Below are 62154 nucleotides of genomic sequence, written 5' to 3'. Positions count from 1 at the left end.
TAAATAAACAAATCTGGAACATGATTAAAGGGATAAAAAAGTAAGTTCACAAGGAAGAAGAAACTAGAAGACATTTGGGCCGTGGTGATGCACGTCTTTAATCCCATACTTGGAGACATCTGGGCCGTGGTGATGCGTGTCTTTAATCCCACACTTGGAGACAAGTGTTCGTGAGTTCAAGGCCACCTCTGGGCTACACAGCTGGTTCCTGGACAGCCAGGGCTACAAAAAGAAACCCTGACTCAAAAAAACAAAAACAAGAAAGAAAAAGAAGGCAGGAAGGGAGGGAGGGAGGAAGGAAGAGAGAAAGGGAGGAAGGAAGAGAGAAAGGGAGGAAGGAAGGGAGGGAGGAAGGGAGGAAACTAGGAGACAACAGGGAACAGCAGACAAGATAAATCAATGTAGTTTGAGCAAATGAAAATCTGATGAAGGACTTAGAACTACAAAAATTGAATACTAAGCAACCTGAGAAAATTCCAACAAGAAAAAAGCCAACTCATGCAACAAAAATCAGAATGAATCAGGGATCTGAAACACGAGATACCACACAGGCACAATGAGGTATGAAGCTAAAAACATAGAACTGATGGAATTTCTGTACAGAAATATTCTCAGGTCCCTCCCCTGCTCTCTGGCCAGGTGATTAGCCCTGCCCACCCCAGAAGGACAGTGGAGTGCCGGATGGAGAGTACAAGGTCTAAGAGCTCAGCTTTTTTCTAAAGGGGAGTCAAAAATTCTGAATTCTTTATAAAAACTGAACTGTGCCCAAAAGTCCCATGAAGAAAATGGCAAGCCCCCACCCAACACATAAACAAGTTCAAAACATAAACAGAGTAAACTTTTTCTACACAGTTTCTTTCCGTTAACGTTTCAGTGAATATACAAGAGAGAGACAAATAGGAGGAAGCCTGTGTGACAAGAGGCAACTGAGATGTAGCTCAGGGCTGCAGCACACTGCTGGGGTCTGTGAGGCCCTGGATGTGGACCCAGCAACAACAGGAAAAGTAAATAACAAGCAGAAGGTAGAAAGCAAAAACAAACCAGTTCACAGTAAAGTGGAAGCATACAGGAAAAAACAACAACAGAAGCTTCAAGAAAAAAACCTGATTAATATCTTCAGGTGGGTAATGAAACGATGCCTCAGCAAGCAATGGGGAAATGCTCCAAGGACAGGAGAGAACTTTGTTTAAATAAATGACAGACAACATGGTTTTGGAAAAGGTCAAACACTCACAGAAGGTGAAAAGAAAATGAGACAAACATGAAAAATTGAAAACCTTAAAATAAAAGTAAAGAGACCAATCCAAGAAATCTAATATCCAACTGATAAAAATGACATTACAAAAGGATGAAAAAAGAAACGAGGGAAAAATGTATCAAAGAATTTCTTAAGAAAAAAAATTTAATATGCATTTTCTCCAAGTACCTGGAATAGTTAAAATTTTAAAAATAAATACATACTAGGAAAAGCTTAGGAAAAACTCAAGACACTGAAGATATTGCCTAGTATATAAAAGGCCCTTTTGAACCCAAACAAGGAAGAAGTAGTAGTAGCAGCAGCAGCAGCAGCAGCAGCAGCAGGCACCAAGAATAAAGAGAAGATCCCAGACAATTCCAAAGAGTCAAAAAATAAAATAGAAGAAAAGCAAAATAAAAAGCAGACTTTTCAAATAGCAACACAAGAAATAAAAGAAATTCACCCTCAAATTTCTGAAAAACTAATTCCAATTTCAAATCAGTGGCCAGGTGTGTAATTACCAGAAAAAAAAAAAATCTTAGAAATGCAAGTTCTCAAAACTGCATCTCATGTTCACCCTTCTTTGAAAGTTTCCAGTGTACTTCAGAAGAAAAGCAAGACACAGCAAAGACAGCACAGACTCAAGGTGTGAGTGGTCCCACACTGCAGATGGGTAAACAGCTCAGGATGAGAGTGCTCAGATACATCAGTGAGCATGATACAGAAAGCCCTTGCCTTCCAAGGTATTAAATTTAGTGTATCAACAGCTCCCAAAAGAGATCCCAAGGATCCTTTAGGCCAGGAAATCCAAGAGGTAAAATGACTTTCATTATAGTAGACAAGCATTTTCTTTTTTGATATTCTGAATTTTGGCAAGAATCGAAGCAGAAGCAAACTATACTGCTACAGTCATTGCATCCTCCCTGGTTTCTGCCCATTCTTCATCCCACTGGAGTCTCAGTCAATAACATTCTTCACCAGGCCAAGAATCTTGCTCAGTGGTAGAGAACCTGAGTAGCTTATGTAAAGCCCAAGGTTCAGTGCCCAGTGCAGCAACAGCAGGGGCACACACATACACACGCCCCAAAACAATGTTTGGCAAAGGAATAAAAATCATTAAATGTATTAAATGTCAATACACACAATTTCTATCATAAAATAAAGAATGCCGGTTATCCTAAAAATACTGTGCAACTGAATTGCAAGCTGAACTAGCTGCTTTTATTATAAAACATGATTTTTGTTGTAAGACTGCCAATAGATGATCATATGGGCTTGGCTATTTGGCAGCCTTTTTCTCAGACTGAATGAAGATATAGCCTTTTACCTCAAGGAAAATTAACAATACTTGTCACCAATCATAAAATGCAGCTCTTAAGGAAAAGAGTTGAATTTTAGATAACGTGCAGTTGACTAGTACTCAAGCCTCTTCTTCTCTAGGGTCAATGGCGATATTAATAAGAGTTAATACTTGATATACAATAAAAAAATGCCAACATTTGAAAGACATATCTAACTCAGTGAACCCGTATTTTCCAATTGCCAAGGCACAGCCTTACTAAAGATAAAAACAAGCAATTATTATGTTTCAGAAAATGGGCAATTAATTTAAGAAAACAAAGGTTCACAAAGGACATGACATTTTTAAGTACTTCACCACAAAATTTTATTAATATGGTGGCACATGCTTGCAATCTTTCACTTGGGCAGTAGAGACAGGAAGATAGATTCCAGGCTACACAGCAAGTTCAAAAGGCCAACCTGGGCTTGAATACTAGAGAAAAACAACACAGAAACAAAAAGTAAAAATGGGGTAAACATTATTAAATGTACTATGTAATTCACAAACAAGTAGAGAACCACCCAGAGGAATTAAAAGAATAGAGGTAAAATTCAGGTACAACAAGGCAAAATTCAAAAGAAAAAGAATCCTGTCAAAACACTACTGTTAAGACTGACACTCATGAACTCACAGAGTTCATCATGCATGGCAACATGCACAGGGCTCTATGGAGCCAAACCAGACAGGGTACCAGCACTGAGATGGAGAAGTAAATAGGGGCTATCTCCAATTAACAACTGCAAAGGAAAAATTAGCTTCTCCAAGGGTGTACAAACCATACTTAAGGGCAGGCTCCACATCCAGCAGTAGATGGCCAAGACAAAACAAACACAAAGGTTCTTTTGGTTTTATATTTTTGTTTTGTTTGTTTGGTTTGAGTTTCTTTCTTTCTTTCTTTTGTTTTGTTTTGTTTTGGGGGGGTTGTTTTGGGTTTCTGTTTGTTTGTCTTTTTTGTCTCATCTTGCCTTTGTTTGGGAACTTTTTTTTTTTTTTTTTTTTTTTTTTTACCATACTGGTCTTTTGCTTGTACAGTATGATTTCCAATTTTGACTTTTTGTGAATATTGTGTTTGTGTGTGTGGGTGTGTTGTATGTACATTTCTCATGCTCTTTCTTAGATTCCTTTTTCATTTTGTTGTTGTTACTTTGTTCATTGTGTTTATTGTCTTTTTATTGGCCTCTTTTCCTAAGAAAGACAACAAGAAGGCATGGAGTTAGAAGGGTAGGGCAGTGGGAAGGATCTGGGAGATAAGGGGAAACCATGATCAGAACATATTGTATGAAAAAAAACTTTATTTTCAATTTAAAAATATGAACACTTCTGCTACAAAAAAAAATAAATAAATAAATCTGCAGATCAGTGTTTCTTTTTAAACTGAAGAAAACTACAGGATTTCTGTCCTGTGGTCTGAGAGAGAAACCAGAAAGAGGTATCTATAAATGTACTACACCAGCCCTATGACGAGTAATTTGTACCACAGCTCTACATGCTGAATATGGAGAGACTGGGTCAGCAAGACCAATTAACAGACAAGTGCCAGCTGCCTTTGTCTTTTTCAGCTTCAGACATTCTTAGCACTCTGATTGAACATACAGTCATAAAGTGCTACCACTTAGCAGGAAATCTCCTTTGTCTGCAAAGAAAGTGAATATTCATAAACTCTAAGACTAGAGAGGCTCTCAGAGGATAGCTAGTTTCCCCACAAGGTTGTACCTGTCACATCCGCTCCACTCCTTAAAACCTGAAAACTCCAGGTAGCTCCTTCACTGGGAGCTTTCACATCTAAGTTCAAAGATGACAACTTGAATACCTTCATATGTCAACACGTGACATGTGAATTTATTTAATAACCTACTACTTGGTTAGTGGGGACGAAACTGGGTCACTGGAGAGTCTAGATTATTTTTTTTCCCCCAATAAGCATTTAAAAATACAGCTCATAAATAACATTAGTGATAACCGAAAACCGAAGGCAGGCACCAGGCCTTTGTAACTTCTCAAAGAAGAATCCAAGAGTAGCCATGGGCTCACATGACCGAAAGTCGTGAAGCCAAAGGAAATTCACGGGGTGTGTAAAGTCAGGACGGTCTCTGGGACCTTCTACCATCTCTCCCGTCCACAAGCAGCAATACAGAAGAGCTGGGTTGGGGGTGGGAGAGTGGGGGGGGGGGGGCGACTCACTCTAGACGCCACTCCCCCCCCCCCTCCGACTACCTGGAGGAGGTGAAAATGAGCCTTGCTATTAAGGTAGGACAATTGGGAAAGCCAAGAACGGCGATGGCTGACCCGGGACTGGCAGCTAACTCTCCCACACCAATCCAGACTGCAGGCCAAGCCTGAGGCCTGCGCCGCTCACCACCCACGACTGCCCAGTCCCGCGGGTCCCCCTCGCCCGGAGCCAGCTAGCTGGGACCCTCCCCGGTGCGGGGGCGCATGCGCAAAGGCTCCACTACGCTCGCCGCGGGCCACGGCCCAACCCTCCGCCACCTCCTCGCCACCGGGAGCGCCAGGCCCCACGCCGCCTCACGGGGAGCAGGGCCTCCGAACGCCTCCTTCGCGAGCGCCGCCCCCACACTCTGGAAACGGGCATCACCTGGGTCGACCTTCGGGCTCGCACCTCCGGACGTGGGGGCCTGGAACACCCTCTTCAAACCAGAGCGCTAACAGCGTCTTCAGAACTTGCTTCGGTTTAAGCTCAGCGCCTTCCTGGTTCCAGCGCCAGGCAGCGTCAGCCGAGCTATCGAGTGCGTCGATGCAGGCTGCTGGGGCTTTGGGAATGCCGAGCAAGTGGATTGTCGTGCCGCCAATTTTTTGTTTGTTTGTTTAATGTTTGTTTTTGCGTGTTTGCATAATTGGATTTTCTTGTTCCCAAAAAGCAATAAAGGTGGTACTATGGGATGTTACTGCCTTAGTAATCGCCGTTATCGTCACAGATAATCAGTAAACATCTACATTCTGAGAAGTTATGTTTAAGACATCCACGGGGAGCAAAATTGGTTAGTTCCTGTTCAGCGAGGTGGAAATTCGCCCAACAATAATAAATCATGGGAGTGTGTCTGCATAGAGTCGTGTGTGATTAAGTTGTAATGATTTATTTCCAAAAATACATTTAAAATAGGTGGGGTTTTTTCCCCTGCCAATAAAGTGAAGGCAGTCACGGATTGGACGCAAATTAGTTTCTCATATTAAAGTAACTTGGATAGAGGGAAGAAATCTCCCCAATGCGAGAAGTTTCTTCTAGAAAAGAAACCAAATGTGTAGGTTTATCAAAAGACTTCAACAGCCGAAATTAAAGAAACGTGGCATTTTCTGTAACTTATACTTTTTTGGGGGGGGGGTATGGATTTTTTTTCGTCATTTAGAATAAGGAAGCAAAACTAAGGCGATAAAGAAGATATTAACCTGGGTTCGGCAGACAGTTAGCTAGATACCAAGATACAGATTCCACAGATATTTGAGATGCAAATCATCACCACTATAGATCTATTCCTGGGAAATAGCTGGACCTTAAGTCGCCAGTTTTGAGGGTCCATTTTAAAACATAACTACAACACTACGTGTTTGTTTTAAATAATTCAAAAGCTGGGGAACTCTTGGGATATATATGTAGACTGTCAGCTAAGCTTTACCCTCAATGATTTTTCTTTTCAAAACTGCTTTTTGAAATGTCTCAGCTCAGGAAAATATTTGCTGTTTAGTGAAACAACATCGTACTTCATAGCATTTATTAATATGATTTCAAGACTTTGGACTTTTTAAAACATAAACTTCATAAGAAAGGAACTATTAGGGATGGGAAAAGGGATGAGGATAGGGGGACGTAAGAGGCTAATAGAAGACGTATAATTTTTCTTATGTGGAAAACTCATAATGGAAATCTCCCTATACAATTATACACCAATAAAAATTGCAAATTAAACTTCCTTTACATAAGTAGTACTCTATAGCCAGACACTGGAGATTTATCATTGTTTCATCTACCATCCCTATAGTTAAAATGAGTCAAGAAGATGAAATAATGGGGAAATCGGTTGGTTCAAATTACACAATAGTCATGCCTGACCCTTCTCTGATTACCTTTAAAGTGGTCATCTTTTCCTCTAGCTCAGAAGATGGCATATGAGTTTGGATTTAAGTCATGTGCTTAAAAGGATAAAGAAGTATCTGGAGGGTCTCCTGTCCCCTTATCAGGCTTTTAGCAGCACTCATTGGGGAGGTGTTTGTGAATATCTATTTCATGATTCAGTTTGAGAGCTACTGGAACACCACACCAACTTAGCAGATCCCGTTACTGATCATCCTGCTAAATAATCTTTTTAAACAGTTTCACAAAAAAGTAAAAATTTTGTGACTGTACTCTCTTAGAATTTCCGTGTTACAGATAGCAGACCAATGCTTAATGTGACATTGTTTCTAAATTCACATACAGCTTAGGACGCGTTGTTTTTCACTCAAAGTCTTGTGATATAATAAAAGCAAGAGTTCATGTGCTTCATTAACACCTAATGCTATTGCTGTTACCAGAGTAAACTTAAGCTTTTGTCCTAAGGGGGGGGGGGGTAGTTTTCAGAAGGAAAGATAACGTCAGAGAAAAAGTAAAGTGACATTTCTAATAAGCTTTATTTTCTTCTTCTTTAAGTGTGCAATGTAGTCTGAGTATTTAGTGCTATGTGAAGTTATGTGAAGTTTTAAATTACACTTACTCGAGAAACTGTTATACAGCATATTAACATAGAGCTCTCTTTAGAAATGTTTCAGATTGTTTTTATGGAACTTTTGAAATTATTTGCTAAGTGTGTTTTGTTGTTCTAACCAATAAGTTGAAGATATACATACTGATAGCGCATAATTGCTTTCATTTTTACTGAGTACTGGATCCAAGAAAACGAAAACATTATCTTTTAACATCAGACAAAACTCATTAATATTCAGTATACTAAAAATGCCCCCAATCCCTCACTTAGAGGTAATTTGTTTACTTATTCAAGTAAACGTAACTTTCCTTTTGTAAATATCCTTTTGTGTGCATAAACAAATATTTGCATAGCTACAAATCTCACAGCAAGCCCTGGCTTACAGGACACAGACGTGTTCCCCCCATATAACAAACAGTTTTGATAAAATGAGTCAAAAACACAATTTTAAGTTACAAATTAGAAAGAAAGACAGTTGGCTTTCTTTTCCCTCGGAAGAGCGAAGAGCGAGTCTTGTTTTCACAGTTCACGGTAACCAAAAATAAGAGGAGCGACAACGTCGGTAATTTTTTCCGCAGAATTCAAAAAGTGGTAATCTTTTGTTTTTCAAAATTAGGAAAGCGAAACAGAATGCTTGCCAGGATACTAAATAATTGAGGACAAGGTGCAGGAAGTTGTTAAGAAAAAGAGGTAAGAATCCTGAGACCTCAGAAAGGAAACGAAATGGAGCTGCGCCTAACCGGGATCTAAGAAAACACCTTAAAACGGAATCTGGCAGGGAACGGCTGCTCTCAGGAAACAAGTTAAATCGACCAACCCGGTCTAGCGGGATTGGGAGTCAGTTTTGACTCCAAGAAGTGAGCAGTAGGGCGAATTACAGGGACCCGAATTTAGCGAGGCTGGCTGTGAGTCGGAAAGATCCTAAAAGGAGACGAAGGAGTCCAAGGAACCGCAAAGAAGCCCCAATCGCAGCAGGCACGTGAAGCCAAGATGCAGGGCTGTGCAGCTGCAGCGGCCTCAAACGGAGCAGGAAGGGGTGCAGGACCTGAATGCTCCAGTGGTTGCTGGGCCTATTAACTGTAGAGAGTCCGTTGCCTGGCCAGGGACCAGGGGTCATCAGTGTAGGGTCGAGCAGTTGGGGTGCCCACCCAGAGCGAGGCTGTAGGGTCCGGTACTCTCTGAGGATACCAACAGACTCTGGTTGCAGTGCACTTGTCAGTTTCCTCTTGGCCCCGCCTCCGAGAAGTCTATCCAGCTCCCCAGTGTTTTACTAAGTCGTGACACCAACGCAAAATCCACGCTTAATTAAATTAATTAGGGATTCTTGTCAATCCTGGATTAATGGCCAAGAGCACCGGCGGTCGAGACTATAAAAAAAAAAAAAAAAAAAAAAAAAAACCCGACCGCCTAGGACCTGCCTCCTCTCCCCGCCCCCTCTGGTCCCCTGCTTGCCCTCCCTCTCCAGCCGGGTAGACTCCAGCCTGGATCCTCCATCCTCAATATTCACATTCATATTCATATATTCTCTCTCTCTCTCTCTCTCTCTCTCTCTCTCTCTCTCTCTCTCTCTCTCTCTCTCTCTCTCTCTCTCTCCCCTCTCTCTTCCTTTCCTTCCTCTCTCTCTCTTCCCTACTCCCTCTCCACCCCACCCCAGGTAGTGGCGCTCCTGCTGCCCGCGAAGGGGTTCACTCGGAGTTGCGAGGGGAGGTAATTTACTCAGAACAAGGGGCCCGCCTTTAGGAAGTATAAATAGTGAGACTTCAAGAGCTGCGTCGCTATCAGATCTGAACTCTCCGCAGGAAGAATTGTCAAAGATCTTAACATTGAACACGCGCGCTCCGGCAGGGAAGCATCAGTTCCCATTTCCCTCTGGCGGCCCCCGCCCCTTCCCTCCTCCTCCCTCTCCCCCCTCTCCCCCCTTTCTCCTCCTCCTCCTCCTCTTCTTACTTCTTTTTCTCCTTCTACTTCTCCTCTTCTTTCTTCTCTTTTTCTTCTTCTTCTTCCTCCTCCCTCTCCTCCCCCACCCCCTGCCCCATTGATGTGTTATTATTGGGGGGGCTGGAGCAGTAAAAAAAGAAGGAGGAAAAAAAGAGCGGGGCTCGGCAGGGTGAGCTTGAGCGCGAGGCTGACCAACAGCGGCCGCGATGGAAGAACTTACGGCGTTCGTCTCCAAGTCTTTTGACCAGAAAGTGAAGGAGAAGAAGGAGGCCATCACGTACCGGGAGGTGCTGGAGAGCGGGCCGCTGCGAGGGGCCAAGGACCCGGGCTGCGTCGAGCCGGGCCGCGACGACCGCAGCAGCCCGGCAGTCCGGGCGGCCGGCGGAGGCGGCGGCGCGGGAGGAGGCGGAGGCGGAGGCGGAGGAGGCGGAGGAGGTGCTGGAGGAGGAGGAGCAGGCGTAGGAGCTGGAGGAGGGCGCTCTCCCGTCCGGGAGCTGGACATGGGCGCCGTGGAGCGGAGCAGGGAGCCCGGCAGCCCGCGGCTGACGGAGGGTAACGGCCTGCGCCCCCGGCCGCGGTTCCCCTTCCCGCCTTCCCTTGTCCTCCGGGCGGGAGAGTACCCGGGGCCCAACCGGGAGGAGGGCGGCAGCGCAGAGGGCCCTGGACCCCAGTTTTGGAAGCTACAGGGAAAGTGGAGGGGTGGGAGGCCAGACTGCTTATTCGTGGGTGGGGTCCTCGCATGGGGAAAGGCGTGGGGTTGCGCGCACCCTTCTTAGTTGCTCCGGTTGCACCGAAATGCGTTTTTCCGGAGCGGGGAGGATGGGGCTGCGCTGCGGGACGAGGAAGTTTGTGTGGCCCGCTGAGAGAGGGGTTGTGGCAGGGGCTCACCAGGAGGCCAGTTGTGACTAGCACGTAGTCCCGAGTTTGCCTGAACCCCTTACTAGGCCTAAAGGAAAGAAGGAGGAAGAAGACAGAAAGGGAAGAGCCACGTAAGGTTCCCCCTTCTTTACAGCTGCACCAAAGCCATCATAACTCGGCAAAACCTCTAAATCTCCGGATCTTAAGATCCAAACTTCACATTCTCCTTGAACTGTTAAGGTAGAAGCCAAGCCAAAGGTCCAGCCAGGTCAAGTTGATTTTCTCTCGGTGGAGGCATTGAGGAGTCTATGGTGTGTGTGTGTGTGTGTGTGTGTGTGTGTGTGTGTGTGTGTGTGTGTGTGTGTGTAAGGGAGTGCTCTCTATACTCTATACACAATTTTACTGCCTAGAATCATGCAGTACTGTGGGAGAGAGAGAGAGAGAGAGAGAGAGAGAGAGAGAGAGAGTGTGTGTGTGTGTGTGTGTGTGTGTGTGTGTGTGTGTGGGTGAGGGTGTCTTTTGGAGACAGCAATGTTAGAAAATGGCTTTATCTAATCGGTGAACCGTCTATCAATTCAAAGTTAAAAATTAATTTGGCACGCGGTACTGCAGTAACTGGTCTGCTGCCATATTTTTCCAATTAAGAAAATATGTGGCATGCGTAGAATCACAAATTTAAGCAAGCAATTAACTTGTTTATAACACGGTCTGTTCCTGTTTAGGCCATTAAGTGGAAGGTTGGGGCCGAAGGAGACATTATATTAAGTCTATTAATCAACTTGAAATTTGGACTTGTTTCCCTTTGAAGCCCCTAAACTTTGAGGGAATCTACTCTGTGGGTGACAACAGACAAAGCCTTCCCACCTTCCCATCTAGAGAATGTGTGTTCATGTTTAAACTTTAATATGATGTTAGTGAGAGGATTTTCCTATTAAATTGACCCCTAGTGTTTGTTGTGACCTTATCTACTTCCTTCCTGGAGGAAGGACAAACGTCCACAAAATGAACTCTGAGAAGCAGAAATACTGGCAACAAATAAGATTACTGTATAGACTACCAGGCTGGGGCAAGATGTGATGGTTCGCCTTTTCCTAGATCTGGGACCACGTCCTCCTTAATTTAGAAAGTGACAGGATGGCTATAAAGGGGCCGGCCTAGAGTAACCCTTCAAGGTTCATAGCTCAGGAACTTGGCTTAGATAGCACAAGAGAGCCCTGGTGAGCCAGTTCCTGGGTTTGTTGACTTCCAAGCTCCGAAAGAGTATTAATTTCTTTGTAGCTTGGCTCATTTTTTCCCATATTGATCTGAATCCTGGGTTAAGAGGAAATCAGCCTCTATTACCTAAACTTAGATTTGTCAGTGGACATCTGCCTTCAAATCAGACACAGAGGATGCAAGGTTAGATGGACCTTATATTGATATGGGCCTGACTAGCTCTCCTCTTCGGTACCCTTTGGCATACACGGATATCATCCCTCCTGTGGCTCTATTTGCTCACACTGCCAGAGCTCCTATCATTTACGTGGAAGGAAAGGACAGCAAAGTAGCAACGGATGTGTGCAAAAAAATGCATATTTTATTAAACATCCGAGCTGCTGGATGCATGAAAAGGTTTTGAACAGCCAATAGAAACCGAGCAATGTTCTGCTTGAACCTGTTGATCTCAGTGGGTTTAAGCCTTTAGGGTCGAGCCTTGGCTTCCACCCGAGGAGGGAGAAGGAGAGGATAGATGCAGCGGTGGGTTTTGTTGACCACCAGAGTCTGTCTTATTTGCTGCCTCTACCCTTCTAAGCCAAGCATGGGCGGCCAGTCCTCCAGGCCGCCAACATGGCGAGGTTGCCGGTGCCAATTCGACCCGGGTCTGGCAGGGAGCACAGGCACTGTCTAGCTGCCTATGGAAGTAGGGGTCTGGCCCGAGCCCTTAGGCGCCCGGGGACGTGGCTTTCTGCGCAGCGCTGTACCAGTATCTCGATGTCCAGCTGCGACCTTTCAGCGGACCCGGTTGTTCCTAAATTAGACCAGCAAGTTTGCGGGAGGCAAAGGGCCAGAGGCAGCAGAGGCTGGCGGGACAGCAGAACAGCCCTCTGGGGATGGCTGGTGTGCGAGGCCTTCGCGTGGCCTTGCCGCGCCCTTTAACCGAGACCGAGCTCTGGGAGAGTCCCGCGCGCAGCGCTTTTGATTTCCGTGAGTGCGTGGAGCAATGAGTGCGAGAGGGTCAGGAATGTATTTGTTGTTGGCAGAAGAAGGGAAGGGAACAGGTAGTGAGAGGGTGAGCTGAGACCCCAGTTAAGTTGGGGAGCCGCGTGCCCACCTTGTCCCCAGGCAGCCATACAGAAGTGACTTTGCGGTCTCAGAGACCCCATTCTCTCTCCGGGTATGCATGGGGATCCCCGCTCCCCCAGGGGCTAGGAGTCTATAGCCTTCTGGAAAAAAAAAATCTGGTAATGGGCTTGTCTTGCTGTTTTTGTCCGTGTGTGTGTGTGTGTGTGTGTGTGTGTGTGTGTGTGCCTGTGTGTGTGTCTGTGTTGGTGCGTGCTCCGACGCACGTGTGGTCCTTCCTTGGTGCCCTCTCCAGTGTCCCCTGAATTGAAGGATCGTAAAGAGGATGCGAAAGGGATGGAGGACGAAGGCCAGACCAAAATCAAGCAGAGGCGAAGTCGGACCAATTTTACCCTGGAACAACTCAACGAGCTGGAGAGACTTTTCGATGAGACCCACTACCCAGATGCTTTCATGCGCGAGGAACTGAGCCAGCGACTGGGGCTCTCTGAGGCCCGAGTACAGGTACTGCGAGGAGGTGGAGGCTGGGCTCTAGAGTCAGAGCCCTGTACTTACGGTTGCAGGCAGCTGCAGGTGTCTGGTATGAAATGAGAAAGGGAAGGACATCTTTGCTAAAGGTCTTATTTTCTAAAATGGATTTTGATCTCGTAGCCCCTTTCACCCTTAAGCGAACATATGTTCGCTGAAGAAGAAAGCTGCGCTGGGCTTGCTCCCAGAGTTTCTATTAACCACACCCCCTTGCCTCCCGCTGTCTTTAATGTGGTTTAATCCTAATGGGCCTACTTTTATAAGCCTTAAAAAAAAAAACCTACAGAAAACGTTTTATCTCTGAAGCCTTAAAAGTTACAATGAGTATTTTGCTGACTGGAATTGGGTTTCGTTGAGGGACTAGGTTTGCCAAACGGATATACCAATTAGGTTTATAGATGTACAGACTATAAAGAAAATTAGCATCTGTTAAGTGCAAAATTTTACAGTGTACTGCTAGCGGTACCGTCTCTAACTGAGCGTGAAACAGACTACACTGAATGTGTTTCGCCACCCTTTGTTCCTTCACTTAACCAAAGCAAAGAACCTGAACCCATGCAAACTCCATTTAAAAAAAAAAAAAAAAAAAAGTATACATCTTATTGTGGATGTTTGCAAAGCCTGGCCTTCAGAAAGTCCCATATCGCATGAAGTCAGAACTGCAGCTTTTTTCATTATTGATTGCTTAGGTGAATGTAAAACCAAAACCAAAAAAAAAAAAAAAAAAAAAAAAATGGGGTTGAGGATAATCTAAAGGGGGAATTATAAACACACATACATATCCTTCCAGCTTTATGGGGAACAAATTTAAACGTTTCAGATTGTATTTCCGCTCAAATAATAAAATTGGGAGAAAATGATGGTCATTATTTGTTTGAACACATGGAGCAGTTTTAGGCTAGAACATCTGCAGCTGTTGCAAAGTATCGCTGTAACAGATACTCCCTGGGTCTCTGGGCGGAGAGACCACCATCTGTAAGGAACTATGTGCAATTCTTATGGGGCTTCCCTGCATCTTGTAATAGGATCAGGGGGAAAAAACAGAGCAGTAACGTCGACAGAGAAAAAAAAATAATAGGCCGGCTTGGTCATCACGACGTCAATCCTAGAGTGTCCCTTTTTAAAGCCCAGGCAGCCTGCGCAGAGCTCTCTAGAGACTGTGCAGCCCCTTAAAACCGTGGTAATTATTGCAGCCATGAGTAATAGCATCTCCATTCCAAATCTTCTAGGGAAAAAAAAAAAAAAAAAAAAAAAAGAGTCAAGAAGCCTCAGGCCATGTGAGTCGCACAAAGGATGCCACCCTGGCATGAAATCCACCCTTCTATTATACTCAGTATCAGGAGAAATTTTTGAAGATTTACATTGACTGTGGCACTTGATTTCAAAAACTTACCAGAAAATACTCTGAAGCAATTTTGTCCTTTCATGTTTTTTTTTTAACATTAAATTGTGAACCAATCGATATGCTGTATTATTGGAACTGTATTATTGGAGCCTTGTTTGAATTAAAAACAAACAAACAAACAAACAAACCTCTGTTATGCTGACGTGAAAAGTTGGCAAGTTATTTAAGAAGATCATATCCAATATCCAGGGATTACTTGATACCTCTCCTTTTTGTGGCACACTTTTTAAAAATGAAGTTTATTGCTGTCCCCCCCCCCCCCCATACTTTCACTTAAGTTACAGAAGCTATTTTCTGGAATCTTTCCTACTGTCCTAACTGCAGGCAGTGGCTTTTTCTATAGAAGCAAATTAGATTATCATGATAATGGCACAATTATTCTGCCACTGAGTTACACTCCGCTGCACAGAGGGACAGAGAAATTCTAAACTTCTTTGTAGTAAGGCTTTTTATGACACTAATTACCTTCCCCCTCCATGCCCCCACCACCACCACCAAAAGAAGGGTCATTATTTGCTTTACTGTTTAGTTTTTCTTCAAGATGAAGCTAATTAATATTACAGGCTATTACTGAATCCATTCTTCTTGGGTCTTAACTGGGTAAACATTTAAACCCATTATCACATTGGTGTCAGGTACCAGGGAGTGTTTTGGACCCCTGGGACTCCCTAATGTGGAAAGATGAAACCCGGAACTAGTAGTAATTTATCAAGGAACAATTTATCTTACAAAAGAGTCTAGGAAATCTTTCTATTTTGTACTTGACTTACATTTCTCGTTCTGAAAATCGAGGCTGTTTTGTATAATTTAACATTTGCCTGCCTTTTATTTCCCAAGGTGTGCCTAAATACTTTTTTTTTTATTTTACTACTATAATTTAAGATATATTGAATCATCGTATTTTATGTTTCTCTCTCTCTCTCAACTTTTAGGTTTGGTTTCAAAATCGAAGAGCTAAGTGTAGAAAGCAGGAGAATCAACTTCATAAAGGTATATCTCATAATTCATTATATCATTAAATAAAGTGAGTTTGGAGTATTTCTCTAAGACAAAAAAAAATCCAATGGATAATGATGATGGTACTTGATTTAAGAAAAAGTTCTGGGCAGTTAATGAAAGTCCTACTACTTACAAGCAAGCTACAACTTATTTTAATTATAGGAGCAACTTAGAAAAATGACAGTCTAGTTCTAATGGAGTCAGTTCATCTTTCTACCATTTGGCACCTTAGAAAATTATACAATAAATGTTTGCCTCTCATCTTGTGCTTCATTTCCCTTTTTTGTTTGTTTGTTTGTTTGTTTGTTTTTATAGGTGTCCTTATAGGGGCCGCTAGCCAGTTTGAAGCTTGTAGAGTTGCACCCTATGTCAACGTAGGTGCTTTAAGGATGCCATTTCAGCAGGCAAGTACAACCTAGCTTCAAGCTGTTTTTAAGTGTAAAAAAGGCCTGAATGTTTGTTTGGACTGCTGAACCTACCCTGTCTCTGAGTCTCAATGTCTATTCATTTGAAGAACCAATTTCAAGACTATATAGTGGACACACTCCCCTTTAAAAACGTATAGTGGCGAATACTTAGTCCTTTCTGTTTTCATAGGAACCCCCGAAGGAGCCTGAAGGCAGTAACCTGTCCTTTTAAAAATGCATTTAAGATTGCACCTGGGGACAGGAAGGAACAGCCTTTGATTAGGATTTTGTCAAATCAAATACTGAGGCTGGTCCAAAGATGTTTTAAAAGCAATCTTCTAAATATTCTTTCTAGGTATTTTTTATCCCTTAGTCACATTAAATGTCACTGACAGAAGAAAAATAAATGCAACTATTCCCAACCTAGACTTATTTTCAAAATCTGTCAAAAAGAAAAAAAAATAGAAAGAAAAAAAGTTTTATCTCTGATAAAGAGGAAAGACTTGGCCTTCCCAGGGCTGGCTGTCCTACCTCAGCAATCCCTTTCTGAGTCATGGGGGAGGGGGGAGGGGGGAACCTTTAGAATAACTTTTTTAAAAGGCAAGCCTGCAGCAATAATTTAATCCTGGGAAATCCCAGGGTCCTGAACTCCTTATTCTCTAAGCTCTAGGGCAAAATCCTTTCCTTGCCACTTCTGACTCTCCCCACCTTCAGCAGGCACCCCTGCTCACCAAGGCCACAACATCACAAATAAGCTCTCAGCCACCAACACCCTGGACTGGGGAGAGAGGCCAGGTGATACTCATCTATTGGGAATGAGAGTTAGAGAAAGCGGAGTCCCTCCACTCACCACAAGATTCACTACAAGATCCTGACAGGGCAGCATTTGAAATGAGGATAGTTGGAGGAAGAGAGACAGAGAGGCAGAACTTACTAGCAAGCTGGCCCTACCTAAGACTGTAGAGATCATCTGGGCAGCAGAATAATCTGCATCTAGAAGAGTGTTTGAAATTTAGATTAAGTCCCCAAGTAGACCTTGCTGACTCAGGGTCTGCATGTAAACAGGACCCTCAGGTATCTTTTGCCACAGGAAAAGTTGGAGACCTGCAAATTCAGTAGCTTCGCTAAGTGACCAGAAGTTGTGTATGTTTTATTTTAGTAGTGTGTCCACGGGTATGTGACAGAGACAGGAGAGGGGGGTAACAGTCCTTAACCCCAGCCTTTCCAAGATATTTTTGCTATGTTGAGGTGGGTGATGCATGGGGACTACATCAAAGTCACCCACTCACCCACCCAGTTCCCAAAGGGGACCCCAAATTCCCGCAGACAAGGAACCCAAGGAAACATGCTCATAATGACCCAGGGGTAAGAACCCTAGAGTATTAATGTGGTGTCCCAGATTTAACAAAAGGCCTATAATGTCCTTCTCAAAACAGATATTAAGAAAATGTTGCTTCCCTGTCGCGTACCCCAATTCTCCCCATAGCCAAGCTGGACGCCTTTAATGTTCTGTTTCTATTCTGTTGTCACCCTAGGATAGTCATTGCAACGTGACGCCCTTGTCCTTTCAGGTTCAGGCGCAGCTGCAGCTGGACAGCGCCGTGGCGCACGCGCACCACCACCTGCACCCGCACCTGGCCGCGCACGCGCCATACATGATGTTCCCGGCACCGCCCTTCGGACTGCCGCTGGCCACGCTAGCCGCGGACTCGGCCTCCGCCGCCTCGGTAGTGGCTGCCGCCGCCGCCGCCAAGACTACCAGCAAGAACTCCAGCATCGCGGATCTCAGACTGAAAGCTAAAAAGCACGCGGCTGCTCTGGGTCTGTGACGCCTGCACCAGCGCCACGGTCGATGGAGCCTCCCGAACGGCGCGACTCCGCACGCCCTCCGCGACCCGCTGCTTCTCCCGCACCCGCTTCGGACTGCCTAGGCCTGTCCCTACCCCGCTGACCGTCGCCTTTTCTTACTGCGCCCTGGATCCCTAGGGCCGGACTCTGCACTGGACCCGGGATTCCACGAGGGCCACCAGCCCACCCGCCCTTGGGACTAAACTTCGGCTTTGTAGGAGCGGGTTTGGGGAAGTCTGGATAGAGACTGGACAAAGGAGTGTGGGAAGAGTGAGAAGTGGATAGCGGCACAGCGGCGGCGATGGACTCATACGTAGAAATAAAATCTGCAAACGACAAATGAGCAAAAACAAACAAAAAGAATAGAGAACGAACTAGAGAGAAAAGGAGAAAGGGAGCTTGTTTCTTATTATTTGGCTGGAATTAGAGAGAGAACGACGAAGCAAAAACAATTCTAAAAAGATATTTTGTACATAAAAAAAATTACGGAAAAATAACCTGGATGAATCTTGAGAGAAAGGCGGGAGGGATTTACCAACTAAAATGTATGGTTGTTTTTTTTAATGGCCAAGAAAACAAAACAGAAGGAAGAGGTATACTTATTTAAAGAATTAAGATGAAAAAAAAATGCGCAGCTGGGAAGTTCACAGGTTTTGAAGCTGACCTTTTTTCTGCGAAGTTCACTTTAATACGAGACATTTGATAAGAGAGGCGGGCCTCCTTTTACGTTGAATCTGATGCTTTGAGTTTTAAAACACCATGTATGGAAGAGCAAGAAGAGGGAAGACAGTGTGGAAGCAAGGAGAGAGAAAAAAAAGGACGTCAGAAAAAAAAAAGTGATACCACAGACAATGATTCCTCTGAGAAATTATTATGGCAGAACTGTCCAGACTGCTGACAGTAAATTCTGGTTTGCATGTTACTTGTATTCCATTGATGGTGTCCCCCTCCCTCCCCGTTCTCATGTGCACTCACGACACTTTCATTCTCAGTATGAAAAGCGTCTGGAAATTGATGTGAATCCATATATAATTTGTCCGGCCTTTGATCCCAAGGGGCAAAGGAAAAAAAAAAAAAAAAAAGTCGTAAGGGAGTAAAAGTACACTCTGAGTCTTCCAAGAAGATAGAGGCTGTTAGAAAATATGGGGAAAGAAAAAAGAAGAGCAAAGCAAGTCATGAAGGTATACAGCCCTGCGTCCATCGTGATAGGCGCTTTATCTGTCCACGTCACTCCCTTTTCCTGAATTCCCTCTTGCTGGTTTCCTGAAGTCCTGTTTTGGGGGAGATAATGCTTTATTTCCCACCCACCCCCTCTCTATCCCGTCAAAATTACCTTAAAGGACACCCAGCTAGGTACAGACACTAGGTTTGTGTATAATATGTTGATAAACACGAACAAAGTTTATTTTGGCTATAATGTGTGAACTAATGGTTGACTTTCAACATTTGCATTTTATCTCACAAAGGTGTATCTATTCAAGTAATCGTTTTATTTGTTTCAATTCATGTAGCTATTTAAACAGAGAAACCTTGGGCTAAGCAACCTGTAGTCCCAATTCGCTAGCAAGCTTCCTTAGGATTTCTCCCCTCCTTTTAATTTACATGAAAGAGGAAAAGCTCTTCTTGCTGAACTTTGGTATGCGTTTGAGCTTTGTAACTATTTGTTCTCCATGAAAACAAAATTATTTATATTTGCCATATTTTTTCTAGTGTATTAAGTTATTTTAAACAAAAGAAGATGCTGTTATGACGTGTTGTCAGTACAAAATGTTTCAGCTCCACTTCTGTTAATCCTTTTAAATAAGTGCCAAGTTATTAACCGAAGACACTTTGCGATCAATTGAATGAAAATAGTATTGTTTCATTTGATGGGGTTCGCGTCATCTTTGTTCTTGTTACTATTAAAATATCCGGGATACTCTTTCCTTCTTCCTTTTTGATGATATACTCGAAAATTTCTCTCTCTCTCTCTCTCTCTCTCTCTCTCTCTCTCTCTCTCTCTCTCTCTCTCTCCCTCCCTCCCATCCTCCCTTCTCCCCCCCCCCTTTCCATTTTTCCCTCTGTAGCGCACTCCTCTACTCTTAAGCGAGGCAGTCAAAGGGTCCTGAGAAGGGGGGCCTTGTGGATCCTTAGCACCGAGACATCTCCTTCCACCTCACATTAAATACCTACTATGGAGCCCAGATTAAGCTAAAACACCACCACCACCAGGTTAGGGAAACAACAAAGACCAGACTCCCCTGCCCAGAATGTTTCTTCTTCTTCACTTCGCTGTACTTTCACTATTAAAGTTTGTTTGGGTCATTTTGGGAGAAAGAAAAGAGGGGACACGCAACCGCCCCTGGGCTTGTTATATATGTTATAATCAGAAATCGATCGCAGGTCGCATAACTTCCTGGAACTGATGGTTTGGAAGTAGACTCAGAGCAGGAGATACGTGGGGGAATAAAGCCCCCGCCCCACCCACCCACCCCCGCCAGGCCTGTTTGGCACCAGACGCCCCGCTTCGAAACTCTCTGTGAGATTCTAGATGGGCTCCTGACCTGCCAATTTGTGTGTGTGTGGGTAAGGGGAGTGTTGGGGGGCTGTGTGTGTGTGTGCCGGGGGCGGGGTGGGGGCGGGTGCGCGCGTGCAGGAAGAAGAAAGACCTGGGAACCCAGTTCTAGCCAGGCCTGAGTGTGGAACGTCCTTTTTAGCACCCACCCAGCCTCAAGGAGAGAAGTCGCAGATGTCGTAGCATCCCCTGGTGCTGCGAGTTGGCAGATAGAATAGTGACCCCCTACGGAGCCCGCCTGAAGTTCGGCTTTCCTCAGGGACTCAGCTCGCCTTTGAAGCTGATCCTCAGACTAGACGTGGAGCAAGAAATTGGCCTGTCCCTCAGCTCCCATAAGCTGAGGAACAAGAGCCGGTCTTGTCCTCCCAGTTCAGCCCCGTGGCTTGCTCGGTTGTTGAAGGTTGCGGTTGGCCATAGCGTCGTCCTCCTCCTCTGGCCGCCCCAGAGAGGCCCCGGGGCGCCAGCCCAGCCGGGCTACGATCCTTCGGGTTCCAAGTGATAATCTTAACCACAAGTCAAGGCGGGTTCCACCACTCTCAAGACACCCCACCCCACCCCCAAGAGAACGTGGAGGTCACATGAGGCTAGCAAGCGCGGTCTAGGACCCAGTTTCCAGTGTGGCTCTTTAGGGTATACTAGACTAAGTGCCAGGTCGAAGGCTGTGGCAAGTTCCTGCCAGCTGGGTGCTGGGTAACGTCCATACCCACCTTGCCGGCCTACCATGAGTGCTGAGCTCCAGGGAGGAAGAGTAAGGATGGGTCTGGTAAGAAAGGCCACAGGTTCCTGGTCAGGTCAGATATACCAAAGACACCACTTTCTCTTCCTTGAGGCTCAGGAGGATACAGGCTGGTTACCCTAGCTGTCTGGTGTCCTAGCCTTTGACACAGGCCACTTTTCCCAGATCTTTGCAGCCCAAACTGTTTGGTGGACAGCTGGGTGAGCCAAAATCCAAAGCCCCGCGTTTTCGGAACCACAACCAGAATGGGTTTGAGGAGGTCTTGGACAGAATCCAATAATTGTAACCATATCAGTAAAGGACTCCCCTAACCTTACTCTTTAGTGAAATGCAAACCTTTCCATAGTTAGACAACTCCACATTGGGGGCAGGGGTGGGGGCGGGGTAGTGCAAGACTGAGTCAAGGGAGTTAACTCTAGACGGCATAACTGTTAAGGACTCTGTGATCCAGGAATCCCAGTCTCTCTCTCTCTCTCTCTCTCTCTCTCTCTCTCTCTCTCTCTCTCTCTCTCTCTCTCTCTCAAGCTCAGAATTGAATTGATACACATCTATTTTGACTCCCCCCCCCCAAGAATTGTAACTTTTTAAGATCCTCACATGGTAATACTTTAGTATAATGTAATGCTCAAATTTCGGAACTATTTTGATTTCTGAAAAATGCCTTTTTGGCTTCAACAACATGAATCCTGTTTTTTTTTTTTTTTTTTTTTTCACAAATCAGTTTACATCATAAATTGCAAACATTTGCAATAGGATCTCAAGATTGTTTATTTTACATAACCTCAAGCACTCGACTATGTTAAACATCAGGACAGAAAGTCTGTGAAATCAGTTTAATGTGTGTCAGGGAATTAAAAGGTCACTCCTTTTCATCACATAAACAAAGCGTTTAAGACTGTTTTGATTGTCAGTCTCCCAATTTTTAAAGTCTTACAATTGCCTATTAATTTTAGAGTCGTTCTGTGCAAAACTAATTACTAAAGTCATATCCTGGTTTAATTAAATGTTTCTGGGCAGAAGAAAATGATGTTCTACTTGGGGAAGTAGATGATTGTTTTAAACACTATATTATTTTAGTTCAAACATAAATAAAAGCCTGAACATTCTAATGTGGGGAGAAAGGCTTAAAATTATTTCTTAATGTGCCATTAGAACAGTCAAAATGCATTAAAGCAACACCTCCAACCCAGAAATAACAAATATGTCATTCTAATGAGAGTTTTAACTTATGGATAATTTATTCAAGGTAGTTTTTACATTTCACATGGAATGTCTTACTATGACCTGCCTGACTACTGTGATGCTTGTTTTTCAAAATCTAATTTATATAGGCTTGAAATATACATAATTCATAACTCCTGTTGATATATGTACACACACCTTGAATTTTAAATCTTTACAATATGTTTGGATGTTTGCTAGCATGTTTTTAAGACAATTGAAATAAAAGCATACAAACATAAAATGTGTTAAACATTATATTGAAAACAAGTGCTTGCCCTGTGCCTGAAGAAAAAGTTGTCAAAAATAAAAGGGGGGAAAAAAGGATTAGATAGTTTTAAAGCTCAGGTACACAGGCATAGAGTGAACACTAAAATATATCAGATGGGATATTCTTATGTAACAAATATGCAAATCTTGAAGACTTAGAGATGTGACTATAAGGCACTTCTGATTTCTAGGCAATTTGCTTATGTCCCTAATTCATGAAACAAATGAAGAAAAATAAAGTCAAGTCTTCGAGCATTTTGTCTGGGGCATTTTAGGTGTCAGTCAGGGTAACCACTGCATAAACCTTTAGCACAGAAACATTGACTAGCATACTTGCATAGGGTTCTATTGGCATGAGGAAAGAATTTAAAATATAATCAAATAAATAAATCACAGGAGAAGAGGAAGCAGTACTTCCCCTCTTTCTCTTCTTCTTCTCCTTCTTCTTCTCCTTCTCCTCCTTCTCCTTCTCCTTCTCCTTCTCCTTCTCCTTCTCCTTCTCCTTCTCCTTCTCCTTCTCCTTCTTCTTCTTCTTCTTCTTCTTCTTCTTCTTCTTCTTCTTCTTCTTCTTCTTCTTCCTCTTCTATTTAAACACGCTGCTCACATGCAAGAATCTTCCTTCACTCTAACTCCATCAGGATAGCTTGTGGCTGAGTGAGGTTAGCCCATGAACCTCACTTCCGGGATTCAAGCCCGCTATTGACCAACCCTATGATTTTAGGTGAGTTTCTCTTTCTGTTCCTTAGTTTCCTTCACACTGAATGGGGATACAAACAGCATTCCTCTCATGAAATAATCAGGAGGATTAAACAGGTTAGTGTTTATAAAGTTCTTAGGACAGAGCCATACAACATTGTACACTAAATACTTAAGAATAATTGTTTTTATAAAGAGGTGAATGAACATTGAACACTGTACTGAAAACTGTAGAAGACAATACAGTCATGTAAGACAAGCAGGAAAGACTTTCCTTTTATGGCCAAAGGAAGACTGTTATGTATTAGTTTGTGATTTTAGCTAATTGCTTAGCCTCTGTGAGCCTTGTCTGGGACATTCGACATCATGTCACAATGTAGGTAGGAGACTTACGTACAAGAGCAATTTATGAGTGTTCATCGTTATACATATTACAGATTAGAGATCAGGTATGGCACTTTCCCTCAAGGAGCTTACTGTCTGGAGAGAGAGCTCATTGATACATAAGGTCCTGCTAGGAGGCAAGTGCTAAATGCACTTGCCCTCAGGTCTTCAGACATAGTCTGTGCATCTGAATGGCCACACGGCACATGTGGGGCTCGTTGCCTCATTTCTGCAAACCGAACCTTCCTCAGGAATGAGTAGCCTTATAAAGGAATGGCGGAGGGACACCCAGAGGTTAAGAAGCACACTTTGTTAGAAGTAAATGTATACCATATGTTGCTATGGTTTGTGTTCCATGGGACCATCTGCGTTTTCCTTGGCTGCCCAGATTTGTAAAGCATTAGCAGTTAAATGCCCAAAAGATGCAAAGCCTGCTGAAGGAGGATCTTTAAAAGGAGTTTGAAAACGTACAATCCTAAGCAAGGAGCATTTACTTACTACTGTAAAAATGTGTAAGATGAACAATTGAGTCCTCACTGTAAACTAAATTAAGAAGGGCCTCTTTAATTCCAACATTTAATTATATTATTAACACCACCCTTTGTTTTATATAGTTCTATGCAGAGCTCAACACACTTTTTAATCCATCTTCTTTGGGGAGTCAGTATATTATTATGGATACAGCTAATCATTAGAGACGTGTATTCCTGAGTTCAAATCTCAGCTATAAACATTATATGTGAACTTTTAAGTGATTTCCTTCCTACAGCCTACGTCCTGTTAGTATTCTATAATACATGTTTTTTTTTCCCCCAGATTGTTATGAGGGCCCAATAAGGTGACATGTGTTACATGCTTGGTACTCAATGGGCATCAACAATTTCCCATCTCTACTGTATTTCTTTTATTTATCCTTTCTGCATTGTTACATAAACAGATTTTTAATTAATCTGTTTGTGATTAGGATCAGGTTAAGACATTTTGGGGGGACGGAGCGTGCATATTTATTCTAACACTTTATGATGAGTATTGATTATGTGCACTGCTGAACGCTGTGGAGTTTGGAATAAAGCTTACTTCAAATCTTGTCAAACTTTTTTTTTAAATTTTTGAGTAGTTATTATTTTAGATCTTACCATTTATATAGCATGGAGTGGGTTCTTTCTTTGCACATAGCTATTTGAAAAGTATCTTTATGTGCAGTTTCTCCGGAGCCCCGACCTTCAGTCTTTTATACACTGGAATGCCAGTGCACAAATCAAGCCCTGGCATTAACTCTGTAGTCACTTTGATATTAGATTGATTGTCCTTCTGCTCCATATTTATTGAATACATTTTGTATGCTTCAGTGGAAAGGAAGAAGAGACTACACTGCCCTTAAAAATGATTTTTAAAAGGTCTATCAATCTATCAAAAATTTCAGTACGTGTGCAGCATTGTCTTGTGTTATGTTTACTGGTATTACTGGTTTAAAATACAATTATCTGTCTCATGAACAATATAGTACTCACTTATCAGTGGTGTGTTTCTTTTAAGGCTTATGCAATGTCTATTATAACTTGGCCTTACCCAGCAGTCACTTTTCAGACTGAAGAAGTTAGGTGAAACACTTTGAACAGAGAGAAGGATGCAGCCTGCCTTACTCCTGATTTTAGTACTGTGAAATCTGTGCCAGGATTCTTCTAAAGCACAGAGTCAGAATACAGTTGATTTGGATTGGTTGCTGATTTTTTTGTTTGTTGTTTTGACACAGGGTATTACAATGTAGGCCTCACTAGGCTGGAATTCTCTGTATGGAGTAGGCTAGCCTCAGACGCACAAAGACCTTGTCTCTGCCTCCTGAGGGCTGGCGTTAAAGGCTTGTGCTACCATGACTAGCCCAATTTATACTGTTTTAAGACACAAAATCTATAACAATGTGTTACAGCAGCAATCAAAAGCCAATATAGGGCCAGGAATGGTGGCTTTCACCTGTAATCCTAGCACTGGTTGGGGGGGGGGTTGGGGAGGTTGGGGGCAGAAGCAGGATTACTGTATGTTCCAGGCCAACTTCAGCTACATATCAAGTTCCAGGCCAGCCTGGGCTACCATGTGAGACCTCTTCTTAAAATCCTAACCACTCAAAACATTATGATATTTGTGTATATATATGTGTGTGTATAACATATATAAGTGTATATATGTATTATATATATAAACAAACTTGTGTCCAGTGGCAAGAGCCCCTCCGAAAGTTGGGTCTGGGATGCTTTACCACATCCTGTTGTGTTGCCCTCTCATCCATACAGACCTATGTGTACCATGTAGAGGAATCCTTTAGAAAGCTCCCATTTCTACAAAATGAAGTCAGTAGTGAAAATCTGCAAAGTAATGTTCATTCTTTTGTAAAAAACTGAGGCAGCTGTGGAAGCCTTTGCCTTGTTTGTTCTTACTTTGCTTACTATTCGCTTTTGCTGGTAGCATTAACGTAAGGAAGGCATGTTAGTTTCAAGCTCTGAAGTTCTTTGCTAATTCACCAAAAGGGAGCAGCCAGAGCAATTGAGCTTGTCTGTCAAGCTGGTCAAGGTAGAGAGTAATGTGGTCTGGGGTTCCCAGAGCCCATTGGACCTTTGACCTTTTCTGTTGAGACTATTGATCTGGGTTAATAGTCAGCACCAGTTGTTCTGTGGGTGGGTTGTGAGCCTGTGTGTGATTCCTCATTGAGTACAAATGAGGCTCTGGCCAACTCAGAGGGTAATTGGTCCTTTTTGTTGTTTTCCAAGATCTGGGTGAGAAGTTAGAATAAATAAGTCCTGACAGGCAGGGTGGACATCATTTCTAGAAGGTTTGCAGTTGTCTCAGTGACAAGGCAGTAGAATTGTGCACAGGACAGATTGTATCCTTCAAACCATGAACTCTGTTTACCAAGACTACTATGGTTTCAAGTCCAGTAGGGTATGGTAGGATAATGGGTTAGTTAAAGCTAACATTAGGTTAGTGAAGCTTCTTGTCACATGTCATGTGTCCCGTGGTTTCCTACCCTCCCTTCTTATCCCACCAAATTGGGTTCCTACTGAGAAAAACAGTAGTTCAGTAGGTATAAGGACTATGTTTTTGTTGTTGTTTGTTTTCAAGACAGGTTTTTTTCCCCTGTATAACTGCCCTGGCTGTCCTGGAACTAGCTTTGTAGACCAGGCTGTCTTCAAACTCTGAGAACTACCTGCCTGTGCCTCCCCAGTGCTGAGATTAAAGGCATGTGCCACCACTAAGGACTATGCTTTTTAGCAACTTGAAATGAGAGCTAAAATAAAGGAGGAGAAAAGTCCCGCCTGGCTACAGAAAGTGGTGGGACTTCCAGTGGAGGGAGAGGGGCAACAAGCCACCCAAAAAACATTCAACCCAAAATTTACCCTGCCTACAAGATGTACAGGGATAAAGATGGAACAGAGATTGAGGGAATGGTCAACCAATGACTGGCCCAACTTGAGACCCACCTCATTGGAGAAAGCCAACCCCTGACACTATTAATGGTATTCTGAAAGGCTTCATCCAGCAGCTGATGGAAGCAGATGCAGAGACCCACAGCCAAACAATAGGCCCAGCTCAGGGAATCTTGTGGAAGAATTGGGGGAAGTATTGAGGGAGCCAAAAGGCTTAAGGACACCACCAGACCTACAGAGTAAACCTACCTAGGTCCATGGGGCCCCACAGAGACTGAACCACCAACCAAAGGGCATGTATGGGCTAGATCTAGGCCCCTTACACATATGTAACAGATACACAGTTTGTTCTTCATTTGGGTCCCCTAACAATTGGAAGAAGGGGAGGGGGAGGGGATGTGAGGGTTGGGATAGCAGGTGGGGGCTGTGTCTGACTGTGGCTGGCCTCAGTGGGAGAGGATGTGCTTGTGCTTAGTACTTAGTCCTGCTGAGACTTGACTTGCCAGGTTTGGTTGGTAACCATGGGGGTCCTCCCTTTCTCTGAGAAGAAGAGAGGGAGAGTGGGGAAGGGAGGAGGATAGGACTGGGAGGAGAGGAGGGGTGGGACTGCAATCAGGCTGTATAGTGAATGAATAAATAAATTAAGGAAAAGTAAATTAAAATGCAGAGAGAGAGAGAGAGAGAGAGAGAGAGAGAGAGAGAGAGAGAGAGAGAGAGAGAGAGAGAGAGAGAGAGAGAGAGAGAGAGAGAGAGAAAGTCAACCAAACAGCAGCACCAATCCCATGCGATTCCTCTTGCCAGTTCTTCAGTGCTTCAGAGAGCAGTGAGGTGTTTTTCCTTTGCTACCCACTTTGTGAATAGTTCTCATGCTTTCATCTTGGGAAACCTCCCACTTCACACAGGCAATCCTCTGTCCTTCCTTCTTCTAAGTCACTAGCTCCAGGAGCCCAGCTGCACAGAACTACACAGGTATCCCTGGCGTGCAGCCCTCTCACAGTTCTGCTCTGGTCCGCCAGACTCCTCTTTCCTGACTTTCCCCAAATGCCTGGCATCCTTGGAAGCAGTGGTGGGCGAGTGCTTGACAGGAGGTGGGGATGGGAGGCAGGGCAAGCTGCACACGCAGAAAGAATAAAGGAAAAGAGGCAACCAACTGCGCTAAATTTTGGAGACTCCTGCACATCCAGTTGCGCAGCATCTAAATATTCCATGCTGAAGTGCTGCCTTAATAAGGAATAATTTTTGGAATGATCTGGGCAGCATTTACTTGCTACACAGAAGACATTAGTGTCTCAGGGCTCCTGTATAGCTCTCTGTGTGTGTGCATATATGTATACATATATGTGTATATTAACACAAGGAAAATGTATATAATATATAGTTAATATAGAATACATATAAAATCACTCATTAAACTTTGCTTTAAATTTAAGGAGAGGGGCTGGGACTACACCTCAGTGGTATAATGAATGCTTTGCATGTCCAAAGACTTAAGTCCAATGTTCACCAAAGACAATTAAAATGCTAAATAAAACAATAAAAATATATGCCTAAATCCAAAGAGGAAAACATAATTATGGACATAAAATTCAAAGTACCCAGTAAACATCTGAGCGAGTACTGTAGGACAGGACAGGCTCCAGCAGCTAATCAAGATAGTAAGAGGAAGGTCAGACATCAAGACTGTCTATAGAGCTTGAAAAAAATGGTCTGATTGGCTCTGGGAGGTGAGCAGTACCCAGTGTTGGAGTCTTCTTCTGGGAGCACATGTTCAGGAAGTGGACAAAAAGTTAATTTCCACTTAAAAGAGACAGCGCTACTCAGCAGTACTTGTTTCTCAGTACTTCTCAGCAGTACTTGTTTCTCAGTACTACTCAGCAGTACTTGGGTTCTCAGTACTACTCAGAAGTACTTGGGTTCTCAGTACTTAGTTTTTACCTCCTACATTATAACTGAGCACTTACTCATTTAAAATGGATTTAGTTATTTTTATTTTTATATACATTGGTGTTTTGGCTGCATGGGCGACTGTGTGAAGGTTCCTGATCCCCTGAAACTGGAGTTACAGCTAGCTGTGGGGTCCCATGTGGATGCTGGGAATTGAACCTGGGCTTTCTGGAAGAGCATCCAGGGATCTAAACCTCTGAGTCACCTCTTCAGCTTAGCTGAGCATTTATAATTATATAATATATATGGAAAATACTTTTTTCCTTCATTTTATTGAATTCTTCTCTTCTTATCTTTAAACAATCTTTTGTTTGTGTTTTTTAACAAGGGTTCAACTATGTAGCCCTAGCTGTCCTGGAACTCATTATGTAGACCAGGCTGGCCTTGAGCTCATAGAGACCATACCATAGCCTTTGCCTTCCAATGCTGCAATTAAAGGGGTGCCTCACTGTACCCAGATAAATAATTTATTGATTTTTATGAGTGTTTTGCATGCTTGTGGAGGTCAAGTGAGAGCACTAAATTGCCAGACCAGGAGTTACACAGTCGTGAGCTCCATGTGAGTAACAGGAATCGAACCCAGGTCGTCTGCAAGAGCGTTCAATACTCTCAACCACTGAGTCATCTCTCCAGCCCTACCTTTCCTTCCTTTCTTTCATAGCTTACTGAATATTTTTAGTGATATCTTTGACTCATATCCAAATCTACACCCTTTTTCTTCTTGTTTATCTTTGACTTTCATATGCAGCTATACATTCTAGATTACATGTTGAGATTCACAAGTTGGTTTTATTATTTGAAACAGAATCTTCCTATGTATCCCAGGGTGTCTTTGAGCTCACTAAGTAGACCATGATAGCCTCAAGTGTTCAGCAATCTTTCTGCTTCAGTGTTCCGAAGTGCTGGGACTACAGTCATGCACCATAGAGTCTGGCTCATAATCTTTACAAACTCACCGTATTTCCTTTGACTGCATCGAAATGTCCCAGTGGGTACAGATGTCCATTTAGGTATGTACTCTCACATTGATGCACAGCTGAATTGCTTAAGATTTATTTGGAAGGTGCTCACTGAGGTGTAGTGTAACTCAAAGAGTGAGCAGAGAGAAGAGAACAAGAAGAGAAGAGATGGGGCCGTTGAGAGCTTCATCAAGAAGAGGTGGAGAAGAAGAGCAGAAGATGAAAGAAGATTAAGGCATGGGGAAACCAAGAGGACACGCTTTACTGGAAGTCAATTTAAAAAAAAAAAAAAAGAAACAATATATCAAGGGAGAGGCAGTAAGGACTGAAAACTGACCATAGAGACTTTACCACCGAAAGGGCCATTAGTGGAGTGGGGGAAGCTGACATCTGCTCAGAGGGTACTATCACGACTGTGTAAGTACTTCCCACAGTCCAATTTCTCCTTCCACAGAACTATTATCCTTCTCACAACCCTTAGTTATATTTCTCCGATCACAGATGTACACACTGTAAAGCACTCTCACTTTTCAGAAGCTCCAAAGTACTTAAATAATTAAATTTAAACCCTTTGGTATGATGTTTATGTTGACTTTGCATTATTTTTTTTCTCCTGTTTCATTAGCTAAGGCTGCCCACCACCTCTTTCCTCCTTTTGGGAGCTAATGCCAGATCCAAGCCCTAGACAATTGTAAGATTTTGTTCTTGCTAGAATATCATTCCTTGGGTCTCTCTAGCTCCTCTGGATGTTTCTGACTCAGATTTCAGTACCGAATTTTGTTCCTATGCATTCTCGAGCTGAGCTAGGCAGATCTCCTGTGTGCTGCTGTAGACTTCTCAGCAGAGCATCACTATACTATAGTACATTTGCATGCTCAAGTATGAATATCTTGAAAGCAAGGGTCATTGCTTAGTTTCTACAGTGCTCTAAATTCCCGTAGTAGGGATGAACACTCAGTAGAATTTCTGTGTCTGTGGTGCATTATACTCCATAAGTTTAGATGGTACAAATATGAGCTATTTGAGAATGGTTTTAGGTTTGGAGATGGCCAAAGGCTGTTTGGCATTGTCTGATGAAGAAACCAGGGAACATAATTTTTATTACAAATGAAATATAGGGAAAATTAGGTAGAGCAGTTTTTGATAAGACACATCTCTTATATGGCTCACAAAGAGCTCTAAAGTTTACTGGCACTGATTTGCTTAAGGCAATTTTAACAATGAATTCCCCAAACATCCTGAACAGCAATTGTTGCTGGACCATTGGGTTTTTCAAGGTGACTTCTTTGAAGGACAATGTTTACTTGCACTCTAAGTTTTAGTACCTCTAGTAAAATGTCTGCTGTTCTTACAGTCTTAATCTTGTTTTCTGTAGTGAATTTCTTATCAGCTAAAAATCCCCATTACTTCCTGTGTGCTGAAGTCTTCTCTTTGAAAAGCTATTGGTTTTATTTTTGTAGGCACGCTCTCCCAATGCAGTTGTATTCTAAAATTCTATTAAAAATGTTTATTTAAAAAAAAAGCCCCTACGTATAAAACTATTAACCAAACCCAGATCTAACGCATCAGTTCAGTGGCAGACCTCTGCCCCAAATGAATATATGGCCATTTGTTATGATCTTTTGTTTACTGATTTTCAAGCAGTTTTCAGTCTGAGTGGCACTGATTAGATCCAAGCCAATTTGGATTAATTTTTCAAGTCACTTTTCATGAAGGCCCTCATCAAATGCCTCACCAAATCAAAACACAGAACATCTGCTCTCCTTTCTCTGATAGCTCTACAGCTCTCTAAAGGAGTCAACTGCTTCATCAACTGTGGGATGTGTTTAATAAGCCTCTGTTATTACTGCCCATGATTCTGTCACCTTTTAGAATTTTTTCCTCTTGACTTTATTTGTTAAATCTTGATAAAATACTTATTAGTTATGAATCTTATGCAATTACTCTTCTAGTGGTAACACCTCATGGCTCTAGAGTCACTTGGATTAGATCTATTTATAACCTTTCCGTTTTGATGATTCTAATTACGCAAGCAATGCAAACCATATTAGTCATTTTTTTCTTCCTGTCCTGGGAGAGATGTTATTCATACTTGCTGACTGGTATATGCTTGAGTTTGAAGTATTCACTTACCTGCCCTTTGTCATTAGTTGTTTTTTCCCTAGGTGCATCTTGCGGTTCCCTGTGGTTACCATATGTTCAATGGACATTATGCTTGCCACAGCATGGCTACAGAACAGGAAGCTGTCTGCGTGTACAGTAAGTTGACTCATGTGGCTCTCGGATACAGACTGAAGTTTTTGATGCTTCTGTCATCTCATTGATGTAGGTGAGCTATGCTTAATAATATTTGCTTTCAGGGATTTGGGGAGTCAGTTTTGTGCATACAAACTGAAAAAGCTTGCTTCGTGATTAATTTTTGAAGCAAGTCAAAGGAGATTCCATATAAACAATGGACTTTTATGATTTAAACCCTGAGGTCATTGTGTTTGTTGATTATATTAATTAAAGAAATAAGGTTCATATTGAGTGTTTTTATGTTGGTTAAAATACCCTTTAACAACTTTTGCAAGTAAATTACTGAACTAACTGTCTGAGAGTATTACTGACACGCTTCATATAGTTACATAAATTAAAACTTTCATTATAATTTATCAAGGATTACTCAAGTATTAATTAACTGACAGCTATAACACAGCTTTTGACATTCTTAAATTTCCTTTGGTTAATCTTATATACATTATAAATTAGTCAGTTTTCCCTTTGGTGGATAAAATGTTTAGCTTTTGAAGTGTTTTGACATATGGTAAACTTCAATAAGAAGGCAGACATTTTCAGTTTTGAAAAATGTAAATATATCATTCTGTAAGAAATTCCAAAATGTTGGCTATGGAACAATGGGAACCATATGTAGTTTCTCTGCAAATCTCAATATACAAGTAACTGCTTTCAACACATCTTTTCTGTCTCCAGTTTTAATATTAGCTACTTGATTAAATGTTAAATGGAACAAAGGCCATTTATGTCAGCCATCACTAATATCTGTCTTCTTTCCAAAGGATGGAAAACATTTAGTTTTGGATACGTATCCCCTCCTTGTAATCAAACATTCTAGAGCTGAACTTTCATTGGAATAATAATGCTCTTATTCGTACCTGTTTTGTCTTGTCTTGTTTTAAATTACTAAATGGGGATTTTATGTTCTTTCTATTACAGCCACGCATTAGAACACATACTTTGAAAATGGTAAAACTGTTTTTTTTTTTTTCTAGAGCCAAGGCTACAATTTTTCTACTTTCCATGTTATATATAGGAATATTATGAAGGCTCTGTTAATTAAACTATAACCAGTCAGTAAGGAACTTACAGTTTTTTATAAATGAAAGAAGCCAGCACTATCTGCAACGAAAGCACGAGAAATTCATACTTCATACTTCCAGGTTACATTTTAGCTTCACCTAAAAGGCAGATCTGAATCTACAAAGCTGTTCTTTAGGATATACGATTTAAGCTCAGTAGGATATACCTACTAATGAGTGCGTATACTTTTAGAATCAATGACTCTAAGTCAAGAAATGGTATTATGTCAGAGGTCAAGCAGAGCGACTGAGCAAATGTGTGTAGGTCCTGCTTTCTTTGCATAAATATTTAAAATGACATGTCAATATATATCAGACACAGTAGAGTGCATTATTCCTTCTGAATAAGTAAAATCACAAATTTATGTCTGGTTTTAATAAAAAATATGGCAAATCCAATTTTAAGATGCTAATAATAATTTCTTAAAAGAACAATTTTCTGCATAGTCCCAACTTTCACAATTTCTACCAGTACATGCCTGTTACTCTCTTGTTATTTACAGGTATTTTATGGGTTAAATTGTTCTTTTTGATAACATCATGAATCATTCAGACACACATGGAAATACTGTTAAATCAATACATTCCCTTATAACATATGACTTCTGTAGTTCTGAGATTTTAGGACATTTTTCTCACTAATTATGAACTAATGCACATATGAAGATGCATTATAGAAGCATTATGCGCAGATGTGCACAAATTAGAGGGATGAATATGTAGCAAGAAATTTCTGGGTCTTAAATAGGAAACTAGTGAAAATATGTGTTAAAATATGTGTTACAAAAGCACATCTTTAGTGCAAAACAGCGGCAACCACACGATAAAATAATATCTAATTTTATACAGTTTGAAAATCATCAGAGGATGCTTTCTCGGCCCTGAATGAGCAAAGACTCTGTTCTAGTTACTTCTCCAGGGAATTCCGCCCATTGTTTGATTATTCCCAGTAAAAATGATGTTCTGGGCAGATGGGCATGCTAGTGCATGCCTGTTGCCACAGTGGCTGGGAGGTGAGGAAAGAGGATCCCGGGTTCTAGGAGCATCTGAGCTACACCCCAAAGCCCTTTCATTAACAAAGAAACAGGAAGATTTTCTGGGATCCGGACAAAATGTTTTCTGCTCTTATAAAAAAAATATTTTTAATTTCTTGATTTTGGTGGTGCCCAGAATTGAATTCACGGCCTTGCACAAGTTCTGCACACACTTTATCACTGAGTTCCAGCCCCATCAAATATATTCTGGTTTTCATATTAATTACTATCTCTCTTTTTAATGCTATTTATTTTATTTTATGCGGGTGGGTGTTTTGCCTGCGTGCAGTGCCTATGGAGGCCAGAGGAAAGCATTGGGGCCCCTGAGGCTGGAGCTTCAGACTGTTGCGAGCCACCACGTGAGTCCTTGGGAATCAAAGCCAGCACCTGGGAAGTGCAGCAGGCACCCTTAAGCACCGTCCACCTGGCCACTTATTACTATTTCCTGTAGTAGCCCATGTGATAGGAATACCGTGTTTACCCCTGTCGTGGCTGTTATTGGTTGCCATGTGGTCTCAGGAAGAAGAGAATAGGAGTGAAATTGTGGTGTGATATGAAGATAGTGTTTTTCTGACCACAGTAGTTAGACACTTTCTGGCATTTCAAGCTAAAAGTTTTTTAATCCCCCCTGTAAATTCTGGTCACATCACTAAAGAAAACAACTCGTAAGTGATTGAAACTTACACTTGTTAGACATTTTGTAAGTAACTTGTACATAACTGCAAAAAGTGGCATCTTTGTGTTGCAGGTGCCAGAAATGGTTATCAAATCTAAGAAATAAATTTTCAAATAGAATATGAAAAGTAAAGCTGGCAATGACTTTCAGGCTCCCCTAGACTGGACTAGAGTAGATGCATTCATGTGGTTCTTGTTACCAATTGCTATACTCACCTTCCTATCATTGATTTTTAAAAAATATATTATATTTATACAATTAAAAATAACAATTCTTTTGTGTTAAGCTAGCCACATTAAGAATAATTACTCTTTCTGTCCTTAATCAAATATCTGAAGTAAGCTGCTTGAAGCAAAGAGAAACAAAATATAATTTCTACTATTAGTTTTAAGTAGTTGTAAAATTGAAACTGTTTTCTTTAGTGTCTCTGGCCTCTATCTATCCAGAGAAGGAAAAATAAGGGAAACACCAGCCTTTTTTTTTCATATATTCTTTTTAAGCTGATAATAATTAACATTTGAGTGAAAGTATGAAACGAGCAGAATTTGTTAATTTGCATGTTAGGAGGGATGAAGAGGCGGTAAAGGTTTCCTGGACCAAACGCTGGCTGTGAGTTCATTGACGGGACCTTCAGGCTCTTGCCTGTGGTGAGAATTGCTTTCTGATGTCTCTTGCACAAGCCTAAGACTGAAGGAGGAAGGTGGGCAGAGGACGATGTGCAAGAGATAAAGTCACCTGGGGGTGATAGGGACATTGGTAAATGAGCTGTCAGACATGCGTGATAAACTTGCACAGACTTAGTAAATGTTGTGCTGGCTTCATGTTTGTGCTGTGCTCTGCTGTCCTAAAGTAGAGTGAATTTAAAAGGTCAAATTGTTTTATTTCTAGTTTACTTAAGTCCATAAAGTGTGTAAATTAGTAGCCAGCCACCTAGTTTACATGCCTGCAATATTTCCATGTTCAGAATGTTGATTAGATTTTTTTTTTAAATCCATGAAAGGGGTGAGTATCTTTTTCAGTCTTAAACCAAAAAAGTAAAAAAACAAAAAACAAAAACCCTGAAATTAAACTAGTTTTCCTAAGCCAATTATAGAATATCATTTTCATTCAATTGATCCTGAGGTGAGTATGGTCTATTCAATTCTAGAAAACTTAGTGATTTCAAACATTTTTTTTAACAAATATATATGTAGGTCACAATACACTTCATTGGTTGAGAAATTACATGCCTTCTCAGTAAGCATTCTTAAGCTGATCTCTATTTTTAATCGATTTACATTTTCCCCACTAACTGAATCAGCATGCAAAATATATACAGCGGCACTGTGAGCTATGTGCATACATCTGTATAGGTGCATGTAAAGCACACAGAAATTGTGAGATTCGGATAGATCAAGAGTACACAGTTTGGCAATTGACTGCGTTCCTAACTGTGTTGTGCTTGGCATTTCTGCGCTGGGGTGCTGGGGGAGCAGAGAGGGTAGGAGCCCCACAAGGCAAGGCAGAGGGTGCTGCTGAGCTGGCAGCCCCAACAGCTTTGTGAGCATTCACTCAGATGAAATTAGCTTTTAACTTAAATTTCTCTGTACTCTAGTGATGTGGAGCATTTTTTCACACGTGTTGACCATTTGAATTAGGCACTGTATTGGTTATATAGATTCATGTATGTATGTATAAGTCAATGTATAACACACCCTTTATCCTTTTCCATGTTAGTTATTTTTGAGACAGAATTACCTAACAAGCAACTCAAGGGAGGAGAAGCTATTTTGGCTCATGATTTCTGAGGGATTCGGTCTTTCGTAGCAGAACAGGCATGGCATGGCGGAGCTACTCAGGGCTGGTGCTGGGAGTATGTCAGTTTGGACAGATGGAGGAGCAGAGAGTGCAGCCTCAGAAGCCAGTGCTGGGTCTAAGTTTCCATGGATTCCAGGAAGGAGCCACTGCTGACAGCCAGAACCACCTCTTAAAGGTTCCTCCCCAAACAGTGCTACCAGCTGAGAAACGGGCTAGCAAAACTTCGGCCTCCAGGAAACATGGCTGCTTCAAAGCATAGCACTGTTTCTCCTTAGAGGACATATAAACATTAACTCTTTATTTTTGACCTGCATTGTAGATAGCCTTATTATTTACGGTAGCTTGAATTTCTTTTAGGTTTATTTATTTTAGTGTGTGAAGAGTGTTTCACCTGACAGAATGTGTAGCATGCGTGAACCTACTACCTTCAGAGGCTGGGGGAAGGTATCAGAACTGAGCCCAGGTCTTCCCCAAGATCAGCAAGCGTCTTAACTGCTGAGACATCTCTCCAGCCTCAATTTATCGTCACCGATCGGTTTTTAAGGTTTTCTGCCCCAGCGATGAGTCCCCTAGACTAGCTTCGACGTATGTTGCACGATTTATGTTATTTTCAGCTTTGTTTCAGGCTTTAATTTATCTGAATTGATTTTTGAATGTGGTATGAGTTAAGAGACAAACCTGATGTTTTTCAGATGAGCAGCCTGTCGTGCCAATATTCTTTCTCATGAGTAGAATGTTGCTTTTATTGAATATTTAACTTTAACCCATGCACTGAGTGTACTTCTGGACCCTCCATTTTCCCATTGATCAGTTTTTCTCTTTGCATGCCAATTCTACACTATGCTATATAAAAAATGCAATGTAACACTCTAATGATGAAAACTGTTTACTTGATATAATAGCATAAAGGCATTCGCAAACATATAAACATAAAACAAATACAATTTCAAACACAAGTTTTGGATGCTTGAAAAAAAGTGATAAAATTCAGGCAACAAAGAGATAAATAAAGAAAATGGATAATTGAGGTGTCACATCATAACAGAACAAAAGGAAAACAAATTCATTGAAACAAAATCATGATCAAGTAGTCATAAAAATATGATAGAGTAACTATATCCAGATATGTAATATGTTTGTATATATACATATATATAACCTTTGACTCAGAAATTCTATTCACTGTGGGAAAGTATGTGTTCTTTTTTTGTGGTAGTGAACGGTTAGAAATAATGCAAAACTTTACTGATTAAGGAATTTGTTAAATAAATATATATGTATTTAGGTTTTCTTCATAACAAACCCTGCAAGCTGGCTAGACTTGGAGAAGATTAGGAAAAACGTAAAACCCAGAAAACTTCACCAAGAGCACAGTGATCATAGGTTTACAAGTAAGTGGGGTGTAAGGGGTTCACCTGAAGAGTAGAGGTGGTGCCATGATGGCTAAGATAAACACAAGCCAATGTACTCTAGTTGCCTGCAGCTAGCACAAGGTGCCAAAAAGGACTCAAAGCACCCTTTGGCTTTCACAGTTTTCCTTCCCTCTTTCACCTTCCCAGAGACCAAATGCTTGCCAAGCAAACACTCAGTGTTGACAGTGTAGATGAAAAGCTGGAAGCCATTTGTGTACCACCCAGCATTTGTTATAGGGAAGTTGTCAGGTCTTGTAAGCTTCAGGATAAAGCTCTCACCATCAAATTTCTCCTTGCTATGGGCACCACTGTGGCATATAAATGCTAGAAAAATCTGTGAAAGCAAGCGCTCCTATAAGCCACTGTTTTTCTCTAGTTCTCACAGCCTTAAAGTTTTTGCCTCTAGAACTTTGTCTTTAAAATAGCTTGAAGGGTTGTGTATCTAAGGTCCTGTTGTCAAAGATGGTGGTTGAAGAACACAGTGGCACTGACCATAGCTGGCAGACAACAGTGGTATCTCCAGAGCTTAAAAAAAATGTTAAATGCCAAAAGCAGGATACAAATCATGTGCTTCTATGTATATTAACAAAACTATTCACATATCTGTACTTAGGCTTCGATTCGCTTAAAAATGTCAGCAGTTAAAAAAATAAATAAATCTAGCCCAATCAGTACTCACATAGAGTTTTAGGCTAGCAAAGAAGATATGCATAGAACAATTAAGTTTAAGTCCATTAAAGAACTTCAGGGCCAGTGGGGCGAAAGTAAATATATAAGGGGTTAGGAAGTCTTCTGGGTGAGATGATATTTTCATTGAAATATAAAGGATATTTAGCAATTACATCAGTCAAGGATTGAGGATAAAATTGAGGGTGGACATATTATAACTAGACCCATTACAAGTAAGAAGTCACTTAATATGGATGAAAGGGTAGGAAAAGCATCCCCGGGTTGGAAGAAGGCCTAGTGTGGCTCTGGCATAAGGGAGCTGAAGGGGTTATGGAAGAGCAGATTGAGAAGATAGGTTGGCAAGATTCTTCAGACACATCTACTGAGAGGAAATATGTAAGGAGAAGTGGGGAGATGCTTCATAGGACTTTGGACATTCTGAGTTTTGAAATGGCAATGATGTCTACAGAGACAACAGTCTGACAAATGAATATATGAGTCAGTCTGGGCTTCATTTATGGAATTATGATAAGAGAAGGGATAGCCATGTATCAGAAGTCATGGGATATATGTGATTTCACTGTAAAAAAAAAAAGTATATGGTACAAAGTAAAAAGAGCCTCGAGGAAACTTGAGGGGTGTCTGCACTTGGTGGTCAGGAAGACAGAAGGATCCCTAAGAGAAAACTGGCATGAGAGGCCAAATATCAGAAAGCCCTACAAGCAGTTTCTTAAGCTATAAGGAGGAGCACTTCTTTTTTCTAAAGATTTATTTATTATATATACAAAATTCTGCCTGCACGTACACCTACACTCCAGAAGAGGGCACCAATGCTCAGTATAGATGGTTGTGAGCCACCATGTGGTTGCTAGGAATTGAACTCAGGACCTTTGAAAAAGCAACCAGTGCTCTTTACCTCTGAGCCATCTCTCCAGCCCAGGAGGAGTAATTCTTAAAGACAGAGTAATTACCTGTGTAAACATGGTTAAGGAGTAAAACTCCAAAGAAGCTTTAAGCATGTCTACTGGAATTTCCACAAGGAGGCATTTTATGACCAAGGCCAAGGAGAAGAGATGGAGGCAAAAAAATCCTATGAGATATAGGTTTAAGATAAGGTGTGGATACAGAGGTGCTGTTAATTTGGGGGGATTTTAGCTGTGAAGGAAAGAGATAGAGAAGAAACTTGAAGACACATGGGTCCTAGAAGATTTTTAAAAAATTTTACGGATGTTTTAATCACTGTTCTATTGCTGCGAAGAGACCATGACCAAGACAACGGTTATAAAAGGAAACATTTAACTGTGAGCTTGCTTCCAGTTTCAGACGTTTAGTCCATTGTCATAATAGTGGAAAGCATTGTGGCATACAGGCAGGCACTGGAACAGTAGATGAGAACTGTATCCTGATATGTAGGTGGAGAGGGAGAGGGAGGGAGGGATGGAGGGAGAGCGAGAGTGAGAGAGAGAGAGAGAGAGAGAGAGAAAGAGAGAGAGAGAGAGAGAGAGAGAGAGAGAGAGAGAGAGAGAGAGAGAGAGAGAGAGAGAGAGAGAGAGAGAGAGAGAGAGAGAGAGACACCTTGGGCCTGGCATGGACTTTTGAAATCTCAAAGCCTATATCCAGTGACACACTTCCTCCAACAAGGCCACACCTCCTAATCCTTCTCAAATAGTGCCACTCTCTGATGACTAAACATTCAAATATATAAGCCCATAGAGGCCATTTTTATTCAAACCACCATATCTCACTTGTTGGCATCCATAGGCTTATAGACACATCACAATGCTAAATGCATTTAGTCCAACTTCAAAAGTCCCCATAGTTTTTCACAATCTAAACACTTTAAAAGTCCAAAGTCTTTTCTGAGACTCAAGGCTATCTCATAACCAACGCCCATGTAAAATCAAAATTAAAACAGATCATATACTTCAAACATACAATGGCATAGAATATACATTATTATGCCAAAAGAAAGGAAATGGAGCACTTATAGTGAGGAAATACTGGACCAAATGAAGAACGAAAGCCAGCATGGAAAACTCTGAATCGGCATCTCCATCTCCGCCATCGAAGCACTCCAGGTCTCCAGCTCCTTCGAGCTTTATTGACTGCATCACACTTCTCTCTCTTGAGCTGTTTCCAATCCTGTTAGCTGCTTTCCTTGCCAGGTATCCCCTGACTCTGGTTTCTCCAACATTTTGGGTTCTTGGACACAATATAGGCTTCATCTTCATAGCTTCATGTAATGGCCTCCCTGGGCCTCCACACAGGGACATCCCTGACACACAGCTGGCCTCAATGGCTTCCCTTAGCCACCAAGGGAGATTCTACAAACCTCTTTCTTGTGTCCCTGACTCTAAAGTCAGAGCCGCATGGCCAGAGCTGCTGCCACTTTCTGCTGCTCGCCAAGGCTGGAGCACGGTCCCTCCTTTACTGACATCTAACCCAGCTTTCTGCTTTTGACCACCTGCTTCGCTTCTTAAGCTTTCCTTCAATTCCTTTCCACAAGTCGAAAGCTTAGCTGGGTGGGGTCTTGTCTTGGTATCATCCTTTCCTCTATCCCATGTAACACCAGGCTTTTCTTTAAATTTTTTATCTCCTTGAGCACTGGAATTAGCACCATTGCACTTCCTTGTGCTCCTTTCCCCTGCCAAACTATGCGGCTTATATTTCTCTTTGCCCATCTTGCTCCTTTTCATTATAGATCTCCATAAGACTGATTACTAATAACCACAGGACACAGTCAATACTATGTTCTTTCGAAATCTCCTTTGCCAAAGCCATCAATCCAAAACTCTTTAATTTAGGCTCAGGTAGATGTTTAGGACAAAGGAAAAAAAAGTAGCCACATTGCTTGCCAAAATACCACAAGAATGGTCTCTGTAGTCCACCTATTAGTTTCTTGAGCCAAGCCGTAATAATTTACATTCTCTCAGTACCACTGTCTTCCATGCTTTTACCAGTATGGCCCATTAAGTCCTGTTAAAAGCATTCAACTATTTTCCTAATCCAAAGTCCTAAAGTCCACATCCCACCAACAACCAGCATGGTCAGGCCTGTTGTAGCAATACCTAGCTCCATAATACCAACTTCTCCCTCAGTCACTGTTCTGTTGCTGAGAAGGGACACCATGACTATGGCTACTACTATGCAAGAAAGAGTTTAAGTGGAATCTTGCTTCCAGTTTCAGAGCCTTAGTTTACAATCTTCATAGTGAGCACAGTGGCATGTAGACAGGCACTGGAGCAGTAGCTAAGAGCTACATCCTAGTCAGTAGGTAGAGAGAAAGAGAGATTCTGGACTTGGTATGGCCTTTTGGAGTATCAAAGGCCACCTCCAGTGGCACATTTCAACAAGACCACACCTCCTAATCCTTCTCAACTAGTGCCAATCCCTGATAACTATGCATTCAAATATATGAGCCTGTAGAGGCCATTCTTATTCAAACCACCGCAACGAAAAGACATTAATATGAAGGTGTCGGGAAAGAAAGAGAAGCTGAGCAATTGGGGGGGGGGGCAGTTACCTCGACTGCTTAATTCAAGTTGGAAGATCTGTCCACAGTGGGTGGTTCTATTCCCTCAGCCAGAGTAAGGACCAGCCTGCAGGCGTTTTTGTTAATATTTGGGCAAGAGGGCATAGGACTGATACCTGGACCACAGGAGACAAGTAAGAAGGAGACACAGGAGAGAGATATGAAAGATGCTGCTAAGAATGTGAAGGTGACAGGAAGATGTTCTGGCAGCTCCCATCTTCTGAAAGTAGAGGGTAAAATGAGCTGCTAAGAGAAGGCGTATCTGAAAAGTCAGAGGCAGCTGAGTATGGCATGGAAGATAATTGGAAACTTTGCATTTCCTGGAGTGTAAAATGTATTATGATGAGAGTGAAGTGCCTGATAGCTTAGATATTTTTTTTATAACTTCAATTATTTTATATGAAGTTCAGGTAGGTCACTCTATCAATATCTAATGAATAGCTCCAGTCAAAATTTTGATAGTAGAAAACACGAAACTTTGAAAACTCAACTGATTATACTGTGTTGTGTCATGAAGAAAAATTGATGTACACAAAATTTTTCTTAAAAAAAAAAAATCAAACAAGTATGGACATTCAACATTCAGATGAGCATACTAGAGATGTCAGAGAGAACTCCAGGGAGGTCCTGGACTACTGGGAAAAGATAACCAGTTTGGAATCAGAGAGATTTGGCTTTGCAGATCGTGAATATGAGCATGGGCAAATTGCTATTGCTGGCCTTCGGTTTTCTCATCTTTTAAATAAGGAAGTCTACCTTAGTTGGTGTGATGCTTCCTGTTAAGTGTCAACTTGACAGAATCTATGGTCTCCTGGGAGACAGGCCTCTGGGCAAGCTTGGTGGGGGGAGGGGTTATCTTGACTGCTTAATTCAAGTCAGAAGATCTGCCCACTGTGGGTGGTTCTATTCCCTCAGCCACAGATGCTGGACTGAATAAAAGAGAACACGAGTTTGGCAGAGGCATTCCTCTCTCCCTGCTTGACTGTAGATGCAACGTTGCTGGTTTTCTCAAGCTCCTGTTGCCATGATGGTTCTGCATCTTTCATTGTGAGCTAAAGTGAGTTGCTTTTGTAAGTGTATAAACTATCATTGCAAGATGAAAATAAACTAAGACAGTTGATATTGCTACCGGACTAAGATGGGAAACGTAAAATGTTTAGAATAGCACTTGGCACCTCTTTTTGGAGCACTTTTATTGATTTATTGATTGATTGACTGATTGATAGAATTTACACGGTTCATGGACAAGGTTTGTTTGGATAACCTTTTTTTGCCTGTTCAGTCATAGCTTAACCATTGTCTGTGCCTAGGCCTGAGTCAGGGGGCATGGGGACAAAGAATAATTAGTTGCTGGTTGCCTGAGAGCCTTTCGTGCTATAGCTAAAATATGTTTTCATGTAAGGGATTTGCAAACACACACTTCTAGGGGCTGTTAGCTGCACAATGAATTGGCCATGGGCTGTTTTTGCCTTGTGGTCAGTATATTAGAGCGCTGTCATGCGCTCTGCTTTTCCGCCCTTCTTCTTCCAAAGTGAGGTGCAGGTATCCCCAGCTCTAGCTGACCTAGAGAAGCCTCATATATAGATGCAGACAGCTTATGGTGCAGAGGGAAGAGAACCACTGAAAGTGTCAGCATCTCAGGGAAGCTGTCCCTGGACACAGGCGATCAAGACCAGTTGCCCATTTGTCCATAAATAGCATGCTTGGCATGGTCTAAAGTTCCACATCTTTTTTTAGACTTTTTTTTTTGTGTGTCTTCTGCACATATGCCTCAGAGATAGCCTTTGCATTTCCGAAAGATACATTTCTGATGTTCATATGTGGTTTAGATTTCTCAGGATCTTCAAAACATTTATTTTTTTTTTATGACAGTTTACAACTCAATTCCTAGTCTTTATTCTGGTTCAGGAAGAGCAGCAGCAGTTAGTGGTGTCTATTACAGGCCAGTGCTTTACAGTAAATGCCTATGGTCTTTGTTACGGCGAAAAAAAAAACTCGTGTGAGTACAAATTTATTATAAAAAATTAAGATAAACAACAAAATATTTTAGGGCTTTTCCCACCCTCTACATTGTTAATATTGTCCAGATGTTATTTTATGTACTTTCATGCATGTAAATGTTATGCGAAACATGTATATTTACAAATATATTTTAACAAGGATGGAATTATAGGATGAAATTATCCACAACTGGTTCTTGTCATTTCATAGATGTTGGAGCTGTTTCACATGGGACATTTTGACCTACCTCACTCTCACTAATGGCTCCACACACTCCTATACCACGGATGAACTATAATGATTCTCAGTCACCCTCACTGGCTTTCTCTATATCTTGTCTTTCCATACTCACTGCCGTTTTGCTTAATTGGAGCTGGTCAAAAGCTTTTCAGTTATTTTTGGCTGTTCTCTTTTTGCCCCCCCCTTTTTAGCATTTATTGTTTGTATTTATTTAATTGGGTTATTTATTACCTTCTCACAAGTACATAGTTTTCATTGTGACAAATAAGAGATGGTTATGATAGAAATGAAAGCATTTGCATTACTGGAAAAGGGAAGAAGTGTGTGTATTTCTGGTACAGTGGTAGGGGAATAAGCTTGACATCAACCGTTAACTCTTTTCTCTCTAATTCTGGCAGGAATTCAGGTCTTTGTTCCTTAGTCACCAATACCTCACATTTGTTCTTTTGGAGTCTCTCAACACTCATGATGGTACACATCCACTTTTTTCCCTTATAATTAAAAAAAAATTAATTATTCACTTTACATCCTGATAACAGCCCCCTTCCTCCTCTCCTTCTGGTCCCATCCTCTCTCCCTGTTTCTCCTATCTCCCCTCCCCTACTCTTCGGAAAAGGGGAGCCCTCTCCACCGCACCTCACCCCGGCACTTCAAGCTGCGCCAGAACTGAGTACATCTTCCTCCCCTGTGGCCTTGTGCGGCAGCGTTGCCGGCAGAAAGTGATCAAAGAGCAGGCAACAGAATCCATATCAGAGTTCGATCTCACGCTCTTTACTAGGGGACCCATAGGAGGACCGAGCTGCTCATCAGTTACGTCTGTGTAAGGGGCCTAGGATCAGTGCATGCATGGTCCTTGGTTGGAGCTTCTGTCTCCATAGACACCCCTGGGCCCTGGTTAGTTGGCTCTGTTGATTGTTGATCTGTTGATCTGTGGAGCTCCTGTCCCCTCCAGGTCCTTCTATTTATCTCCCCATCTTCCACAAGACTCCCTTTATTCCACCCAGTGTTCGTCTGTGGGTCTCTGCATCTGTTTCCATCAGCTGCTGGGTGGAGCCACTCACAGGACAACTATGCTAGGCTCCTGTCTGCAAGCAGAGCACAGTATTCTTAGTAGTGGCAGGGGTTGCCTGACTCCCACATGGTGAGTCTCAGGTTGGGCCAGGCATTGGTTGGACATTTCCTCAATCTCTGCTTTATTTACTTTTAGCTATATTTCTGGACATACGTGAGTGTGAGTTTAGGTGGCCTTGTATGGCAGTACATGCTTGTCAGTTGACATGAAGGTAGTGGGACTCCAATCTTGGTCCTGTAGAAGAGCAGTCAATACTCTTAACCACTGAGACATCTCTCCAGGCCTCACATCCATTTCTTTCTTTCTTTCTTTTTTTAAAATATTTGTTTGTTTTATGTATATAAGTACACTGTCTTCATGCACACAAGAAGAGGGCATTATATCATATTACAGATGGTTGTTAGCCACTATGTGATTGCTGGGAATTGAACTCAAGACTTCTGGAAGAACAGCAAGTGCTCTTAACCGCCCAGCCATCTCTCCAGCCCCTCCACACCCATTACTTAATACGGTTGCCATCACTCTGCTCCAGCTTTATCAACACTGGCTGAGACTGCTGCTGGGGCCTCTGGCTGCCCTTGTGCGTCTGTTCTTTGCTCCCATGCTCTTTCCACTGTGCTCATCACCATCACCCCACAATGTACTCCTCAACGGCCATCAGCAGCTTCCCTTTGCCTCCCCCGCCGCCCCGCCCACCCCCTTACTCCCACTGTAAGCCAGACTCATGGTTACTTACACTACCTACAGGCTCTGCCAGTCTTCCAGCCTTGTTATTAACCTCACTCCTTCATTTATTATACTTCACTCATGTTTTTCTGCCGGTTACTATCTCAGTGCCTTTGCTGCAGCCATTCTGGCAGGAATGCTTTTTCTCTCCACTCTCTATGTCACTTCTTTCAGCCTGTTTCTTCTATATATGTTCCTTACAGATGTCTCCAGCCACTCCACAGATAATATGCTTAACTCCTGTATAGCATTTATCATACTTATTTGGGTTATTATCTTTCTTATTTTTATTTTTTGTGGGACTTCATGTCCCATGAAAGCAAGAGCCATATCTAACTTAATCACTTCCAGACACACATTGGATTCTCTACAAATGTTTTCTGATGAGTGAATGCAGTATCACCTACACACAAGACAGAGCAAGTCACAAGAACAAGAAAACCTGCCAGAACTGTGTGTCCTTCTGGATAATGGTCCAGAGTCTTCTAAAACAGAGTTAAGATAAGAATGACACTGTGGATAAATAAAAATATTTTCTGCTTATCCTAATTATTTGTAACCTCACTGACGAGAAATGTTTAAAAAGTGTTGAATGTCTTTCCTTTCGTAACATGAATTTACTTCCCAGATGATGCCTTTACTGTCCTTCCAAAGATCAGGTTGAAATCCTTCTTAGTTTTCATTTTTGCTTTTTTTTTTTTTTTTTTTTTTTTAGGTTTTTGTTTGGTTTTGTTTGCGACAGGGTTTCTCTTTGTATCCCTGACTGTGCTGAACCCTGACTAGGCTCACCTCAAACTCAGAGATCTACCTGCCTCCTGAAAGCTGGGACTAAAGGCCTGAGCCACCATGTTTAGTAATACAGAGCTGTCTTTAAGAATACATGCTTCTTATGGGAGAATGGGGAAATAGAAGGATCCAGAGGGTCCTAGAAACCTACAAGTAGAACATTATGATGGGCAGATCTGGGCCCAGGGATTCTGCACAAACTATGACACCAACCAAGGACAATAAGTGCAGTAAACATTGAACACCTACCCAGATCTAGCCAAGGGACAGGAAATTCTCTACAGATGAATGAAGAGTGGGGACTGACTTTCACATGAACTCTGGTGTCCCATATTTGACCACGTCCCCTGGATGGGGAGGCCTGGTGGCACTCAAGGGAAGGATAGCAGGCTACCAAGAAGAGACTTGATACCCTATGATCATATACAGGGGAGGAGGTCCCCCTCAGTCACAGTCATAGGGAAGGGGAGTAGGGGGAAAGAGGGAGGGGGGGGAAGAATGGGAGGATACAAAAGATGAGATAACAATTGAGATGTAATGTGAATAAATTAATAAATAAATAAATTTTAAAAAGAATACATACTTCCATATGAAGCTAAAAATTGTCCTTTGAGGTTGTGTGAAGAATTGTGTTGGAACTTCGATGGACAGTGCATTGAATCTGTAGATTGCTTTTGGTTGTATGACTATTTTTACTATATTAACCCCACCGATTTATGAACATGGATGATCTTTTCATCTTCTGATATCATCTTCAACTATTTCTTCAATGTCTTAAAGTTTTTTTTATTATACAAGTTTTTTACTTGCTTGGTTACAGTTAGCACAGATATTTTATTTCTGAGGCTATTGTGAAGGGTGTTGTTTCTCTGACTTCTTTTTCTATCTTTCATTTGTATATAGGAAGGTTATTGATTTTTGTATATTAATTTTGTACCTGTAGGAGTTTCCTATTGGAGATTTTGGGGTCACTTATGAATACAATCATATCATCTGCAAATAAAGATACCTTGACTTCTTTCTGTCCTATTTGTACTCCATTGGTCCCATCTGTTGTCTTATCGCCCCAGCTAAGACTTTAAGTACGGGATTGAATACGTATGGAGAGAGTGGGGAAACCTTGTCTTGTTCCTTATTTTAGTGGAAATGCTTTGTGCTTCTCTCCATTTAGGTTGATGCTGGCTGTAGGCTTGCTGTAAATTGTCTTTATTATGTTGGGGCATGTCTCTTATGTCCTTAGTCTTTCTAGGACTTTGATGGTAAAGGGTGTTGAATTTTGTTAAAGGCCTTTTCTGCATCTAATGAGATGCTCATATGTTTTTTGCCTTTCATTCTGTTTGCACGATGGATTACATTTATCAATTTGTGTATATTGAATTTTGACTAGGTTCACCTCAAACTCAGAGATCTACCTGCCTCTACCAGTGCTAAGATGGGGAAATGGGCACAAGCCCATATCCCTAACCCAGAATCTATCTCCGATTGATGGCTGCTTGTAAATGAAAAATTAGTTTTTTTTCCACCAAAGTCTCACTGGGTATGTAAATCACTCTTCACTCTTGAGCCAGGCCTCATGCTCGGCCATAGATGGCCAATACAAAATGAACTTAATGATATTTTTAGATATTCTTTGTCTCATAATGCTTTGTAGGGGCTTTTTCTTTTTCTCTTTTTTTCTTTTCATCATATTTTTTCCTAACCATACAAGGTTTTTGTTTATACATTTTGTATTTTATGGGATTTCTGTGTGTGAAAATGTGTGTATCTCTGCGTTTATATACATTTCTTTAGCTTTTCCTTTGGTTCAATTTCTTCTGTTTCTTTCTTTCTTTTGTCCTATTGTTTTGTTTGTTTTTATTTTATCTTTTTACTATTAGATGCATGTTTGTATCCTAATGAGAAAGGAAGAAAGGGTGTGTATTTGAGTGGGTGGGGAAGTGGGGAAGATATGGGAGGTGTTTGAGGAGGAGAAGCCATAATCAGAACATATATACTAAAAATATAATTTCAATAAAAAAGAATTGATACTTGAAACTAATTTCAACTGACCACCCTTACCCCATGTAATGGGCTCCTCCTCCCGTACAATTTAAAATTCTCTAGTGCTTTATATAAACAAACCATCAAGTTAGACAACTCATGAAAAATATTATTGACAGCAAACTATTCTGTTCTTAATCCCAATTTAACATTTTCATCTTACAAATTTGATATAATTGAAACTGAAAAAGACCCAAGGCCCTGTGCTTGTTTTGAGTGCTAGAAGATAGAATATGATCTCAGCTATAATTACAACATTGTTAAATTGAGGCTGTAATTTAGGGATTTAACCTTTTATATTTAAAATTTAGGGGTTTTGTGTAACTGCAAGAATCCATAAACAATGATGACATTCTAAAGGGGAAAGAAATGGAAGATAATGACAGTGCTAACTCTCTGGTTGTGTTTAGGTGCAGCGTAGAAAAGGGCAGTTTTAGCTCTAGGAGTCCCTAGGAAGAAGCAGGCACAACACACTAAGACCCTACAATGATACTTGGTCTTTAATCTGCAGTGCTGGCTACAGCAGAATTTATAATCAGTTGAGGGTTTGATGGACTGACACCACCTTCTCTGCTCCCATTTTTATCTTCATGATTGCTTATTTATTGCTGGAGCATGATGCTTATTCTTAATTATATGCTAATCATAATTACTAAGGAAATTGCTGGTTAGCCTGTCTGGCGTTAGGCAATCAAAAGGAAGCCCGTGATGGAAACAAAAACATTTCATTAAAAAACAAAAGGAAGTGGAATGGTGAACACTTTGATATCATTATGATTTGGTTCTGACAAATTATTATTAATAACTGAACTAAAAAAATTTCACTGCAGATATCCAAAGCCAGATTGTTACAACATGTAGATTAGCATTTGCTCATATCTCTGAGCAACTGAGAGAGACGCCACAGGGGACCGTACGACACGACAGCTAGTCCTAATTCCATCCTGTACCTTCTGATCTCTTCTTGCCTTGTTGCTTGCCCCACACCCCACCCACTCTCAGACTCCGGGATTCTGTCTGTCTGTCTTCACTCTCACGGAACATTTCGGGTGGGAACATAGCTCCATGTACATGTTTACTTTTTCCCTAATTGGAAAACTAGGGGGGTTTGTCCTTACTTAATTTTGAACATGAATTTTTTTCCTTTTGTAAGTAAGGGGCACTTTCCCAGTGCTGATAAAAATAGACCCTTGGCTTCTTTGCTTTATGGCAAAGTAAATTAGGATCCGAAATAAAAGATGTTATGAAATAAGACTTGTTTACTGAGTTATAGCACACGATGGAGAGAAATTTAGAGACAGTTTAAAACTATTTTTTTCTTCTAAGAACCTGATGCTTAAATAGAGCCTAAAATGAATGTACCAACAATAATATAACTAGAGGTGTGCTTACAAGTACTAGAAAATGCAAAAAGAACATTGAAAAGGAAACACAGCGAAAAGATTTGCACCTAATTTGGAGACCTCTCTGCATATAACCCTAAAAAAGTTCACATTGGTCGGGGAAATTTACTGAACTAAATCAACTTGAACCAACTTCCTTAGATAGTAGATACGGAGCAGCACAGGAGACATTATTATTCAGGCAGATAAAAACTAATTATTAATACCAAGATACTATAGATGTTTCTACCCTCGACACAGTTATGAAATTAGTTGGATCATTGGAGACTGTTTCTATAATGGTCTTTCTGCGATAGACTTGAGTTTTACTGTGATTCTGTCTGGAATTCTTGACTAGCGGTCCCATTGACCAACTATCTGGTGACCATTTGGAATTTAGAGAGAATATACTTGAAGCAAGCATGGGGAGTTTTTCAGAAAAGGCAAATCACTGTATACAAAGGATCTGGATGCTTTATGAAAAAGCCAAACACAAATTTCATATATGATGTGTATATAATCGAGCCAGGAAAAATATGTGAAATCTATCTAGGAAAGAAACGAGAAGAAATCGTATATACCTGCAAAAGATCCCACACAAAATATTCCAAAGTTGCAATACCAAGGTGACATACTCTTGTGGCTGTGAAAGGAGCTTAGACAGTAAGGAATCTGAGAATTTTAATATATTCCGTAATGTCCTCCTATGTGTCTAGTGTGGATCCATTTCAAAAAACAGTGCTAGGTAGATATTGGGAACACACATCATATCATCTTAATATCTAATTAAGCAGAATTTGCATCAAATAGTGTCAAAAGGTGGCTCAGTGTCTCAAAACTCATGCCACTTGATAACTGTATGATCTTTGGTAGTTGGTGAAGCAATGTTCACGCCTCAGGAACCCTTAATTTTGTCAATTGGGCCAAACTAAAGGGACGTGAAATTAGTACCATTGCCTTCTTAAACGTAGTCATGTTCAGGTTGATTTAGCATGACCATACAGAATTCAGGCAAGTTGAGTGTTCAGTCACAAGGACCATGTGCTTATCAGGAGTCTAGCTAAATAGGCATGCTGTGGTCCTGTTAGAAAATTATAAGTTAGTTTTCTGGAGGTAGTCTTGTATGGAGTGTATTCAGTTGGCTCCTCTAAAATGGTTTCCACATGGTGACTTTAGTCTCTGAGAGCAGTGTACAGTTAACTGCTGGGCTCACAAGATAGCTCTTTTGTAGTTTCAAGTGTTATCGCCCCTCACGACTTTCTCACCAGAACTTTGCTCTTTAAGAAAAAAAAAAAAAAAAAAAAAAACATTTGTATGATAGTTCTTGACTCAAAGAAACATCCAGAAAACTAAGGAAAAACAAGAAAGTTAAAATCTTCTTTTAAAATTTATATTAAGGCAATGTCAAAATGGTTATGCATTGTGAGTTTTAAAGAGGCATTTGATAGTATACGGATGTTTCTGTTGGCTGGTGTGTGGGTCATAGTCTCTTAAATTCGGTCTGATTCTGTGCTGTGTTTTTACTTCAGAAACTGTATTTTAAAGACTGCATTGTGGCTTTCCTAGTGTGACAGATGTCTGAATTTTCATGTCACCTTTATTGTCCTATGTGAATTTTGCTGTGAAAATTTGTCTACAAACATCCAATATGTTCAACTGCACGTGAAAATCCTGGGCTCGCTATGTAAACAGAGTTAGAGTCAAACTGTGTTTTGACTTATTAGATCCATCTGAATTATTCAACATATATTTTGGATGTGAAAGGGAAAGCCCATTAATTTTCTAAGTCTTCACCATAGAGTATGTATGGAACATTCTTTTCAAAACCACACAGGGAGGTTTTTTTGTTTCTGCATGACTGTAGTATGTCAACTTACCAACAGTAAAGACTGGGAAGGCATGGTAGAAGTATTTCTGCATGTGAGCCACTGGCTTATATGAAATAAGTTCATAATAATACGTACAAAATGGTGACAGCTTAAGTATCATTTGGTGTCACATTTGTTTTGAAATGAAACAAAACGAGTCAGGCTTCAGAAAATTAAGTAACAAAATTGCTTTAGACTTTTTTTTTCCAAATCAGTAAAGAATTAGCTAATTTTAAACATTTATTTTAGAGTTTCTTTATTTCTTTTTACTTCTATCTCTAGCATAACTTGTATGACTCAAACAATCATTTGTAATTATTCTAGATGACAGAACTTGGTGCCCCATTTTTGTCATTTTGACATAGTTTTAAATATCACTATATATTTTTTTTTCTTGACTTTGTCCTTAAAGAGATTTTTAGGTGCCAACTAGGTATACATGTTATGTTATATTTATTGGCAGAAGAACTCACGAGTTTTAAAAAAGATAACAGAACGAACAAAAATAATGACAGGGTAAAAAAATACGGTTAAAAAAAGAAATAACAAAGCAAGTCTGAAGAAAATATTTTAGGGTATAATAGATGATGTGGCACAGTAAGAAAGGAAAAGAGATGGAAGTCTTGAGGATAAATGGGAGAAAAATAAAAAGAAGGCGTATTTTAGGAATGGCAGGCATAAAAAAAAATCCAAGGCACAAGGAAAAAAAAACCAAGATTTATTTTAAAATTCAAGAAGAGAGTTGAATCCTTTGCAACACATTAAGGATAAGTGAACTGCGGAGTATGTAGAAAAGAAGTGAAAACATGGGGCAGGACGGCACAGTTTATTAGCGCTCTACTCAGATTATCTCACGTTTTGAAAAACAGAACACCGGAATACAACCAAAGTGTTCCTAGCGTGTGCGTTAGAGTTTATGTGTTAAAGCAAATGCCTTCAGAATCGGGAAGGAAAACGATTCAAGACAGTATTGAGAGGTAAAGGCCCAATCCGGAGCTGTGTGTGAAGGAAAACTGGCCTGTCGTAACACCAGCTGTCCTGAAGGCTTCGGAGAGCATAATTGTGATTAAGCAGCCGCCCTGCCGCCGCTGTAGGAGTTATAGCCAATAATAATGTATTGACATTTATGTGGTTGAGATGCTCTGACCTGAACTCATTTAACTAGTGCCCTGGTAATCGCCGACGGGTTCACATGGGCTGTAATGCCAAGATAAAAATAGCAAAGTTGATTAAATACAGTTAGATGTTAATATAAAATAATAAAGTTAGGTATTTCATATAACGTTGTTCCTGACAATTTGTTTTCCTCATTGAGTAAGTGAATGCAATTTATGGAAAAATAGCCTTTCATATTAGTTCCTAAAGTTAGGCACCATGAATAATTAGTCTTTACTAAGCAGTTATTAAAGCTTCGCTCGAATTGTAAATCAGCTGAAAATGAGGAGCAATAGGAGAAGCCAGATTAGCTTCTGGAATGCTATTTTTGTGCATTTCAGAACTACTCAGGTTTTGTATTATTGTTAATGTATTAGCTGATGGAGTTTGATTTATTCAAACCATCGCCAACATTTTCACCCTCTTCCAGGCTTAGATTCTGTAAAGTGTTGATGTACTTAAGAGTACTATTAAGTTGTCCTGCAAATGAGACGTTTCTCTCACTCTCTTATTTTGTGATAATAAACGTACTAATGGATGTTTTCATTGATGGCCTCTACTTAAGGAAAATGAAAACTAAAAATGATGCTGGTTCTTTAAAAGTTTATCCCTATGGCACCATCGTGTAAGCATACATATGGGACAGTAAAAATGGAAGACGACACATTAAATGACATTATTATAAAATGCAATACTCTTGGAATGATCCCTTATTAAATTAGGCTCTATGATCTGAGATGAATTTCCCCGATCCCTAATCCATCACTGGAGAAATATTAAAAGATAGGTCTCAACTGGTATTAGAATCGCACTCAGTCTCTACTTTCATTATTTTGAATTAGGGTGCTACTGGGGGGAAGCCTCTTAATGAGAATTAGAGTGATTCACTGGCCTTCTTTTGGATTTTGACAAGTAAAATATTAACTCTTCAGTCACAGCTGTCTGAATTAAAATACTTGGCAGCCGCAGATGCCCAAATTAAATTGGCCTTTATGTTTCCATATTGCTGACCTCCTTAGAGGCGACAACATCAAACCAACAATAACAAAAAAGTCACAGTGTGTCATTTCTTGGAAGAAAATGTATTTATTGAAGTTTTTATATTTGTTTCAGTTTTAACATATAATTGAACAACTCCAGGACGTTTTGAAGGGGAGTTTAGTTTTAATTACACGTTAAATAAACTTCAGTTACAAAGCAGGTATTTTAAACCATTAATTACATGTTAAAATAATCAGTGGAGTGTTGGGGGCATATTTCACTTGTTTAAGTACCATCAGCCAGAGCTTTGGGTCAAATTTAAGAAGAAATAAACTGAACCCAGTTTAAGTACATTTAGAGCAAGTGTTTCCTTGGGAATACATAAAAATGCATTTCTTCAATTTAGGCATAAACTTGATTAAAGATGCAAAATCAATGTTAGTAGAATACACACAGAAAGAGTCATTTGGATTCTTCTAATCATGGTATTTGAACTTAAAGCTCATCTTACAGCTAAGCAACAAAAGCAGGCACAGAGTTTCTTAATTTAGTGTGTGGATATCTATGAATTGCTTGATGATGTAGGTGCTTTGAACACTCAATAGAGTCTGTAGTTTACAGAGTAATTCAAATAATGGTGAAAAAATATACTCTGTCATTGTGTCCTGATTTCCGATTCCTTCGCGTTTCTGTGGTCACTGTAACATCACCCTCCAGTCCTCTAACTACTCATATTTGATCTGAACTTGTGATTGGTTGAATAATGATTTGATGTAGATACTGGCAAATGAATCTTACTGGTCCTCTTTTATATGTCCAACATCGAGATGAACTCAGGGCCATAGGTTGGGAATCTGGGTTTTTCCTTAAAACTGTGAAACTAATAAAAAAGGCTTACAAAATCACCTTTCCACTTCCCAATGAACTCCAGTTTATGAGAGAACTGCCCCCTTAAGAAGTTATATGAAGTTTTAACAATTACACAAACCTATTCTAGTGGCGGTGTTAAATTTACATGCCTAGTAAAATCATTTTTATATCCCTGTGCAGAAGTGGGCCAAATGTTAAATTATGAACCTTCTAACAAATTTTGTTTGTGTAAGTGCACATACTTTTAAGTGGATAAATACACATTGAATCCAAGACATTCTCATTTTAGTGGGCAAGGATGCTAGGTATGCATAAAGTAATGGAGTTCAATGTCAGAAATTTATTTCTGAAAGGATTTAAGATTTAGCAAGAGAGGAAAACTTCTTAGTGACTTTTTAGAGGTTATATATTAATTCACTTTGACTTTTCTTAGTTATTTGTAAATATATTACAGCACTATTACACTCTTAAGCTGGTTGCACTTCAGAGGGAACACCCCAAAGCAGTGTGCTGTCACGTAGCGAGGACAAACTACCATAAATCAGGATCCTTACTATGCATATTCTCCCCTAGGACAAAGTGTGGCCACCCAACAGGATTCTGGAAACTGTTTTGACTACAGATTAATAATAATAAAAAATGTGTTCTCCGGTTTATTTATTTACTTATTTAGTAAATGCTGTACGTGTGCACGTCTGTGCATCTGTGTGTCTCATACATGGAGGTCAGATGACAACTCGCAGGAGTTGATTCTCTGTTCCCACTATGTGAGTTCTGGGAACTGAGCTCATGTTGTCAGGCCTGGCAGCTAGCACCCTTCCCAGCTGAGCCATCTTGCTAGTCTATTACGTGGATTTTCAAATGGACTATTTTTTAATTGGTAAAAAGAAAAACAAACCTACTTCTTGGTTGAAGATATAAAATATAAATTTAATGTTTATGTAATGACTTCAGGTTGTATCCCTTCACAAATATACTTTGAGACAGGATCTCTCTATGTAGTCCTGGCTATCCTGGAACTCACTGCATAGCCCAGGCTTGCCTCCAACTCATAGAGATCCACCTGCCTCTGCCTCCCCAGTGCTGAGATTAAAGAAGTGCATGTCCACACCCAGCTCTTCCCAGCAATTTAAAATGTGTCTTGTTTTACTTTTTCTTTTTCAGATTGGAAATATTTAAATTGGTATGATTTGGTGTATTTTCCTATGACTATATCTTTGTAATTCCTTAAATGCATCTACCATGAAGATACTCTGTGCACTTGAAATGTACCCTTAACATTATTATTTAGTTGTTCCCAACATTTTGATAGGGCTTTGCACATTTATTCACAATTCTTACCCTACTATATTAGAGCAAAAACTTGGACTAGGACGGGGATGAAACATTCAGCCTCTATTCAAAAAAAAGAATATAAACATCCGGAAATAAAACTACAAGAAAATATGTCCTGAGAACATTGATTTTATATATATCATCATTAGGAAAAAGAAGGAGGAGGAGGAGGAGGAGGATAAGGATAAGGAGCTGCAGGAGGCAGAACCACCGTTCTTGCTTGGTCATGGAACTAGCTGGAATGTTGTAGGAAACCTGAATAGTGGTAGCGCATTATGCAGACAGATTACCAACACAGAGCCTCCGTCTGTGAATTAGTTCTACCAGAACTACTTAATGCATCTTTTCTGGAATTAAATGTGCATGGAAGGCTGCCATAGGGCAAGCCACAAGGTGGTTTAATTTCTTTTTTAGAACACATTAGTAGAACTCGATAAAGGGTCAAGTAATTTCATCCAAGTTGCCACTAGTTAGTTAAGAGAAAATGACAGTACTTGAGGCTGACATTGTTACATTTCCACAAATATATTTTATAAAATAGCAGTTTAAAATTTCATTTTTTTGCCGAAAGAGTGATTGCCTAAGGAATACTTCTTAGCTTTAAAAGATTACCTAGCCTGTAGCTAAATAGGGCATTTTGATTAATATTTGCTATTTTGAAAGTGGGCTGAGGTCTGAAATGAGATGGTTACTTTTCAGGCAGGAGTGACTTTGGTTCCAGGCTCCCCTAGCTTCTAGGGAGGCTGCACCGGGAGTAATTTCAGCGAATTGTAAGCGGACAGTAACTCCACAGGGAGCTCTGGCAATCATGGCGGAAACAATGTTTACATCGATCAGCTGTCACGGTGATTTATGGCTTCATTTTGCTGTAATGGAGAATTAGTGGAAAGATTATCAGGGACTCAACACTTTGGCTTGTTACCCATGTCCAGACGAGCAATTTGTCTCCCTGAAGCAGCGAAATACTTGTGACAGCTCCAACACTTGCTCTAATTCAATCAAGAGAAAATGTTGGAATTAATTTGTTACAAGAAAATTTAAATATGTTCAGCAAACAGTAACCGCAGAGCAGAAGGCTGATTTATTGTGCTCGGCAAGATATCGATCCAGTTCGATCTGGCCCATGTTGAGGTTTTAATGTGTAATAATTTCCAATTTAAAGCCCCTTTTCAAGATCACGGGTTTAAAGAGAGGGCAGGCTAGGTCTCAAGACCTGATTAGGAGCCTGTTGCAATGGCTTTGTCAAAAGCCTGTTTGAATGTAAATTCATAGTTATCTTTCGCACTATCTTTAATATTCTTGACATGGATTTTATTGTGTGTCAAACCTCGGGCCAGCTGCCTGCCACAACCATTAATGAAACATCTTAGGAAATAAATCTCAGTCTTTATACAATATTTAAAAACCTGAAACATTAGATGTCAGAGAAGAAGGTTTAACAACATTCTTTTTTTTTTTTTGGTCAGGAAACCATGTGAGAAATAGCTGTTTTACAGTTTATGGACACAATTAGATTGAATTATTGTATGTAGACCACGATGCGGTGTGCTGTCATTTCAGAGTCTGTACACATATATGTAGGGACATGGGCCGCTCTGTTGTTATTTATTTTTTTAAAGAAGCTGGTGGGTCATAAATACATTTGTGATTTTTCTACCTACCCCCGCCTCCCACTTGACTTGAAAAGGATGCAATTGTTTGGGTGTCTCATTTATTTATTATTCCGTGCATGTGAAATTTTCATTAGCTTCTGGAGCCTTACTGTCTTTAGTGAGGAGTTGTTTACAGATTGAAGTATTTTTATACTATTTCATAATTCTAGACTGGTGTATTTTGTGGTAGAAACAGTTCTGTAGACTTTGCATGGACTGAAAAAGGAGCTCGAGTGTCAGGTAGCAGGAGATAAAAATAATGGGTAGCTTTGGCATATAATTCTTTTTGCCAAAATATGCTGTGGTGGGACCTTCATTGATATAGCAGATGGTTTAAGCTATTTGCTTTACAGAACTAAAGTGCATGCCCAGTTTCTTTTCCGCATCAAAATGTAAGTCTGTTCTCTGTGTCTAATATCTTTGCTAATGTCAGTGGCTGATATGATCAGAGAACAGTTCTGTTCACCCTGATCAATAAAGATGTGGAGTCTTTACCACGGGGAATTGATGCAGGCCGTGTAGTGTAGCTTTTTTGCTGAGTGGAATGGCAGACGCACATATTGCTTGGCTTTTGTTTCCTTCGTTTATTTTTAACTTCAGACCTATAAATATGATCTTGCAAATCGCTTCTTTGGAAGTTTTTTTTTTAATTCACTTTTATTGAACTTGCACAAGGGAATTTTGGACCTAGACATTTACTTGTTGTCAATAGAGCATATAATTGGCCTGTAGGGTGGTAAAATACCATGTCTCTCTACCAGCCCCAAATGATGTACCAGGAAAGAGCATAATGTCTGTTATTTTTACTGCTCTGATATTTTTACTGGTACATTTTGGGTTGCTGTTCTTGTGGTTGAACGTCTGCATCTAATGTGTGTCTTTGGGGACTAAGAAACAAGAGATGGAATTTTCCATGAAACAATCCAAATTAATTTTCTGGACCTGTAAATAGTTCCTATATGCAGAAAAATGTTTGATGATGCTCACACTGAAGGATCCTTGCCATCAACCTGGCAGATGACACAAGCCATTCATACTTATGTTTACCCTCTTAGTTAAGGTCCAGCACTTTGAAGTTCTTTCCTCTGATGAAGAGTCAACATTTCTGACATGTAATACTAATGCAGTAAAAGTAGCATTCGAACAAACCACTTAAAAGTCAGGTCAGTCTATGGTTAAAACTTCAGCTGGCATCTGTCCTGTTGGTACCCACTCTGTTGGTCTAGAAAAATCCTACTTTCCGTAGCTCAGAGGAACCAAGTAAGCTGAGCTGAACTGAACACAGTGTTCTATACACTTGCCATCCTGTGGAAAAGCCAAAACATTGGATTTGCTACCTTAAATAATAAGACAGTGAGTGCTTTAAAAATAATGTTTAAAAAATTCATACCTTCCTAGACTGAGTGGTATTAAGATGTGCTGGATGCACAACAGTGGGTCACTGCTAAGTGTTGAATGAGCAACTTTTAATGAGGTTCATTTGTGGGCAGTATCTCCTCTTTGTCTACTTGATTTTGTTTTCCCAGTTGCCCATCAGCCTTCTTATTTCTCCCCCTCAGCTCTGGGAAAAATACGCAAAGGAGAGATGATGTTGGATTGGTAAGTGTGCAGAGAGAGCACCTAGTGTCTCAATCCTGTTCCTGCTAATGTGACCATCTGGGAGAGTCAATTTCCCTTGTATAGTACTTGTGTTGTCCTTGGTTAGTGCAATAGTTTGAACAGACCCTCACTGGGCCCCAATCTGCCCATCACAATGTTCTTCTTGTAGGTTTCCTTCTATTTCCCTGTTTCCTATACTTCTCTTACTTAGAGTCCCAGTAGAATGTCCTCACATCTATCCCAATCTCCTGATAAGTGAAGACATTCACATCAAACCCTGACTCTGGTCTAGCCAATGGACAGGACATTCTCCATAGTTATGTGGAGAGCACGGACTGGCTCTGACATGAACTCTGGTGCCCCATATTTGACCACCTCCTCTTGGTGGGGAGGCCTGATGGCACTCAAAGAAAGAATAAGCAGGCTACTAAGAGACTTGATAGCCTATGACCATGTAGTGGGGGAGGAGGTCCCCCTTGGTCTTAGGCCTAAGGGAGGGGAATAGGGTGAAAGCAGGAGGGAGGGAGGAATGGGAGGATACAAGTGATGGGATAACAATTGAGTTGTAAGCTGAATAAATTAATTAAATAAAAAATTTCCTATGTAACTATCTCAAAGGTCTGGTTCCCTAGACTTCACCAAGTTTCTGTGATACTGTGTTTTCCACACTGTGCATCATATTCCACAGAGTCCATCCTCTTCTGTTGCTAGCTGGAGTCCCTGCTTATCCAACAGCTTATTTTTAGGCACAATAGTTTCCAGCTAGATACATTAACATCCATACCACCAGTTATTAAACCCTACTATTAACTTTAGAAATATGTTTATTACCATAGATACCAAATGAAAATGATACAACTTGAGCTGGGCGGTGGTGGCGCACCCCTTTAATCTCAGCACTTGGGAGGCAGAGGCAGGTGGATCGCTGTGAGTTTGAGGCCAGCCTGGTCTACAGAGCAAGTTCCAGGACAGTCAGAGCAGTTACACAGAGAAAGCCTCTCTAAAAAAACAAAACAAAACAAAACAAAACAAAACAAACAAACAAACAAACAAAAAAACAAAACCAAAAATGATAAACCTTGTTTCAATAATAGGATGAAATATTAGAATGAGTATAAAATTTCTTCAAAGTACTAAAAAGTTCAGAAATTTCTATTACATAGTATAAAGTAGTGAAGGAGATTCACTGAGGGCTTTTAATCATGCTATTTCCAGTGCTTTTGTGAAATTATTAATTCAACTGTGTTAACAAAATTCATGCAATCAACATACAACATATTGTATTGTTAATATGTTTAAAGCATTATTTTTCATTAATAAATTTGATCGAATGTTTAACTCACTGGGTATGATTTCAAAACATTCATCACCTAGTCTTATTGTAAAGTAGGTGGTCAAGAAAACATTTAATGAAGTTGTAAATGCTAAGCTGGGTGTCCTCATACGGGTAATCCAGTTTTGATTCCAAGTATTTAGTTTTCATGTTAGTCATTTTTTTTCTGGTATAAATTTCAGATTGATCTTCTGGTTTAATGTCTCATTCACATTGGCATTTTCAACACCAAAACAGATAAAAGTAAGGAAAAAAAAAAAAAAACCAGAGCTACTCATTCATAGCAATGAAAACGTCTACAGTTTTTCTCCTTTCTCCAATATGTGCAGAGTCTGACGAGGATACATGAATGTAGCCGCTGCAAAGGAAAACTTCAGTGAGCGAAGTGCTGGGGCCCGAGTACTCATTGCTGTGCTGGCGGCAAGAAATCCATGGGTTTCTTGCGGTAACTTGGCCATTTCATTTACGCTGGTGGAAATGACACTGGGGAAGCCTTGGTCTCCGATGAAAAGCCTGGAGACATCTATGTATAAAAGGATCCCAAGCTCAGTTTGTTATGTTGCTCTCTGGTGTGTTTCAGTTATGACTTCATCCTTTGAAATACATGTGACTGGAGAGCTAGACACATATAGTTATAGCTCATACATGGCAAAAAATACCTGCATCTTTGTTCTATGTAAATTCTTCCCTTAGTTCATAGCTTTAAGAGGAGCCAAGGAATTCCTTTTATTTCTGATCTACGAAAGCTCACAAATGTCACATTTTGGAACTAAAACGGCCTTCAGACCTTTAACTCAACCGAGCTCCTTTACAAATCTAGATTCCCTTTTTTTGTATGAAAATTACTAATGTTTTCCTTTTTTAAAGAACATTATTTTATGGGTATGGTTTTGCCTGCACATATGTCTTTGTAGCG

General features: G+C 40.8%; 1 protein-coding gene across 2 annotated transcripts; it reads left to right on the top strand.

Annotated features, from left to right (window-relative positions):
* The first annotated feature begins 8867 nt into the window (after window positions 1-8867).
* Window positions 8868-18367, top strand: Shox2 (short stature homeobox 2). 2 transcript variants are annotated; one of them, XM_051157273.1, is made up of 5 exons: window positions 8868-9763; window positions 12645-12853; window positions 15215-15272; window positions 15597-15685; window positions 17260-18367. In XM_051157273.1, the coding sequence occupies exons 1-5, from the start codon at window positions 9418-9420 to the stop codon at window positions 17515-17517; spliced, it is 960 nt and encodes a 319-aa protein (XP_051013230.1). In that variant the 5' UTR covers window positions 8868-9417; the 3' UTR covers window positions 17518-18367. The 2 variants fall into 2 exon arrangements, with proteins under 2 accessions (XP_051013230.1, XP_051013228.1); XM_051157271.1 differs by having other exon boundaries at window positions 17224-18367.
* The last annotated feature ends 43787 nt before the right edge of the window (window positions 18368-62154 follow it).

This window comes from Acomys russatus, chromosome 15, assembly GCF_903995435.1.
Source record: "Acomys russatus chromosome 15, mAcoRus1.1, whole genome shotgun sequence".
NCBI classification, from domain to species: Eukaryota; Metazoa; Chordata; class Mammalia; order Rodentia; family Muridae; genus Acomys; species Acomys russatus.
The sequence above is the reverse complement of the archived record's forward strand: the minus strand, read 5'-3'. Positions and strand labels throughout refer to the sequence as shown.

Coding starts and splice junctions, on each gene's coding strand:
- Shox2 (XM_051157271.1), top strand. CDS start 9,418: ATGGAAGAACTTACGGCGTTCGTCTCCAAGTCTTTTGACCAGAAAGTG. Junction 12,854..15,214: donor TCTCTGAGGCCCGAGTACAG/GTACTGCGAGGA, acceptor CTCAACTTTTAG/GTTTGGTTTCAAAATCGAAG. Junction 15,273..15,596: donor GGAGAATCAACTTCATAAAG/GTATATCTCATA, acceptor TTGTTTTTATAG/GTGTCCTTATAGGGGCCGCT.